The sequence below is a fragment of the Argopecten irradians genome, chromosome 13 (assembly GCF_041381155.1).
Source record: "Argopecten irradians isolate NY chromosome 13, Ai_NY, whole genome shotgun sequence".
In the NCBI taxonomy this organism is placed as follows: domain Eukaryota; kingdom Metazoa; phylum Mollusca; class Bivalvia; order Pectinida; family Pectinidae; genus Argopecten; species Argopecten irradians.
In genome coordinates, this window is record NC_091146.1 from 9,577,147 (window position 1) to 9,647,249 (window position 70,103).

Here is a 70,103-nt window from a genome sequence, read left to right on the forward strand (position 1 = left end):
TTTTAAACATACTACATATGAAATTTAAGACAGATCGATTTATTAATTTCTGAGAAACAGCAGTGAAATCCAAGATGGCGGCCGGTTGGGCATCTTGTTGACCGATCAGTCCCAAAGGTAATATGCACAACTAGGGCCAAAGGGTAACCTACGCATGGAATTTGAGAGATATCCCTTCAGTACTTTCTGACAAATAGCAATAATTATCAAAATCCAAGATGGCGGCCGGTCGGCCATCTTGTTGAACAATCAGTTACCAAATGCAATATTCAACAAGCAAATTCGCGGAATTTCCATCCCCCGCTTTCATGACATACTGTAGGTAAACATTATTGAGGTTAGGTTTTAGCTTGGTTGAAACATGAAAAAAATAAACTGATGTCTTCTCGGAAGTAAGACATTTAACTTTGTTACCAAGTTTGAAGAAAATCGGTTAATATTTATTACAGTTATTGTACGGAAGTGGCAGAAAATGACTTTTTTTATAAAATCAAAGGGCCATAACACTGCTAGTTAAGATCTGGAAAAAGTGGCGATCGAACTTGGCTAACCCCTTAAGGCATTTAACTTTGTTACCAAGTTTTAACAATATTAGACTTAACATTTGTTAGTTATTACACAGAAACTGCAGAAAAATGACATTTGTAGTAAATTAAAGGGCGGTAACTCTTATAAATAACATCCGCTGAAAGAGTTGGTCGAACCTGGCCAGGCACTTAAGGCATTTAACCTGGCCAGGCACTTAAGGCATTTAACCTTGTTACCAAGTTTGAAGAAAATCGGTAAATATTGATTACAGTTATTGTACGGAAGTGGCAGAAACTGACTTTTTTTTATTTAAGCAAAGGGCCATAACTCCGCTAAACGAAGGTCCGTTGAAAGTCGCGATCGAAGTTGGCCGAGTCTTTTAGGCATTTAATATTGTTACTAAGTTTGAAGAAAATCGGTTTACATTTGTTACACCTATTGCACGGAAATGGCAGAAAATGACGTTTTTAGTAATTCAAATGGCTATAACACCGCTAAATAAGGTCCATTGACAGTCGTGATCGAACACCAAGTTTGAAGAAAATCGGTTAACATTTGTTAAAGTTATTGCACGGAAACGAAGTGTTACAGACAGGCGGACAGACAGACGAACAAACCCAAATTAATATCCCCCGTTTCGGAGAAAGCGGGGGATAAAAACAACATGCACAACGAGGGGCTAAGGGGAGCCTACGTATGAAATTTGAGAAAGATCCCTTCAGTACTTCTGAGAAAGCACCCTATTTGTTATCAAAAATGAGCAAATAAATAACAATTTCAAAAAATTAAAAACCAGATCAAAACATAATTTTATGACCTCCAAAAAAAAAAAAAAAAAAAAAACTTAAAAACCTCGAGAAGTTGTTTTGAGCTTGAATAACGAATCCGGTGTCCGGATAAGTAATGGGCCCTTAACGAGCAATTAAAAGGTCAACTAGATCATTGTGATGCATAATAATGCATTTTGAACCATTTATGATGGTAATTAGTAGCTAGAAATTGAATAAGTAATCAGGGAATCGAATAAGTAATGGGCCCTTATGAGCAATTAAAAGGTCAACTAGATTATTGTGATGCATAATAATGCATTTTGAACCATTTCTGATGGTAATTAGTAGCTAGAAATTGAATAAGTAATCAGGGAATCGAATAAGTAATCAGGGAATCGAATAAGTAATCAGGGAATCGAATAAGTAATGGGCCCTTAATGAGCAATTAAAAGGTCAACTAGATTATTGTGATGCATAATAATGCATTTTGAACCATTTATGATGGTAATTAGAAGCTAGAAATTGAATAAGTAATCAGGGAATCGAATAAGTAATCAGGGAATCGAATAAGTAATGGGCCCTTAATGAGCAATTAAAAGGTCAACTAGATTATTGTGATGCATAATAATGCATTTTGAACCATTTCTGATGGTAATTAGACGCTAGAAATTGAATAAGTAATCAGGGAATCGAATAAGTAATCAGGGAATCGAATAAGTAATGGGTCCTTAACGAGCAATTAAAAGGTCAACTAGATTATTGTGATGCATAATAATGCATTTTGAACCATTTATGATGGTAATTAGTAGCTAGAAATTGAATAAGTAATCAGGGAATCGAATAAGTAATCAGGGAATCGAATAAGTAATGGGCCCTTAATGAGCAATTAAAAGGTCAACTAGATTATTGTGATGCATAATAATGCATTTTGAACCATTTATGATGGTAATTAGTAGCTAGAAATTGAATAAGTAATCAGGGAATCGAATAAGTAATCAGGGAATCGAATAGGTAATGGGCCCTTAATGAGCAATTAAAAGGTCAACTAGATTATTGTGATGCATAATAATGCATTTTGAACCATTTCTGATGGTAATTAGAAGCTAGAAATTGAATAAGTAATCAGGGAATCGAATAAGTAATCAGGGAATCGAATAAGTAATGGGCCCTTAACGAGCAATTAAAAGGTCAACTAGATTATTGTGATGCATAATAATGCATTTTGAACCATTTCTGATGGTAATTAGTAGCTAGAAATTGAATAAGTAATCAGGGAATCGAATAAGTAATCAGGGAATCGAATAAGTAATCAGGGAATCGAATAAGTAATGGGCCCTTAATGAGCAATTAAAAGGTCAACTAGATTATTGTGATGCATAATAATGCATTTTGAACCATTTATGATGGTAATTAGAAGCTAGAAATTGAATAAGTAATCAGGGAATCGAATAAGTAATCAGGGAATCGAATAAGTAATGGGCCCTTAATGAGCAATTAAAAGGTCAACTAGATTATTGTGATGCATAATAATGCATTTTGAACCATTTATGATGGTAATTAGTAGCTAGAAATTGAATAAGTAATCAGGGAATCGAATAAGTAATCAGGGAATCGAATAAGTAATCAGGGAATCGAATAAGTAATGGGCCCTTAATGAGCAATTAAAAGGTCAACTAGATTATTGTGATGCATAATAATGCATTTTGAACCATTTATGATGGTAATTAGAAGCTAGAAATTGAATAAGTAATCAGGGAATCGAATAAGTAATCAGGGAATCGAATAAGTAATGGGCCCTTAATGAGCAATTAAAAGGTCAACTAGATTATTGTGATGCATAATAATGCATTTTGAACCATTTCTGATGGTAATTAGTAGCTAGAAATTGAATAAGTAATCAGGGAATCGAATAAGTAATCAGGGAATCGAATAAGTAATGGGCCCTTAATGAGCAATTAAAAGGTCAACTAGATTATTGTGATGCATAATAATGCATTTTGAACCATTTCTGATGGTAATTAGTAGCTAGAAATTGAATAAGTAATCAGGGAATCGAATAAGTAATCAGGGAATCGAATAAGTAATGGGCCCTTAATGAGCAATTAAAAGGTCAACTAGATTATTGTGATGCATGATAATGCATTTTGAACCATTTATGATGGTAATTAGTAGCTAGAAATTGAATAAGTAATCAGGGAATCGAATAAGTAATCAGGGAATCGAATAAGTAATGGGCCCTTAATGAGCAATTAAAAGGTCAACTAGATTATTGTGATGCATAATAATGCATTTTGAACCATTTATGATGGTAATTAGAAGCTAGAAATTGAATAAGTAATCAGGGAATCGAATAAGTAATCAGGGAATCGAATAAGTAATGGAATAAGGAACTGGGAACTAGGAATCAACTTCACGGAGGTACAAAATGTGTCATATTTTAATTTTGAAAAACATGTACTTGCTTAATTATATAAATGTCTAATATTAATTTTCATGAAGCTGTCGTGACGCATTCTAACATTTCACGTCCCCAAGCAGCGCTATCGTTGATATATAGTTCTACAATCGTACAAAATACAAGGACTAAATCAAAGCTGTTAATGTCTTTAGGAAGGCATCTCCATGTTTTATTGATCCTGTCTGTCCGGGATATTAACGAGCTTACATGGCCAGGAGGAAGAGAAAGTAGATTTCTATGTAAGTTAATGTAAAGTTGACATCGGAAACGTAACGATGTATATGTACACGTCTCAAAGTGTAGATCAATTTCCGGTCCTTAATCGATGTTTGTCTCGTGAAGATCAACTTGGATGGGTTTTCCATGAAAATAAATGTCAGTATTTACATGTATTGCCAAGATTCTAAACTGTTTCTGATAGTAACTGCGAAGCCACTTCCCAAATTGTTTGATAGGTTGTTTTGTACGTGAAACGTCCTATTCACAGAATTTTTCTTTTTACCATAGGCTTATAATGTACCGCTTGGTCTGGAGAACATGCTGCTAAAACTAAAGCGAGATATCGTACATTAAATCAACTCAAACTTTAACGAAATGTTGTACTTAAAAGTCCCGTTTACATGACGAGATTTGCACAGGTGTTAATCATTTGCATATATGTAAATATAGTCATATAAGTTGATTACGTCATGCAAACTTATTTATAGTAAAAATACTACATTTTTTACTTGCATTTGGTTTAGAAAATGTAAAAGTGAAGGTAACTTAACAATTTGTTCAGACAATTAAGAGCAAATGTTTTACTCACAAAGTGTCTTATTTTGGCCATTCGTTTGGACACGTTCCATATATAGAGTAACATCCTTTTATCAATGTATATGGTTTTGTCTGTTTCCATGTAATAGTGTTCGTTTGCTGATTTGGCCCAGAAACACAAAAAAGTATTTTTAATCAAAATCCCTATATCTAATATAGTCATTTTCCATACCCTAGCTTTGGATGCCTTTCAATGTCATAAAAAAGAGAAATCGGTTATGTATTCATGGAAAAACAACACAGACAATTTAAGCTCATATCTCGATACCGTTTTCCCTTAGCTTCCTCTAATTGACTTGATTTTTTCTATAATATGTAATACGTGTATATTACTTCTCTCATCTTTCTGTATTACGTCTTTGCATATTAAAGAGTTGACTCCCTTGCGGGTAGGCGTCTATTATGACGTCATTATTTTTTAATGAAACTCACGTATGAAAAAAAAAATATGACGCTATGCTTGCAATCACAGAACATGTCAGAATAAATGCTTACTCGCAAGGGCAAATAACTAATGTAATATGCAAATACGCCAGAACTGATAACATTTTTATTTCTTAAGAATTGTTCGGCTAAGAAGGATCAATACAAGGTATGATAGCTGTATAGGGTCTTAGCGATACTGCCAAGGAACTGATAAGGGAAATGAATTTCTTATCACGAACACAGGACATTGTTAGAGTATAATACCGACTGTATACAATGTTTCCTATCTTTCGAAACTTTCATCAAATTGCAATTGAGTTCGGAAAGTTGACGGAAGCGGCTGTCTTATTAAGAGTAAGGTCACACAAGGATTTAGATATGACGAAAGTAAAATATCGATACGTCGATCTAATCCTAACTTAAATCATGCAAACAGATTTAATTTAAAATGTAACGTAAAATGTATTTATAAATTTACACTTTAAAATATTGTTTTCAATAATATTGTGAAAATGTAGAGGCCGATAGGGAAAATATCCGCTTTCAGTTTTACAATTTTATGTTTTCATTCAATCTTTTAAAGGGACAATTCAGTCTAAGAGATCATTAAAATTTGTACATATATCGAAAAAAACAGTTCTAACGGAAATTAGATCAGTCGGTTTTACTGTATTATGCCTGACAAGCCCATGGTTGTGACATGTGTACATGTGTAGATGTTCACACTTGCTCGCTGTCCGCCATTACACATTTTGGTCGAACTTCTTGTATGCCGAACCCTGTCCCTTGTTCGTAGAGTAATTCAAATTTTGCCTAGAACTGCTCAAATCGCTCTGACAGTAGTTTGTTTACCTTATTAGGTGAATTGCCTTGCCTAAAAATCATTTTATCACCTTCTCAGTAGTTACGTAGTTTATTTGTTTAACGTGCGTGACTTTGGCTCGGGTATGGGTACAGCGTCCATATTGTACCTGCTTAATTAATCGTATTGATCAACGATTTGTAATTTCAACGGTATCAATTAAAATACTAAACAATGATGTGGAATTTGTCAATATTTTATGTTATATGTTTCATAAGAAATGTAGAACAATACACTGATGCCATATTTTGCTTCTTGGTTATGTAAAAGAATTAGCATGAGTGAATTGTCCCTTTAAGTCGTTTTTAAATACAAAATATAATATACAAGCTCATCCAGATTTAATTCTTGCTGTGAAAAAATACATGTACAACTTTTCAGTATCCGATAATGATGCCTAATTACCACCTTCAGATCTTGACAACTTTGTGTAGTTCGTTCGATCTATTTAAAATTCAGGCAGTCTACGTCGCAGCAATAACTTCAGATCGCATTGCCTCGTAAAATGCGAGTCCGAGGATTTCGGAGAACGCATGCTATATTGTGAACTCGATTTTAAAGAGTCATTTGAAATGTGTGTCTTTGTTACAATCAAGCTAAAAGGCAATTGTTAACCGCTGTACGCTCTACTGGAATTGAGGCACTTCATGAAGTATGGATCTGTTATCGCAGAGGAATGGCGAGCAAAAGGCACGAATGGCCTGTATTATCATATTGATTTTCTGAACATGACGTATTATATTTCAAAGACAAAGTGTAGTTACTACAAATGGTAACATATTTCATTTTTGATATTGATCTTAATATTTTATACTACAAAAAAATGACAACTTCCGTTGCATATTAAATTGAATTGAATGTTTTGCTTATTTTTATTAATGTTAAATAAATCAGTTCGACCTATATCTAAAGCGTTTTTATATCTTGTAATAGAGGATGATGTCTAGAAGGTTCAACTCTCCAAATAAATAGCACATCCTCGCCTTCTTTATAAGTAGAAGCTGGTCATAACGTTCTTTTTCCTGGAGATGTTGTTATGTTTGATCTGCACCGTTGTTTATTAAAATGATCCAGCGCTTCGTGCCAAAAATCTTAACTGAATATCGCTCTACGCAGTGTAATGTCAGAAGCATCCATATACATTTGCATTAGCAAATTACAGTGGTAGATGCTCTTGTGGGATAGAAAGTCTTTGTGAAACGTTTTTACATAAAACCCATGTGTAAGAAAAAATGACGTTGTGTTTACACAAAAACTAATGATGTAACAGTAAATACCTACCAGCAAGGGAAGATAACTCTATAATAATATAAAGACTGATTAATGGGAACAAATACTCTGTCAATATTTCAGAAATGAAGTGCTGCCGAAAAAAGTGTTTGTTGTTGGTTAAAATCAATACAATTACATTACAATGCGTCAAGTGTTTATTGAGTGCAAAACATTGAAATTGATCAAAATCCGGTTTTTTCGCCATCGTTTTTTTCGTATTTGTAACGACATTCATAGACGCTGTTCTACAAATGTGGAGATAAACGTTAGCATAAACATGTACTTCAATGACACATACATGCAGAGTATATTCCTGCCACAAGGGTAAATTAAGCATATGTGCTTTTTTGATCTACAGTGCTGTTGAGTTTAATGGTGCAAGTCTATGCTGAATTTACAAATGGCATTGCTGATAACTGTCCTTTTGTCTAATGCTTAAAACACCATGTTGTCGGAGACTACTCTACGTAAATATCACAGGGTGGCATTTGACCGTTTTTGATCTAGGAAACCCCTGCTGGTATTCTCGATCAATGACAGACAGAAAATCTCAAGTGCCTACTTATATAGAATATTTTTCGTGTTGACCTTTCGAGTTGACCTATGGCAACAAGAATAACATAAAAATTGTTCAAAATATCGACAGTAGGTATACATTTGCAGAACATTCTGTTGGACCATCATGTTTCCATAAGGTAAATATCTGTTCTATCTTTATTAAGCCTTTGCATATGAATCAAGAACATATCAACATATATGGTGTCTGTACACATAACTGATGTAACTATACCCAATCATATTTCAGTTACAATAAAAAATCACCATATATGGGGTCTGTACAGATAACTGATGTAACTAGACTAAATCGTATTTCAGTCACAATAACACATCACCATATGGGGTCTGTACAGATAACTGATGTCACTAGACTAAATCGTATTTCAGTTACAATAACACATCACCATATGGGGTTTGTACAGATAACTGATGTCACTAGACTAAATCAGATAACTGATGTCACTAGACTAAATCGTATTTCAGTTACAATAACACATCACCATATGGGGTTTGTACAGATAACTGATGTAACTAGACTAAATCGTATTTCAGTTACAATAAAAAAATCACCATATGGGGTCTGTACAGATAACTGATGTAACTAGACTAAATCGTATTTCAGTTACAATAAAAAATCACCATATGGGGTCTGTACAGATAACTGATGTAACTAGACTAAATCGTATTTCAGTTACGATAAAAAATCACCATATATGGGGTCTGTACAGATAACTGATGTAACTAGACTAAATCGTATTTCAGTTACGATAAAAAATCACCATATGGGGTCTGTACAGATAACTAAATCGTATTTCAGTTACAATAAAAAATCACCATCTGGGGTCTGTACAGATAACTGATGTAACTAGACTAAATCGTATTTCAGTTACGAAAAGTCCTTCACCACTTTATTTCAGTTTCATGGAGATGTTGATGAGGGATGACAATTACAGGGCAATTTATCGACAGATACAATGTATATGGAAATTAACTACTACTACAAATACGTCAGGTTTTTTTTTGGTTTTTTTTCAAAATTAACGTGATGTGCTCTTTCCGTCATAGCTATCACCTACTTTTAGTTTAATTGACGATAATATTACCCTAACCTTTGTATTAACCCCGTTATATCGGGTGATTTATAAAGAAGAGTCATTGCAACTCACCATTTGAGGTAATAGTGTACAACCGCAGCTTCAGTGCTACATATGCTGTCAAGTCGAATACAAAGTAGTTATTTAATTTTACAAAAGAAAAAAAAAACAGAAATGGAAAAATCAGTTTGTCATGCGTAAATTAAGACTCGGGATATTGAAGCATGTAGTTTTGTGAGTAATTTCCGGGTGGGGCCCATTTTGCAATTTCTCAATTTCCCTAGGGATTTCCTTTAGCGTGAACCATATATCATCACGCGAGCGGAATTACATCCAATTTCCGTAAAATGTCATGCATCAATGTAATTACATTCGAGGCTGGATATGTTTTTAACATTGTATGTCATACTTTCATGCTGTGGTGGCTCGGAGATAAGATGTGCTATTTATAGCACGTGTCCATGATAAACCACAACAATGAACACAAATCTCACCAAAAAAAAAATCAAAAAATATCATCCAAATAGAAATTGATGTAAATATATCTATTCTATACAGGTCGACAAATGTTAAATTCACATGATCACGTGACTTTGTAAACCGTATTTTATAGTCTATATGTTTGTAATAAGATTGTGCTGACATTTTATCGGATTTCTGTTGCGAATTGGTGTCAAATCTCTATAGTGTTGATTTGATACACTGTACATTTTAACTGATATGTTTTCAAAAGATGATTATTCCGTTTCTAAATACAGAGTAATTTAGGAGACATTTAACAAGACAAAAAAACTTGTATCTTAAAACTTTGGCCCATACAATAAACATGACTCATCACTTCATCAGTGGTAATATTACGTTTGTATTTACAAACCTCCCAGTTAGGTAGAGTAGAAAACGTTTTAATTACATGTCACCTTATAAATTCAACTTTATAAGAAACTATTTTAATGTGATAAAGCTTTGATTACCTTTTACTTATAATTACTGATATAATCAAGCAGAGTTACTTCATTTTTTTCACCTGATCTGTCAGTAAACGAACGACAGAGAGGAACGAAGGGACGTAACTCTGGTAGGTCAGATTAATTGTTGACCAACGGAAGAAATATCTATAATATACACGATTCATTTACCCAATCAGAAGAGGCCTACATGAACGAGTTATTTCACACTTTAACGAAGGTATGAGTCAATTACTTTGTTTACAAAAATACACATATTCAAAACTTACTGCAGCGCCCCCTAGGCCACGTGATTAGACTGTCTGATACAGACAGACTAATGTCTAGTAAAACACTTATCTCGTCCTGTGACATTTTATGACAGGAATGTCAGGTGAGGAGGGAGCCGTTCTATTCCCGCGAGTGGGATAAGATAGCCGCACGACCTCCCGTGTCTACAAGATAATTGATATAAATATACAGGACGAGAGCTCGGCATGAAACTAAGTCCTGCCGTAATAGATGTTAACGTTTAATTAACGAATAGACGGACGGTAGAAGATTCCGAAATTTTCCGTTTTATAACTCGGTGGTATAGCCGAGAGCGGCGCAGAAAGGCGATATTATACCATCTCAATTGTGTGTATGACCTTTTTGCCATATGAAGAAGGACGGAAAATGGCTTGTTTGACTTTTGACTTTATGGCAATGTCTAGCGAAAATAACATTCTAAAGACAGAGATTGAGATAATTTATGAAAATGACCTATCATTTTAAAATCACAATAACCCGGTTTCTGGTGTTTTTTAAGGATAAAAAACTATATCTAATCATTAATTTTGTTTGTTTGTTTGACTTTTACGCCTATCGACAACTAAGTTCATTTAGGGACATACTACAATTATTCATACGGCAAAGAATGACAAATTGCAAGTTTAACCATTTCTGGCTACGCAATGTCATTTTGTCATACGCATTGACTGGATTTGAAATCCTCGATGTCAAACCTTCATAATACACTGTCATTACTACGGGAAACGGAAGCGGATCGTGAACTTTCTACTATTACAGGTAATTTATACAAAGAAGAGACTGGTTTATCATTCGAGTGGGAAATACTCGGAAAAGTTCACTCAGAGCAATAATATTTTAAGGAGTGGTCTGCAAACCAATAGAGGATCTTACATGGGTGATTATGTGATATGGAATTTATCAAACAAGTTCAATAATTTGATATGTCACGAGCCTTTAGGCGAGTGACATATCAGATCATTTCACGAGTTTGATAAATTTCATATCACATAGTCACCAGCTTAAGGTTCTTTTTATCACATAACTTTTATTAATAGAAATATAAGCAAACTTTTAAATTTCGTCTTTATATAAAATAGTAGAAATCCGGCTCGGATGTGACGTTTCCGTCTACTGAAACACTCATGCGACGTAATATAGATATCATGACGTCAAATCTACACGTGACGTCATTATAGTATTATTACACATGTGTCTTACGATATTTATGACATGGCCGTATGACATGGCTAAACGGGTTAGTTATGCATCATATGGAATAGTTATTATGAATTTATCTTTACTTACTTATGTGTTAAAATAGTCACAGTTTAGGCAAACACATATCATGCATATTACCAAAAATATATTGGGATGTAAACAATGTTTGTTCGCAATTTTTTGCCAAGTCCCTGTGATAGTTAACATCAGTCTTATATACCATATGATTGACAGTAAAAGTAGTAATACAGATAACATTACCATCTTGACCACATTCTGGTATTCATCGCACGATCGTCAATAATATCATCATAGAAAACGAAAACCCAAGATAATGCCCTCGTCTTCGTCAGTGATTGACAGTCTTGTGATGATGGAAGGACGTTAACACATTATGTTATGGCCACACACACCTCTGGGAATCGACCGGCTATATTAGTATTGTAACAAGGAGAGATGCAGTAATAGATTGATTTAACGGACCGGTGAGGATTTAATGAAAAATCGATGAGCATTGTTCGTTCGTGGACAGCTCAAAACAGCGTCGTGAATCCCTATTACACATAATACACTATGGTACGTTTTGTATTTTCTAGCATTGATATTTTCTTACTTACTACTGTTCGAATGAATCGTTCTGAACGTTTTGCTAAAATATACTACCTATGTATGGTTAGTATTATTGTCCAGGGTTTATCCGGTATTGACCTGAACTCTGAAATCTAGAAAGTGATTTTACTTCCCATGATGTTTTATTAAAAATACATACGCTATTATCATAAATCTATTATTTTATTAAACCAAAACAAGCTAGTTTGCATTTTATAATTTATATTTATCTAACTCATCACTAATATTTATATTTCAGTATAATGATAGAAGACGGTTTAATGTTGAAATAACCTGATTCCTTTGTGTTTGCTCAAACAGTACGGAAAATGAAACTATGTTTTATGCATAACTTGTAACGTTTTAAAAGCAATCGCGTAATTTTGATACATTTTATTCATTATTCAAAGCATGCAATTCGATGATTTCAAACCATTCAGTACATTAGATATTTATTTCTAAGATAGCTATATAGACTTCCTTTAATTTTTTGTGAGTCTTCCATGTCTATAGTAAACGTGTGTGTCTGTAATCAATGGCTATGTCTTGTTATACAATGCGATTGTAAATGTGTTATATGCAAGCGTAATGAAGACAAACAAATGTACTAAATATCAGTCGTCTTTTGTCTAAAGGATCCCACGGTTCTATACCATGTTCTGACAAATATAAGGAGACAAATAATAAGAGCCTAAGCTATCCCTACATAACATTAACCACGATTACTTACAAAAACAGATATCTAACTGTAAAGCAGAATAAGTCCTTATTGTATATACGTCACAAATTGTCGTATCCCACTGTAAGTTACTAAGATCATTGTTAGGAAAATATTGCTATAAATAGGAAATAAACCCAGTAAATACCTAACGCGCTTAGTCAAGAGTTACGCTCTCTGTCAATTAGACGATAAACGTATTGGTGCTTACTTTATAAATAGGGATCCCGTGTGACAGCGCTGGATTATAGAATGCTTAGAACGTTACACTTATAAGGACAGGATAAACAATTGTTGTCCTTTATTGAAACAAACGTAAGCTTATGTCTGTTTCTGATTGGACTCTTCGGATATTTTGTCGCGGCTAGTGTTCGGAGAACCTCTTCTGTTGTCATATACCTATTATTGGATCTAGTGTATCGCTGGAGAATCGGATCGGGGAGTGACATCTGTATCAGCAGGATTTATCTAGAGGGGATAAATTGGCGGAATCCTCTAAAATAACAACGAAGAACAAGCAACTGATTGATCAAAATATCCGCATAGATATATTTTCGGCATTTATAAGCTTAAGCATTACTATATCTTCACCCGATCAATTATTCAAACCTCCCGGCATCATTTTGGTTTGCTATTTTTAGGCATATCACAGTTTAACAAAGTTACTAGTTACAAATCATGTGAATATAATATCTTGTAATAGTAACTTAACAGACTTTCATGAAACTCGGCAAACCTACATTCGTTACTGACTTGCTGATCTAAGATCTAAAGATGTAATGAAATGTTTTGCAGCCAATAAGAAATTAACGTTTCACTGATCAAAAAATGCTGAACATCTGTTTAATAACCAAATCATGATTAAGTGTTTGTAAAATAAAATAAAATTTCGTTTCTCTTTTATGAACACAGATATTGTTGGACGCAGAAAAAAATATGTTTGTGATAAAGCCTCACCGCATTCTATCCGCAATAAATCTAATGCTGCATAAACTGTGAATAACTATAAAAAGTGTTTCAGGATTGTATTTTAAAGATAATTAAAGCACTTCCAGTACCCCATTTAAATCACCGTCTATTATTTGTCAAATATTACTAGGAAATCAAGAAAAACAGTTTCGTATATATCCAAAATGACGTTTAGCTTTCATCTTTGTGGTGAATAACGTTTGTCAGTAAAATGCTTGTCATTTGTTTCAATATATCACCGAAATGTTAGTGAGGTACCTAATAGCAAGTCACTAAACATATCATTTTGTTGAGCGATTCGGGAAAGGTTCACTTAAAGAATGCGATTTCTCGAAATTACATTTCAGACTACAGATCTTTACATCAGACTAGTATTGATCACCTGCTGTGGCCTGTCAACAATGAAGAGAGATTTCATTTTCATATCTCTTTCATAAATAATGACCAAGCTCATCATGGCTCCACCGGTAGTTCGTCGTTTATTACATTTTAAATGGATTGTTAATATCAATGTCAGTTTTTCTCTCGATTTTTCAGCATTTTAATGGCACACTGCAGCAATTTATTCCAAACTCTCTTCACTCTAAATTGTCATTTCCGCGTATCTATTAAGTTAGCCAATCTTGTAGAGGAAATGTAACATTCACGATACATGGTTTTTTATCACAGTCATAAAAATATAATATTAAGTCTCCAACATAATCCATATTCAATAGGATTGAAATGCAAATCGTTAGTTTACTCCATTCTGACAACAGTACGTGTCACGTGACCTTTACACTTCGTGTACATCAGTTAAAAATGCAATTTCTCAAACTTTGCTTTATCAACTGAAAACGACATTTGCTACAGTTCATATTAGTTCACCAAACCTGTCTATATTATTCGGCTATTACATGTATATATAGACATAAAAGAAATAACCTAATAACACAGGCAAGTATACCGGACTAAATGCCTACATACATTTATCAAAGTTTTGCTCCTAGGAAGAGATGACTACTGTACAACTACGAGTATGGTCTTGGTCGACAGGTCTTACAATATATTTCGTTCCTTAGGCTTTATCTTCATGATTCTGCAAGAACCAATTTTATTAGTCAATCCGGAAGGTCACCATAAACTAACTAGCCCCTAGTGGGATTTCGTTAGATTTTTATGAAACAGACTAAGAATAATGGTCTGTATATTTTTATCAAATTACTCGATTTTTTATAAAGTGACAAAATTTAGTTTTTGGTAGTTCTTGCACATTATATTCTATATATCGTGGTTTATCCAAAGGCAGTCACTACTTTCAGCGAAAACTGAATATGTTTTGAATGTTCAGATTGGTGCTTATATTTGTTTCTCTTCATCATCCTTTTCCGGATCTTCGATATCATGATAAATTTTGTGAGCAGATCTTCAATATCATGTTTAGTTTTTCTCTTGCTTGATATTTTGATATATTTTGGTTCATTATATTATCTCTGTTAAAAAAAATAATAACTTTCCAATATTACAACGAAACAAACTCCACAAGCACACAAAATCACCATACACAAACCACAAGGACATCAAATGATTATGACTGGAATGACACAGCAAATGATCACTGTTGAACATTTCTCTTCATTCATTTTAGATTTTGAATGTCTATAATATAAACACTTTATTATCAAAACACAGATGTCGTTGTCGTTATAAACAACCTGTATATTTACTACTGTCAGAGTATGTTTGTGACCAGAGAGAACTCGTTAAAACCTGAAAAGCAGAGAAAATACGAGAGTATTAGGGTCGATATCAGACTAATAAATAAGGGTTGGTGCCTTAACCCTAACCGAGATCACGTATATATAGCGGTTTTAACTGTGTGCAGCCATTTGTACAATAGCATCTTTCGTTTGCCAATATATCCTCATCTTTACCGCTTATTTATCAATACGAAGCCATTCGCTATGTACACTTCATTTGCTTCCACATCAACGTCATTGGTCATTTATTGTCTAGCCAACTATGTCTTGAATGCCAAAATTGATATGTATATTATTTGCAATTCAGAGAATAATACTCTGAAAATAGGATTGTATATTCAGCTTTATCAAGGATTTTGTATGACTAGTATAGGTCACAATTTACCGTTTTATCCGGTATTTATTAAAAGATAACCGATTTAAGTTATAAATCAATGCATGTTTACCATTTTCAATTAAAGCATACAGGGAATAGTACGACTGGTTCGCTTGTTGTGAATATAATGTGACCGGGTGGAGTGTGTTGTTTGGTGTCTTCGGCGGCATGCTTCAGTGATATAGCACTATAGATAGGGTAAGTACGTACGGTGGCTGGGAGCGGACATGAAATAAATAAAATCCTTGCGTGGGAACGAAATATAATTGCGTGGGAACGAAATATTATTGCGTGGGAACGAAATACTATTGCGTGGGAACGAAATATTATTATATTTTATATAGTAAATTTTGCTTTGAAACCATTAATTTAAAGTTTAGTGCATGTATTATTTGGATTTGTATTCTATTTCTGTATTTGCCGTCAATGATTTGCATTTCGTGGGAATGAAATAATTATTGCGTGGGAACGAAATATCAACGGTTTACCTGTGGCTATTTCAAATGTGACAGTCTGCAATTTCATATCAATATTCTTTGTAATTGTCATTTAAAGTGGTTTTGTGTAAACCTTCTTAATAAAGTATATTTAATATAGTATATTTTGCTTCGAAACCATTAATTTAAAGTTTATTGCATTTATTATTTGGATTTGTATTCTATTTCAGTATTTGCCTTCAATGATTTGTATTAAAATTGTAGAAAAAGTCATGGAAATTCATTGTTTTACTTTTAAAAATTAGTTGACTAAGTATTGATACAAAATAATGTTCGTTGTAACACAATTTGCACACATTCAAATGGAAATATTGAAACATAATAACCCGATGTATTAAAGTTATATATACAGTAATATAAAAGCACATATAATGCTTTTGTTTACGGCAGCGTATAAGGACCAATACATAATTTATAATCATGTCCGTACAACTTACATGTGTATTATCATGTACGTATAACGTAGTATTTCACATGTATTAGTATCTATTGTTACAGTATCGTGTTCGTTTGTACGTATACGTATGCACAAACTACAGTGTATTATCTTGTACGTTTGTACGTACATCGATGTATCATGTACGTGCAACGTATATATATATATATAGTATCTTGTACTTACAAATTATTATCTTGTACGTATAACTTCATATCTTACAAGTACGTACAATTTATTATAGTATCTTGTACTTACAAATTATTATCTTGTACATTTGCACGTACAATGTAGTACCATGTACGTACAACTTAGTATCTTGTACGTACAAGTTTATATACTAAGTTGTTCATACATAATACAATAAACAAAACTTGAAATGGTTAAAAATAAAGAAAACATCTTTTTTTAGATAAGGTGACGTTTCATAAGTTGTAAGCCATATCATATTACTACGGTGGCATGATTACTGTCATATCATCCATGTATGATAATGAGCTCAATAGTTATTTCGTTTGAACGCAATAATTATTTCGTTCCCACGCAATCATTTCGTTCGCTCGCAATAATATTTCGTTCCCACGCAATAATGTTTCGTTCCCTCGCAATAATATTTCGTTCCCACGCAATAATATTTAGTTCCCACGCAATAATATTTAGTTCCCACGCAATAATATTTCGTTCCCACGCAATAGTATTTCGTTCGAACGCAATAATATTCCGTTCGAACGCAATAATATTTCGTTCGCACGCAATAATATTTCGTTCCCACGCAATAATTTTATTTATTTCATGTCCGCTCCCAGCCACCGTACAAATGTACCATTAATGAATGTTATAAAACTAGCTACTACGTATTACAAACAAAATCTACCGACACACAAAACATGACAGAAATTGGAAATAACATAAGACGTTATTACAAACATAAATGAAGAGAGAGAATTACAAAAACTGTATGATGGTAGACGCTATATCTATCAAAGTGTTTCAAATGTTTCTGTTCATAACAATACGGCCAGAATTTACAGTTGTTAATTGATTCTAGGATATACAATCCTATTGTATTTGAGTGCGGTAATTTCAGTACGAGTTACCTCCCTTCCAAAAACGTTAGCAAACGTTGACTGGTACATTTATTATATGCAAATGAGCTGTACCATTGTCATGCAATACAATTTTTTGTATAAGAGGAATAACTAGCCGGTAGGGTGGGTGGGATGTCAAGTAGAAATCAGAACTACTCCTACCAGACTACTTCTCCTCACTACTGTACACACAGTAACGGCAATATCCTGAGAACAATACTCTCGTTAACATTGCACCGTCGATACCGCATATAGCAGAACGTGTAACGGTAAATACTTTCACTTTGATTTACTACACAGACATCTTATATTTTGAGAAGGCGAAGTTTCACTGAAACCTTTATTTATTAAATACAGGCAAACAACATGTAACAATGAACTGTTATTTACCTGTTTGACTTGTTAGAACATGTGAGGTCGTTGCAATAAACCAAGTAAGTAATAAGGTTATGTGAGTGATAGCAGATCAGAAATATCTATCTGTATGAATATATTTTAATAAAAAAAATTGATTTACACAGATGATAAAGCATTGCATAAAATCAATTGATAATGTGCATTATTAAGATGACACCTAACACAATTTCTATACAAACCTTGTACAAACTCTTGTTAAACTAAAATATATCTCTGCTAATGACGTTTTTTATAGATTACAAATTGTGGTTAAAGTCTTCTTTGATGTAGCATTTTAAAGTAAAATATTTTGATTCAGTACAAATGCGTAAAAGACAATCTAAAATTCAGCTTTTCTTAAACATATTATGCAAAATCTTATTTAGTAATTAAAACAAATATTTTTCCTATTAAGTGAATAGATTACATTTTGTCGTGAGGTAACTATCAAACTGTGTGCCTTAAAAACAGGTAAGGATATCAAACATTATATATATGCGAAACCTTACATCAAAATAACTTATTAACAGAAGAAGTTTGCATATCAACAAAAAGGCAATGACATATTTTTTTAGAAAAATAGGATAAAAAGGAGCACCCTGTGGGATGCACATAGTAATTATCTAATATTAATTGATTTATCAGAATTCCACTATACTATTAATAGTAGCTATATTTTTTTCATTGTTTAGTATTTTTATTCAATGTTGCCTGTTTTAACTACATTTAATACATTATTTTACATTGTGTAATACTATAAAGTCGTTCCCCGATAATATTTATAAATAAATGATCTGGAATATAACACTATGGCTATAATTACCATTCAAGCGAAATGACAGTTGGTATATGTTTAAGTGTGATTGTAACAAACTTGTAATTTACATAACAAACCAGTAAGTAAACAATAAATCAACTCTGACTCCTGATTTATACAGCTGTAATCCACTAGGAAGTAACAGAAGATCACTCCACGCGGAAATAAATGTAGCAAACCCCATACACGCATTCTCTCTAACTGCTGATAAAGCATGACTTAATTTTTTCTGAAAAAAATGTCAGATAGAAGTTAAACACTCTCTGCTACTTACAAAAATAAATAGGGGTCTCGTGTGACTGCGCTGGATTATAGAAATCTTAGAGCCTTACACTTATAAGGACAAGATAAACAATTGTTTTCCCTCATTGAAACAAACCTATGCTCGTAAAAAGTTTCTTTCTGATTAGGTTTTAATTTTTGTAGTGGCTGGTATTTCGAAAGCCACTGATTCTGTCATATACCCATGACTGGAATATCACAATATAATGACATCAGTGCTAACCGGATTAATCAAGACAAGATTAATAGGTAGGATTTTTTATAACAACAGCGGCAATCGTATAGCATAATTCTAACCTAATTTACTAGCATTAGATATAGTTTGAACAAACTATCAAAATATCACTAGAAATATGATTTTGTACAGCAACAGCAATTAAGGTTTATGTAAGTAGTGTAATTTCTTAAAATCAAAGTTCTGCTGCACACAGCCCCACACGTGAGGGGTGAATTGTTTGCTGCCGTCGAACTAATATACCGCAGCCTCCCAAAACACAGACATTCACTCACACACTACAGACGCCATCGGCAGATGTCAACTTTAAATGACCTCAGCTGTTAACGGGACGAAACTTCGCAATACAAACAGCGATAGTATTGATCATTATTAATTACCTTCATTAATCAATAACGACTAAGTTCTTTTCTTTGACTTAATTAATTACCAACCATCACCATAAACTGATACACTGTACTAACATAACTCCAGCCTGTAGGGTAAGCATTGGATACATCCTTTTGACACCTGCTCCAGTACTAATTAACTCCGACAGAAGGAGATGTTTCCGCGCCAACCACAAGACGCCCGGATTGAGTGTCAACATGATGACTGTCTGATGAGAGGAGCTATTTAAATAGCTGATTTGGCCATCCAATATATAACAGGAATGTAATTAGGAAGGTGAAAGTCCAAAGTATTGTAATGAAGATACAAATCTGATTAAAATACAGCTCTATATTATCATTTAATACGGAATTATACTAAAGGTCGGTATTTTATTAGCCCACCATCATCAGATGGTGGGCTATTCAAATCGCTTTTTGTCCGTGGTCCGTCCTCCGCTCCTTCCGTCCGTCCGTCCGTTAACAATTCTTGTTATCGCTATTTCTCAGAAAGTACTGAAGGGATCTGTCTCACATTTCATATGTAGGTTCCCCTAGAGCCCTAGTTGTGCAAATTGCATTTTGGGACCAATCGGTCAACAATATGGCCGCCAGGCAGCCATCTTGGATTTTGATAGTCAAAGTTTGTTATCGCTATTTCTCAGAAAGTACTGAAGGGATCTTTCTCAAATTTCATATGTAGGTTTCCCTAGGGCCCTAGTTGTGCATATTGCATTTTGGGACCGATCGGTCAACAAGATGGCCGCCAGGCAGCCATCTTGGATTTTGATAGTTAAAGTTTGTTATCGCTATATCTCACAAAGTACTGAAGGGATCTTTCTCAAATTTCATATGTAGGTTCCCCTAGGGCTCTAGTTGTGCATAAAACGTTTTTGGATCGATCGGTCAACAAAATGGCGGTCAGGCAGCCATCTTGGATATTGATAGTTAAAGATTGCTATCGCTATTTCTCAGAAAGTACTGAAGGGATCTTTCTTAAATTCCATATGTAGGTTTCCCTAGAGGCCTAGTTGTGCATATTGCGTTTTGGGACCAATCAGTCAACAAGATGGCCGCCAGGCAGCCATCTTGGATTTTGATAGTTAAAGATTGTTATCGCTATATCTCACAAAGTACTGAAGGGATCTTTCTCAAATTTCATATGTAGGTTCCCCTAGGGCTCTAGTTGTGCATATTGCGTTTTGGAACCGATCGGTCAACAGTATGACCTCCGGGTAGCCATCTTGGATTTTGATAGTTAAAGATTGTTATCGCTATATCTCACACAGTACTGAAGGGATCTTTCTCAAATTTCATATGTAGGTTCCCCTACGGCTCTAGTTGTGCATAATACGTTTTTGGATCGATCGGTCAACAAAATGGCGATCAGGCAGCCATCTTGGATTTTGATGGTTAAAGATTGTTATCGCTATATCTCACAAAATACTAAAGGGATCTTTCTCAAATTTTATATGTAGGTTCCCCTAGGGCTCTAGTTGTGCATAATACGTTTTTGGATCGATCGGTCAACAAAATGGCCGCCAGGCTGCCATCTTGGATTTTGATAGTTAAAGATTGTTATCGCTATTTCTCAGAAAGTATTGAATGAATCTGTCTCAAATTTCTTATATAGGTTCCCCTAGGGCCCTAGTTGTGCATATTTTGATTTTGGACCGATCGATCAACAAGATGGCCGCCAAGGAGCCATCTTGGATTTTTGATAGTTGAAGTTTATTACTGCTGTTTCTCAGAAAGTACTGAAGTGATCTGTCTCATATTCTATATGTAGTATATTTGCACAAGTTTGAAAAACAGAGAAAAGATCCCTCTTTCCATTATCAGACATAGATCATTCTTTGGTGAGCGCCAAGATTCCTTTGGGATCTCTTGTTCAATATGGTATCCAATCTGATTCAGACATTTGTATTTATAATATTCCGTTTAATACAGTATGATACTAAGTGATACTAAGTAATATTGTATTAATCAGATGGTAAGGATAATAGATAGTGGTAAAATTTCACGGTAGTATATAACGCGAGTTATTCAATTTGTCTGCAATCCTGTGAGAATTATAGGACCATAAATTCCCCGAGAAGGCAACTTAATTTTTCAAATATTCGCATTTTCACTGAACATTGCGAATTCTAAACATAAATGAAATTTTCAGTTTATTAACGTATCTGCATGTAAAAATTCAAAGAATTATATGAAAAAGTGAACCGTGAGATTAAACTTCCACGAATATGTTCCGCACAGGAAACCGCGAAGAATTGGGACCACGAATTTAAATCGCTATACAGTAATTTATTTCAAACAGTGACCCGTATAAAGTTGTCCCTTAACAATGTCCATAAAATAAAAAGAGATATACTGCCATGTATAAAATGTTATTAGATATATTAAATTCCTCCTTGTTAAACTACTGAAAATAAAACATTGCTTTCAATTCATTACGAACGGTATACACATATATTTTAATCAAATTAATACAAAATACAATTACTATGCCTAGAACATGTGTGGTTGAAGACGCTCACCATATATATGATCACTAATGCCGGCTGTCCTGATATGCGTGGTACATGAACTGTTATGAAGTGAATGGACCTTCACGGTACATGGACTATGAACCATAACTCTTACTTACAGCGTTCCCATTTTTGTAACTGCCCGTTGCCTCTACCTACAATGTAAGTAAGGCATTATTATTACAGTAAAAGTTGTGACAAAATAACACTTTTGTAAGGATTAACTTGAAAAGATTGCTATGGTATATATATCTAGCACTAACACAAAAAGATTAGTGTACAATAAATTAATCTCCTCATGGTGATTTATAACGAGTGTTATTTGGTGTTATGGCTCCATGATCTAAAAATAGGTTTGAGTTAATTGTTATAATTCAATCTAATCCCATTAATTTCAATTTTTCTTCATTTTTTCAAATCATTGCGCCATTATAGCAGCGTTATTTTTACCGTATGAGAATATAACATGAAGATATTTCGTTACAAGCAAGACACAATTCAAGCTTCCTAATATTAACATATACGAAGAAGTAACAATTATGCCTTTCATGGAGTATAGTTCAAGCATTTTTACAGTATGTCAATGCATCTGATTTCAGGTTCCACTAACAGCGAAGACACATGGCATGTCGTTTTATCAGAAAAAAGGGATGGGTCAAATGATAACAAACAGCATTGATCTGTATATCATTGCATCAAGCACGTGGCGTTAGAAGTCGATTTGTATCATATGCACTGAATGTGGAATTTTGAAGTTGGCTCATATATATTTTACAAACATAAACTTGTATCCCTTCACACTAATGAAGAGTCCAATAGAGGTGTCTCCTTAAGAATGGAACATACAACGAACAGATGTTAGTTGCACTTATTAGCACTAACATCGTTGGTCTGTGGGTCTATTTTTAGCCATTTGACTGTTGTATGTCATATCTTATCACGTCCATAGAGATCCTTAGTTGTTATTGGTGAAAGGTTCAATTCAAGACAACAAATATGGCGATAATGAATCGTAATGTAGTAAGTATACTTTAAGTTACAATGTCCTTCAGTGTAATATAGCTTTTCAATAATATATTTACATTCTTACATTAACAGTTCGGTAGTTACAGCATTAACTATCATGTCCACTAAAATGGGCATAGCGAATTCACATGTTACTTCATTACTATTGATCAGCGCTCATGTGATTTAATACAAATTGTCAGTTTATTCTAATACGACGTTCTAAATTTTTGTTTTGTTTATTAATTAAAGTGGTTTGCAATAACTTGGTTTGCAATAACTGCAGTATGAATCAATGATCTGATATTTGCAATGCATCATATTTGTGCTCTGATGATCCATGAAATACTAATAATTTGCTTGATACTAAATTGGTCAATATCATGTTACAAACATTAAATTACGTTCGCTAAAATCGAGTTTATTTTTGTTCACAAACTGAAGATGTTAAATTTCTTCAAATCCAGATATGAACACAGTTTATATTGTTGTAAGTGTCAATACAATATATACGAGTCTCTCTGCAAACCAAAACAAGGGTCAGTAAGTCTGTTATCACCAATGGACAAAAATAGCTTCACGAACTACATTAAATTATGACCGATCGGTCACCTAATGTTATATTACTATATTGTGTATGGCTGATATACTGTTTGATTTTAAGCATATTTTCATTGTCGTAAATTATTGACAACAGGGATTGGACAAATGGTTTTTTGAACTAAGTGATGTCCTATCCCTAGTACAAACTATGAATATATACATAATGGACAGCTGGGAATACCATATATACATGTTCTATAATAGAAAGAAGGAGTAAAAGAAAGGATAGAAGAGTATGGTTGAGGAGAAATTATAATTTGTTGTGGACAAATACTAATTTAGATTTTATTTTGTCGGGGAAGTGGCAGAATAATGTTTTAAGTTTTAAATGGATGTAATTTCGAATTGAAAGACTCTTTTCCGACCTTTGATGTAACTGTGCTGTTTTTTATTTGATGAATTCGACGTATAAGCGATGACATATCACCAAGACAATGGGAGCGCCTCTACAAAATAACATACTGATTATTCTAATTAGATAAGTCACTATAAGTGGTATCTGGCCTCGACAATTTGGTAACCATTCAGATTAGCATACATATTTGATGGGCAATCTTTGATGAAGAACTTTTAATTCCATGTTCCAGTCAATGGTGACAGTGATCTCTGTATTGATATATGTGATTGGACTAGGTGAGTATAAGTATTCAAATTAGCAATGGAATGGCACTGTAATCTATTTTTAGTGTCAATGAAATATAAGTTTATCCATTCAAAAATCGCTTTACTATAATAAAAAATAATATGAAACTCAATTGATGTTTTCCTAGTCTTTGCGATATACATATGTCTTTAAACTTAGAGATTTGCTTTTTCTACGCAATTAACGTTTCAGCACGAAATGCTTCCCTGTATATAATATCAGTTCACACGAAACTATGTTGCAAAACTGTTACTCGGTATAGTGCAAAAATAACATCGCAAAATATTTGGATATGCAATTCTCCAAACTGAAATCATTATAAAAAGTACTTGAATAAATATAACCAGGTTTAAAGTAACTCGAATCTCCGCATACTCAATTTGACAATTATGTTTATATTCTACACCGACAAAAATATTTGTATTATCGGGGCAAACGTGAAAAAAAAACATTTTTTTTGACAGTTCAAAGAAACATTCATTTCCAATGTCGCTATTTCTATAGTCATGATTTATGTTAAAAATTATCCAAGCACTAATATCAAGTATATGATATGACACTTATTTTGATAGAATATTTGTCTAGTGGATTAACATGGATATCGATTATACAAGAGGTCAAAATAAAGTAGAACAAGTTATTCCAGAATCCACTTCTGACGTCCAATAAATCATAAGATCCCAAGGTCATCTGGATATTGGTTCACTTTGTTAACATAAATATGAAGGGTTGTTTTGCCACAACACCAATAGATATTTATCTGACCTAAATTAAATAACAAATAATTTACATCTGTTTCCATGGAAAAAACCCAGACAACATGTATGCTTGGGTGTACAAATCATATGGTAAAACGAGTAAATCTAAGGCATAATTCTGACGAATCCCCAATATAGGGATAATATTTTTAAATGTTTTCTTTACTTTTCCTATTTAAAGAAAGAAACGTTTTTGTGATCAATGTATATTGAAATGTTTATTTAAGATCACCGGTTGTGCGTATAATGAATATGGAGTCCTAATTATTGTGATGTGAGCATTTCATAATTTCTTATAGATTTTTCATAAGGTAGCAGCCCCATTCCAACAACAACAAAACCACACAGTTTTTCACGACTGATAAGTGGAAATTCATCCTGCCATTTTCTTATAACTATTTTTCTCTTTGTCTCTGGTATTCTGATTGATCTTTTCATTTTTTTTCATTCTACGATGAAAAAAATCCAAGAATGGTACAGAAACCCGACGTTATCATGACGTCACAATAGAAACATTGACGTTGCGTATTGATTTGGAAAAAATAATCCCTTGGAAAAAAATCAATGGAATCGTACGTGTAAACGTATTTCATTTTATAAAGTAGCCTGGAAAATTAGTTATAAGCATTGAAATAACATTTTTTTAATTTCATCGGGTTATGAAATAAATTTTGTATGCAAACTTTTGTGAGAATCCACTACGCGGATTCACACAGTTTGCAAACGAAATTTCTTTCATACCCCGATAATATTTTAAAAAAAATAGTGTCTTCACTGCTTAATTACATAGGTTAGCGTTCCTCGGAAGATATGTATATAGCTTCTGCTATTCATAGCCGCTATGAAAATTAGAAAAACACATTAAATCCATTTATATACATTAGAATATAAATTAATGAAAGGTTTCTATATTATATTTAAATTTATGACACCCATATACGACGTGAAACGAGATTAATGGAACAGCTGGATGACGAAGTCGTTCCACAACGTCGCGTTTTCCGCCTTCCGGTCGACCTTTTTTCGCAAATGACAAACGATAAACAAGAAATTTAGTTAAAATAAGATTTGATTGACTTATAACAATAAACCTTAGTTGATTCCATATGAAGAAACAAGACATTATATATTATAAATTAAGATATTGTGGTGGACTATTTTTTATTGATATGAAACTGGCGCATTGTTTGAAATAAGCTGATTGATGCTCGAGAATCGTTATATTCATAGTGTGTTCATAGTGTTTTCATAGGCAAATGTTTGTTTTCTTCAGTTGGTTAATTCATATAGTGACGAAACATTCAGAATGTAAATATATTATGCATGAGCGAGACCTCCGCTGCAATCTATTTCGATGACTTGAATGAGAAGTTGTTATGCTCCTTTCGGGACATCTAATCATTTACCTTTGGCGTAACCCACACACCAGAGATACCCGGTAAAATACATGCATAATATATGAGAAAGTGCCCTGATGCTTTTCCAGAGGACGCTTGCGTGTTATATTTGTTGAAACAGGACTGTTATGGTCTTAACGACACTTTGTGTAGTCATGTGGGATGATTTTGAAATGATTTTTTTTATCTTTCCAATGGTAGTAACTGTTTTTATGAAGACGTGCTAGAAATGTGATATGTTAGCCGCTAAAGCTAGGTGTGGTAAATGTTTTAAGTCAGGGAGTTCTTCACCCTGTAAGTATATAGTACTACATGTGTAGAGTATGAATTTTACCGATTTTTATGTAGACCCCTAAAACTTCAAAAAACGGTTTTTGGGTTCTCTGATGGGTCAATAATTAAAAAAAACTGTCTCTAATTATCATATTCCCGTGATCTAAGCCAACAAAAGAAAACCAACCCAAATAACCGAGAAAGTCCGTTTGAAATTTTATTATGGAGCAACTTCGAATGAGAAAATATATTTTAGTATAAGAAAATAGTATCTGATAGAGTAATTATTCTACAGTGTGTGGATCTGGTCCGTTGTGTATGGAATGCCAGAGCGAGGCTGTCCCATCATCATGCAACACAGTAGTACAATGCGGGCCACATGAGGTAGGAAACCATAAAAGGAGGTATATATTTCAAACTCAGCGGCATCTATGATACTCCAGGGGTCCCGATCACTTACGATCTCTACACCCCAGGACTTTCTCATAGTAAAATTAGAGGCAACATAACTGAACAGTTAATTTAGTCCTTTGATGTACAACAAAAGAGCCCTATAAGGGAAAACTGTAGTCGACTGTGTGGCTTTGAAGTTGGGCGTCGCTCGCTCTGTAGTCTTCAAAGGAAATATTTGCTGGCCTGTGATTATTCAAATGTTTTCTACTGAGCTGCCTCCAATTTTACTATCAGATAGTCCAGGGGTGTAGAGATCGTAAAAGATCGGAACCCCTGGAGTATCGAGGATGACTCGGCGGTGACATCGCAAGATCATAATCAACATGAGTAGCATCAGACTGGCTGTGTATTTGACGTCCATAAATACATACAAAAAATGGACGTTGAACAATGTCATCAGAATCCAACCGATAAAATAACGTTATGATCGAGAACATAATACCACGATTCGTTTGTGTGTACTTTGATCAACTTCCATAACACATTATGCCATTTGGTTTGTTACATGAATCTCACCCTTCGGCTTTTACACTTTAGAAATACAACATATGGAAACTATCTTTTATTTGATTTTAAGTTTAATGAGTGAAATACCACATTAATTTTAATATACAAAATCATGTCAAGGGTCAGAGACATGTATTCTTTAATGGATTTAAAACTCAATATACATGTAACTTAATATTGTTTCAGAAATGCTTGCTTCGAAAATATGAAAACGAGAGGGGAATGGTGCTGTATCATAGTGGGTGTATGGATACAAGGGTAAGTAGATTAATGTGTGTGAATAATTACCAACCGTAATTATCATTGATGTGTAATAATGAAATCAACTAACCATGCTGTCATCCATATTGCGTATCTACGATGAACGATACAGACCCGGGTGTTAAATAGAATTACGAAACCGGTGTTGCGCAATCTCGATACGGACATTACAGTATCCTTAATTTTAACAATTTTGCATATACATATATATTACATCGTCATAACATCAACGTGCAGACCAAAGTTACTTTACTCGACATCATGCCGTTAATACCTACTTAGGGTGTTGGTATATTACATAGGCTTTTAATATTAAATGTGTCGGATGTTTTGTGTTTCAGCAATGTGCCTTCTTTGATACAAACAAAACGGTTGTACAGAGGTCGACAAAACGGGAGATAACTCTCTGTATGGAATGCTGTGATGGCAACTACTGTAATTCGGGTGGCTGCAATGCTCCCGGTAAGATATACCATTATACAGTTTCGTGTAATTCGGGTGGCTGCAATGCTCCCGGTTAGATATACCATTATACAGTTTCGTGTAATTCGGGTGGCTGCAATGCTCCCGGTAAGATATACCATTATACAGTTTAGTGTAATTCGGGTGGCTGCAATGCTCCCGGTAAGATATACCATTATACAGTTTAGTGTAATTCGGGTGGCTGCAATGCTCCCGGTAAGATATACCATTATACAGTTTAGTGTAATTCGGGTGGCTGCAATGCTCCCGGTAAGATATACCATTATACAGTTTAGTGTAATTCAGGTAGCTGCAATATTAATGCTCCCGGTAAGATATACCATTATACAGTTTCGTGTAATTCGGGTGGCTGCAATGCTCCCGGTAAGATATACCATTATACAGTTTAGTGTAATTCGGGTGGCTGCAATGCTCCCGGTAAGATATACCATTATACAGTTTAGTGTAATTCGGGTGGCTGCAATGCTCCCGGTAAGATATACCATTATATAGTTTAGTGTAATTCGGGTGGCTGCAATGCTCCCAGTAAGTTATACAGTTCAGTGGAGTTCACACATATAACTTCTGTAATTTAAAAAAAGGAAACAATATTTTCATTAGTTACGTCATCTAGCCTTTAGTTAATAATGTCCCGGAATGCCTTTCTTTATTATTATGCGAGTATTATATGCAAATTCTGCAATGATATTGATGCTGAGTAAACGATGTTTTGCTTCTGTCCTACATTAAAGTAGAATTACCTTGGTAAAAACCAATATATCATTGTGTTAATGATGTAATTAATGACGTCATAATGTTTTATTATGACAGCCTAGCTGTAACTTATGGTATTCCATCAAATGGTGGTATTGCAAGCTTCCTATAATGTCTTCATCCGTGCTATTATGATTTTCCACAATGAAGCTATAACAGTTGCGTTTACTGTATTATTTTTCCAAACTAGTACACCTTAAATATTGTATCTGTGGATGTCATTCCGTTATTCTAGCTACGGAAGGGCGTAGATATTGTTGTTTTGATGGCTGGCTTCATACTAAAAATTAAATTTATTCCTTACTCAGCTACAAACGAATTCCGATGGAAATGCCATCTGATCAAAACACAAAAATCCCGATTATTGCTTTATTTCATACCTAAAGAACACGGCGCATCCACTTATCAAGGATATGCATTTTAATCGAATTGAACTATATGCAGCCACATAATTAAGAACTTCCACGCTTTACGTATATTTAAACTTATAAACACCCAATGCTTATCATGATATCTTTGGATTGCATTATCATAAAGCATGAGACATTTTAAAAAATATGTTTAGGAATTAATGTCAAATCATTACAATATTTATTTCAAGGTTTTTCAAGTTGTATAGGTTACATTATTACTGTGTAATTGGTGTGGACAATTGGAATGATTTCTTTCTTGCAGCAACCTCAGTGCCATGTCATATTATGATATTAGCCGGGCTATTAGGAAATAAAACAATAAATAAATGTAGTAAATAGTAGTATATTATACAAATATTCATGGGCTTCTGTGCTCTAGTTCATAATATTTACCCGTCGGTGGTCGTAATCGGCCTCGTGCAATATAACATTTGTTGATTACCACCACCGAGGGGTAAATATTATGAACTAGAGCACAGTAGCCCATGAAATATTTGTTTTATTACATAATCAGTTGAGAAAAACACGGAAAACAAGTTCCAGCAGAACATTTAATGAGTATAAATATCACTAAATAATAAATAAATTAAAATCACCAAGAGGAGTATACGCGTTTATATCATTCTGTTAATGGTAGTGGATATGAACTGCGTCCACACCAGAAAAGTTCATAACAACTTAATGGCTTTTATGTTTAGGAATTTTAAATACTGTAGCTGGTGGTTGGGGATGTACAGGAACGGTACCATCACGGCTGGGCTGCATCGAGTTCGTGATATCATTCAGCAGCATCGCTTCTTGGCTGTCAGTCAGGGCCATAAGATCCATGTCGGACAAACCATCAGCAGAGCTGAACTCTGAAGAAAAATAATATAATACTAAGCACCTTTGACATTATAATATATCAGATGGCTATAACTTTTGTTGATTGATGTTGCTATCAATACAGTAACCAGTTGAATAACAAACTTTCTGAAAATTACAATTTTTAACAATTTTCCTAATCATACCTGTCATGTTTCCAGAGCCATTAGATGGATCTTGTTCTAAGAATTGCACCAAATCACTTGCATTGTCAGTCACTCCTTTCTGTCGTTTACTTGGCCCTGAAATTTACATATTATCAATTTATAACATAATACATATATTCCATAAATAAGTAGGCTATTGGTATAATATTGATTTTCAACCCCAACAGATATATGTTTAATCATAAAGACAAACACAGATATTTGATTAAAGTAAGTTACTTGATGCAAAACCCAGGAACATTTTTTTGAAGATAAATGTAAAACGATTCTATTGTGTGCTTACCTGTGGCTGTAACTGCATTTCCAATAGCTTCCGCCATCTTTCATTTGTGACCCTCGTCCGTCCTTGCATAATTGCGAATACTATTTTCTGACTTGTGGCCAGACACTGCCATTATGTGACGGGCTTCAAATCCTTTCCCGTCTAAAAGTGTGACTGCTGTGGCAGGAAGGCAATGGTTCGTGTACGTATTGGAAAGGCCGGCGTGATATGATAACATCTTCATTTTGTTTCCAATTGTGTTTACTCCAATTGGTGCATTTTCAAACCAAATGTCACCAGCTGCTATAGTTTTTGGCCTCTGCCAAAAAAATTGACATTTGGGATTTAGGTGCGACAGATATGACATGAAGGAGTTCAGAGGACAGTGTGGACTGTCCGGGATGCCGTACATTCGTCCTCCTTGGCTTACATCATTATCACAACTATCTCCACGGTGATTTTTTGTTTTCATGTCCTTCATCTGAATATATTTAGGATTTCCAGTACCTTCACCGCAGATTTTGAAGTCGCTTTGTTTTAATGTGCGCAAATTTTCCCTTCCTCTGTTACAAAAATACAACATAAAATCAATGAACACCTTGTTCTGGAGTCCAGCAGGGGTATGGATATGTTCCTCTAAGTAACAGTAAAGTTTCGTCAAATCCTCAGTACTTAATGGCTCCTTGTGTTCCGTACTTCCTTTGCCTTCATTTTTCAGCTTTTTCAACATAGCAGTAAAGACGTTATTGGCCTCCTTGAAGTTTTCTCCATTAACAATATCAACATTTTTGACTTTTCAAAAGATATTTGGAGTCCATACCTTATAGAGATCATCGATCTTTTGCTGTACAGTTCACCTTTTTGATTTCTTGACGAAGCATAGAATCTTCTCAGCATCTCTTTGATTTCTGCTACAGATTTTGTATTCAGTTCATTTAAATCAGTTCCGTACACATGTAAGAATGAATCAAAAATCCGCTCAGCATATCTGATTGCCTTTTTGGTGTTCCTTCTATCAGCAGCATCTAAAAGTTCAGCAATTTCGTTTTCGTCAACTCGATGAAATCGGTCGTCTGCCGTCGCCATTTTGCTACAAACAGCGGTGACGATGACGTCTGGTGCGAAATTGAACGTAAATCTTCTGTGACGTCATTATTACGTCATATTATTACGCGCGATTTCTCGGAAGCCTTCGTCGTTTTCTACAAAATTAAATAACAACGGCGAGGTGTTCCTAAAGCCGTGCAATATAACATCTCGAACCGTGCAATATAACGTTTCCATGGCAGCGTGCAATATAACTTCGAACCGTGCAATATAACAATGTTTTATTGAACGGTCGGGATAATAGTTGAAAATATCAAATTTCCTTATATATAGATATGTGTAAACGAATTATGTAATAAAATAAGCTGAACCTTCATTGGTACTTTCCCTTTATCATAAAGGGCTGGACTATGATATCACAGAAGTTAATATCAAAGCATGTTAAACAGGTTTCTCGACGATCCAGGGCCACCCGCCAGTGTGCTATATCTGTCCGAATATAAGCAATCCGACGTCATGTAGCCACATAGACCGCTGTAAGGCAGGAGAGGTAAGTATGATTCGCTGTTCGGCGGGAGAGGTACGTGTGGTTAACCGCTGTTCGGCGGGGGAGGTATGTTGATTAATTGCTGTTTGGCGGGAAAGGTACGTGTGGTTAACCGCTGTTCGGCAGAAGAGGTACGTGTGATTAACCGCTGTTCGTCGGGGGAGGTAAGGATGATTCGCTCTTTGGCGGGAGAGGAACGTGTGGTTAACCGCTGTTCGGTGGGGGATGTAAGTATGATTAACCGCTGTTCGGCGGGAAAGGTACGTGTGGTTAACCGCTGTTCGGGGGGAGAGATACGTGTGATTAACCGCTGTTCGTCGGGGTGATTCGCTCTTCGGCGGGAGAGGTACGTGTGGTTAACCGCTGTTCGGCGGGGGGTGTAAGTTGATTAATTGCTATTTGGCGGGAGAGGTAAGTGTGGTTAACCGCTGTTCGGCGGGGGAGGTAAGCATGATAAACCGCTGTTCGCTGGGAAAGATACCTGTGGTTAACCGCTGTTCGGCGGGGGTGGTAATGTAATGAACCACCGTTCAACGGGAGAGGTAAGTTTGGTTAACCGGTGTGCGACAGGGAGGTAAGTGTGAAACAATATGTGAACGATTTTTATGAAGTTTAATAACTAATGCCACGATCAACATTTAACAGACGTATCTGAACGACATTGACGTAGCAAAAGTTGAAAAAAGCTTTAATGCCAATACGATCAATTTGACATTCACCTATCAAACGTCTTCACCATATGCTTAACCGTTTTGCATCTAATATCTGTCAAAGAATGTAAAGTTTACCATAAAAATTACAGTTGAAACCAGCCATTTTATCTTAAGTTCAACACTCATTTATAGGTATTAGCCATATAAGATCACAAGTCTATCGTCTTACATGTGTATACCACTGATATGATATTGATGATATTATTATAAACATGTAATGGTTCTTTGTTTTGTTGTAGACATGCTTTATACATAAGGCGTCACAAGGCCATTTCTCTATGGGCTGTAAAGCCACACAGGTAGACACTATTGATATTAATGTACTTATATGATATAAAATAAGGTAATTTAGATATTTTGATGACATCAATTAGAAAATGTGAAGAGTAATAATATTTTTCTCTCTGGTGAATTCTGTTCGTTCACTGGAACGTTTTCACTGGAACGTTTTCCTATACACACTTTTTCTCGATTGATAATGTAAATAATTGTCTGTAAGACGAAATACATGTATTCGCATTCGTCGTACATCATGTTCTTGTTTCAAATTTGCCTAACACAATACTGGATATTGCTGTTATTGTTTCCTTCGCAAACTGTATATGATTATTCTTAATTATGCTTTACCGATAATATACATAAAAATGAATTTCAAGCTTACACCGTTACGGGATCGCACACTTACAATAACTCAAGTAATGAATTCATGAATGAAAACAACAAAGTAAACGATTAACGACGTTTATGGACAATTCCCTCCTATACTATCATGCGTCAGGTTTAATAATGAATGTTTTTGTCCCTCCGCAGAGCTGTCATAATACACATTCCGATAACGTCTGTACCACATGCTGTCATTCTGACTTCTGTAACAGACAGTGTCATACTACGTCATCGGGACATAACCATCACAACCACGTGACAACTACGTCATCGGGACATAACCATAACAACCACGTGACAACTACGTCATCGGGGCATAACCATCACAACCACGTGACAACTAAAGAACCCGCCCATACCACTCCCACGATAGGTAGGCTGCTGGAGAGACAGATTATATAATCATATTCTCGCTACTAATTCCACTATATAAAACTCTAAACTCTTTGAAATTATTTGTGAAGTACATGAATGTGGTATGTTTTATTTCATAAATACACTTTCTCTTGAGCCCACATCATTTCTATGTAAATTTTCTAACGTTACCAAGGTAACTGTAATTTAAAAATGATAAAGGTTAAGCGTTCTTCCGAAAGTTATGTATATATTTTATATGGCCTATAGAAACTCTAGTAATCGGAAATGTCATTTCCTGTCATCTTTCATGGACAATGAAAACAGCAGCATATTTTTTCTTCAGTCATATAATGGTGTTAATTTTCTGTCAAACTTTTATAATATATTCATACATTACTCTAGGTACCACCATACAGCCACTATTACGATGTTTTGTCTGTCCGGAGAGTTTCGACCCCAACTGTCATTTCCATCATATGTGTCCACAGGATCATGTAGGTGCTTCGTGTAGTAATACCTGACTATAACCATACTATGTTCAACCACAAACAGAATCCACTTTTAAAATAATCGCATTGTTTTAGTTTTGGTACTGTATAACATAGAATTGTCGTTGTGTAGAAATAATACTAGTTGTTTTCGTGGTTATTATAAATTCGCGAATCATTGCTCATTACAATTATCGTTCCGTCGGGTAACCGGAGTTATATAATGTATATGGATTAAATTATAAAATCATAGATAAAAGTTGGATTGTTTATGAGATGATCATTATCATTAGCCTTTTTGTAAGACAAAGCTTTAAATATCAACATAGTTTGAAATGGAGTCGTAAAAGTCGAATTTAATTATTCAAATTATAATTGCTCTTTTTAATTTTTCAGGTATGTTACAGCAGTGTCCAAAAACACCTAAACAACGACGATACCTATAATTTCCAGTGTAGGCACAAGACGGTATACTAACTTTCAATCTGATTAAAATACAGATCCTTATAACCACTCCGTTATATAAAGCCTCTTATCTGACGTAGTGATAATAAGGATCTGTATCTTAATCAGATTGACTAACTTTGATTTTCACGAAACTGTTTTTTGTCATATTTGTACCTTTAACATATGATCTAAAATAAGTTGTTTTGTAATATAAAATTTATCGAACGAGTTCAATAATTTGATATGCATGAGCATTTAGGCAGCGTCAAATCAAATCTTATATTAGGCCATTCCATTTTGATTTCTCGTTCGTCGGATTTCCCGCTCCTATTTTCCGAAAATAATATGAAATAAAAATACAGTAATTTTTTTACCGCTCCTCATTTTTATTTTTGTCAGGGAATCTGACGAACCCGTGCAAATTTCCACAGGCTTCATTTTTCCTGGTCACTCAAATGTTTGAATCATCCTGCATGTCTCTTCAAACGCTCAAGCGTCTTACACACCTTTACACCAACACAAACTGTCAAAGTTTTTCCGCCACCACGCGCAGACAGAGTGATACTTAGAGATATAGACTGAGGGACGCAAACTTTTTAATAGGACGTGTTCCGATTTCAGTCAGTTTTTGCCGATGTCCACAACTCTTTTAAAAGACATTGCATTACATTAAGAGTTGACTGTCTCATCAAATTTTACAGGAATGTCCTCTAGATTCCCATTTAACAGACTGGATGGTGGTTGGACGCCGAGCGCAGGGGCAGGACGCCCGTAAAGGATACTGCTGTTTCTCTGATGACTGTAACTATTTACCCCCAACTGTAACACATCTACATACAACACCCATCAGTAAGTATCTACTCCAAATGTAAACCTTGGTGTAAAATATATTTAAAAATTGAAACAGAATTTGAATAATATTTGAAATGAACATTTAACATATACTATGTCTGTTAGAGGGCCATGTATGGACAACATGTTCACGCCAGTGTACATTTAAAGAACAACATATGTGAGCACTAATATCGATAGCTGATTATACGGCTATTTATTTCAACGTAGGTGTCTCTATATGTGGAAACATTTAGAGTCAATGCATGATGACACACTTGGATTGTAAAAAGATAACCGGATGAATATGATGAACACAATTCAGTTGGTTATGATTTGTCATTAATCATCTTGATAAGTTGCTTTCATTGACGTCACTTCCTACTTATAAATCTCGATACCTGACACTTGATCTTTCACAGCCAGTAGCATACCTAGGATTACTGATGTGGGGCCACTTCTAAAGAACACCACATACGGCGTCAATGTCGGAATCCATTGTGCTGCCACTGGGTCTCCCCCACCGACCATACATTGGAACGTACCGGTGAGTATCGGTATATAACGAACATTGGGATGTACCTGTAAGTATTGGACTCTCTAGGCCCCTCTTGCCCCTTAAATCGTGCCCACATATGACTGACGATGGGTCCCATACGGTACCGTCTAATGTCTGTAATGTTGTAATTTTTTTTACTTGTTACTGGCTTTAGCCATGAGAGATTTCTCTGTCAATCCATAGGATATGACAGCTCCGGTAAAACAATTACGTGACGTCATGACGTCATGTGGTGTAACCGTGGCGTGCATTCCCGATGACGTCATCAATATTGACCTACGATCGACTGAAAAATGTTCATGTCGCGGTGAAAATGATACTTTTAAGGCTATTATCTCAACCTTGTCTTTTGTAAATGAGAGAAAAAGCACCTTTCCTACGTATGAGGATGTGACAACAAAACAACAAACCTCGGGGAATTTCATGAATGTCACGTTCTTGAATTACTCCTCGGGTTGTGATTTCGTTGTCACATCCTCTAGGAAGGAAAAGATTGTATTAATCAACCAGTTCTGATAATACCATACATCGGTTTCCCTAGAAACCGCTTCACAAGACGTTGCCTGTTGTTGTTTCTATTGACATGTTGTTTAACCCTGCAAACTAAACACGATTACCTCCCTTTACAGGTGCCTTTACCTTCCCCATCGAACTACGTGCGTCCTGAAATGGGTACCTTGATTATCTGGGGAGTGACACATGAGAATGCTGGGTTTTACACATGCATCGCCACTAACGCTAACGGAGTCGACACGCAGACAGTAAAATTAAATGTATCATAAAAACGTCGTAAGCTTACAACAATTATGTCTGCTTAAGAGCGTACTGAAAATAAAGTATTTCACGTTTACGGAGTTCGTTGTATGTTATTAGTCTGAGAGTGGAGAGATGGTCAAATGTGCCAATCACCGATATCTTGTTGTATATCTTGTTCTATGCAATATATTTGTTGGAAGATTTATGACTTTTTTTACAGAATTTCCAAATGAAAGCAATCGTTTTAACCATAACTGAATATAAGTTTATATATAAACCTGTTTCGTACGGTGGTTGGGAAAGGACATAAACGAGTTTTATCGCGTTTGCACCCAATCACTTTTTATTCCCCAGTAACCGTAGTTTTGGTCATCTATTACTTTAAACAGTCAAACTGTTCAAATATGACAGAATGGGCAATTATCATAGTAACAAGAGGCCCATGGACCTTAACGGTCACCTGAGTTCGTTTAGAATGAAACGAAGACATATAAACACTAATATACTGGCCCTTGAAGTCGGTCAGTGATTTTATGAATTTTACTTTTTAATCTATGAAGAGTATTTGCCTCCATCAAACCTGTGAACTCAGAGGATTTTTTTTTTTGAAATTTTAAGTCATTTTAACCCTATTTGGCCCCGCACTTCTGGTCCCCAGGGGGTCAGCGAGGACTAAATATGGATGTTAAAATACTATATCTCAGGCTAATAATTCTAATTAAGTTTGAGCCATTTCCTATGAAAATTGAGCAAATAATGTTCATAAATGTGATTTATATATAAACTAAAGAAAAATTGACCCCCTCCCCAAAGGGAAACGTGACACCCCAGGGTCATATAATTCACTATTTTCATAAAACACTTTAAGGTCTATCTATCTATAAAGAGTATTTGATTCTACCATTTGCAGAATCTAAGAAGAATTTGTTGAAGTTTTGGCCCATTTGCCCCTTTTAGCCCTCTGCTCTGCCGCCAGGGGGTCGGCCAGGACCAATGTGGAAGTGCTATCAAAATTCTATCTCAGGCTAATAATTCTAAACAAGTTTTACTCATTTCCTATGAAAATTGAGCAAAAATACTCATAAATCTGCTTTCCCTTTATAAACTAGAGTAAACTTGACCCCTCTCTCAGGAGGAAATGTGAGACTCCAGAGTCATATAATTCACGTTTTTATACAGGACCTTAAGACCTTACCATATATGAAAAGTATTTTATTCTACAATATCCAGAATTTTAGAAAAAGGTTTTTGAAACATTATTCTATTTCACACCTTTCCGCCCCGCCCCGCCCCGCCCCGTCCCGCCCCGCCCCGCCCCGCCCCGCCCCCCCCCGCCCCGCCCCGCCCCGCCCCGCCCCGCCCCGCCCCCCGCCCCGCCCCGCCCCCCCCCCCCCCCCCCCCCCCCCCCCCCCCCCCCCCCCCCGCCCCCCCCCCCCCCCCCCCCCCGCCCGCCCCCCCCCCCGCCCCGCCCCGCCCCGCCCCCCCTCTGCCCCCTGGGTCAGTCAGGACCAATATGGCTATGATATTAAAATGCTATTTCAGGCTAATATATACCAAGTTTGACTCATTTCCAATGAAAATTGAGCAAAAAATGCTCATACATGCGTTTTCCCTATAAAAACTATAGTAAACTTGACCCCCCTCCCCAGGGGGAAATGTGAGACCCCAGGGTCATATTATTCACAATCTTTATAAAGGACCTTACGAACTTTCTATTTATGAAGAGTGTTTGATTCCACCACATCTGTAAATGGAGAAGAAGATTTTTGCAATTTTAGTCAATTTTATAAACCCTTTTTGCCCCTCCCACAGTCCCCTGGGGGTGGGGGCCATATCATTCACAATTCTGATTGGCCTGATGCCTTAGAAGGTTTGTGCAAACTTTTATTGAAATTGCTTCTGCAGTTTTTGGAGAAGAAGTCGAAAATGTAAATTGTGAACAGATATACGATTCACGACGAAAGCCGCACGACAAACGACGGACGACGACGGACAAAAGGCGATTAAAATAGGTCACTCGAGACTTCGTCTCAGGTGACCTAAAATAAATACATATTATTTATTCATTATTCCCTTTTACATCAATTTGCTCTTTTTCATAGTTTGTAATTAAACAAAAATGTAATAATAGGTAGGTAATAACTGACTAAGTTTATTTGTCTTGTTTTATTATGTCTAATATCCTGTTAACAGTCAGGGTCCTTTAATGACGGCCTCCTATGTATATAATGTGTTGATGTGTGAAACACTTGCCCTTTCGAAAGTGTTGTAACACTGAAGGATGCCATTGAGGACACCAAAATCGCCCCACTGATTTATTTACTGAACTAGATCAGAAAGCATCACCCCTTGTATGGTGTGCCCCAGCCCGGGAAAAGAGCCCACAATCTTCCGCATAAGGGACAGCGCTCAATTTAAGACCAAATGTGAGCCGGTGTCAAGAGAGACGTAAGGAAGAAGAGAAAATATAACATCGTTAATTTAGTCGCCTTTTACGATCATTTCATAAAGCCATTTTTTTGTGATTCTTATAAATGTATTGTAGTAATTGTTGTCCAGGGCTTAAGCACTACATATGAACGTAATGACGTGAAATCAGCACATGGTGTTTAGATAGGAACTGATTTGATTAAATATTCTGCTTTTGCATATTAAAGAGTTATCTGTCCTTGCGAGCTTGCGAGTAGATGTTAATTGTTGCGTAATATTTTCCGAACGAAACTTTTACATTTATAAGTAAGGTTGGCGTACTTTTCGGTCATGGAATTATCAGGTAACAATCTAAATACAAGGGTGGAAAACTATGTAATATGCAACGTTTGACGTGATTACTTGCCATAGTACCGATTCTCTCAGCTAGGCTGCGTTCATGAATACTATATTGTATTTTCGGAGAGAAGCCTTACGGGGAGTAGAAAAACTGCAGCAGGCAATCCATTTTATATGTAAAGAAGGCATGGTGACAACACAAAAATAAATAATAAACCGATAGTATGGATATGTTCACTCCATGAGTACATTATATGTTGTCACGGGGTCAGGCCGGAAGGGCTCTTACTAAGGTCAGATTATCTGAGTCTGATTTATATGGTCTTTATCTTTTAAAAACATCATCACGCGGTCCAATACAGCATTATAACAACTGTTCGAAGACGTATATCATTATATAAATACTCGATAATATGTTTATATACATATACGATGTCAATAAATTTTAGATTTGTTCTTTAATAGTGCTGATTAAAAGTCAATTTATATGACTTGTGTGAACTATACTTACCTGACGTATGATATATAATTGACCTACATTGTTTATCAATCTGCCATCTGGAGGAGCTGTGACGCCAGAGCTATGCCTTATCTTGAGGATATTAAACATTTTCTGACTCGGTGTTGTGTTAGGGTTGGTCCCCAGTCACATCTATGTGTATCACCATGGGACTCGTCATCAATATCGGTAAGATTTCCATTGTATAACTTATCATACCCGGTCCTTGTCTAATCAGGTTTCCTGTGTATTCCGACGTAGATGTATGTCGATTTCAATTTCCTCCCTGTTATTTTACAGTAATTAGACCCATATAACCCTAATTATATTTATATGGGTAAATATGCTTGTCACCATGACATCTGGTTTTGATAAGTGACACTGTATTTCAAACATGATATCACAGATCCTTCTTGTTCGGTTTGTACCAGTATTTGCTGTCCCAACTTTGAAGTAAGATGATACGTTAATGAAGTCATACACTGCATGTGATATAAGAATATATAGTGTATATATGTAAAGAATAAGAACTATTAATACCGGTCTTAATTTGTTTATCAAATGGCTATAGTTCTAGGAATAAATGTTAATTAAATAATCACAATATAAACTGGTGTAAAATGCGCAACCAAAAGGAAAGTTCGTCTAGAAATATATTCCTAAATACCTCTGGAATTTTACAATTTCTATTTAACCTTTAGTTTCGGTTTATGTTCGTACAGGTTTTCCTTAAGGATGTTATTAGCAAAACAGAACAACACGATTGAAGGATTCATCCGGCAATGCTAAAAATAGAAGTTAAAGATTTTAACAAATCATCACTATCCGAGCACCATCATCGACAATTAACGGTTACTATCACTGTCTTTATATACACCCCATTGAATATGTCATAGCAACACTGAATAACAAACATGACTGGTATTTTGGTTCCTCTGTTAGTTACTACACGATAAGAATTGTTATAACACAATACTGTATGGCGTTGAGGCCGGGCATCGCTCTCTGTATTCTTCAGAGAAAGTCTGGGTTTTTTTACTCTTGAAATATCTTTAGATTTGCTATGTCATAATCCAGAAGTGTATATAATGACAGTTATAATATCACTTGGAATATCAAAGAGGGGTCTAGATGGGTGAATATTACGGCAGTGAAAGTAACCCCTGGACTATCAAGTTGTAGTTTATTGGATTGGAAATATTCATTGATTTATAACCCTCTATGTTCATAATATAATTATTCTTTTTAATTTTTAGGTGTTGTTGTATGTCTTAGCGTTATCCTCCGGGAAGGTACGTACTGACATCCCTATAACGATGGTAATAAGTCAAAGAACAATACATATTGGTGTACGTAATACCATCAATGGTAGGATTGACTGAATTCAGAGACGTAACACATTATAGGATTTTACAATCAGATATCTGGGTAAATAGGTTTGCATTTAATGTTACATATTTTGTAGTTCGGTCGAGTGCTTGGAATTGGAGACAAAAACAAAAGTGCATAACCTTCTCCAGGTAAACCGAAACGTTACAGATATCACAATTGATCGTCATAGCACAAAGCTAGTAATGTTTTACCTGAGACGTATAGTCCAACCCCTGGACCGTCCATACATTGTATACCATGTATGTGTCCATCAGTCTTTTCTGTTGTAGGCGCTGCCTTGAAATGTTTCACATCTGACCGTATGGCCTACCCACGTGGCTGTCCATTATTATATACAATATATGTATCCATCAGTCTTTTCTGTTGTAGCCGCTGCTTTAAAATGTTTCACATGTGACCGAATGGCCTACCCACGGGACTGTCCATACATAGCTGAGTGTGGTCCTCATGAGGTAGATTATATAAATCTAAATTACTTACATAAATTACCTTCCTAAACAATTGGGTCAGGTTAGAAAGTATAGTTTTTGTAATGGTACAGTATTGTGTAATATTGTAGAGACAGTGAAACATGTTTTGATGACTAGTACGATGCACACATCGTGAGATACATATGTTTATCTAGAGAGTATCGAACTGTAGTCAATGCTGTCACTATCTTGTTAAATAATACTTCTGTATTCCGTCTTCGTATATTTAAGTGTTTGCACTCCTTTGCAGACAGGTAAATTGCCATCACGCATCAATTTCATTTATTTTAATACAAGTCGAACACTTTTTACATCGACGATAATAAGGTTGCCAAGTCATTTGTCTGATAAAAGTGACAGTGTACATATCGTACTAGTCATCGAAACACCAACACATAAATTGTCACTGGTTGCGTAGCAATATCATTTGATATAACATACATTAAAACATAATGTAACAATGATGCTATAAACAACAAATGAACAGTTAGTTTTAGATTTATATTCGCGAAAATGTCATTATTTTAATATATAACAATAACATATTTTACTTAGAAAATGTATTTTATTGACCTTTGAATAATTTTTCTGTGTTTTCATATGTCTCTGTTTTATTCTTTTTAATATAATGTTATTTTCCTTGCCGACAGGAGTGTTATTTAAGAAAATACGAGACTATCGACGGTCATGAGTTCTTCAGTTCCGGTTGCCGAGACAGACAGGTAAGTTTATCATACAATGTATTTTCTCAAAATGGTTCTTCTCTTTTATTGATTAAGTATTGTTTATGTTTTGTGTCGTTGTTAAAAATGTCTTATAGTCACGTCACAAAATAGACAAAGGATAATTCATTGCAACGTCAATGGAATCTTATATCATTTTATCATGTATTCCGAAAAAAATCTTATGAACATTAATGTCTCTAATTTTTAATTTCCTTGAGCTATAAAAAAGTGTTTGCAAGCTTTTGTAAGATTATGCTATGTAACAAAATACATAAACTGCATAACCGTCGAATTTCGCCTATGATACTGTAATTACATATTCGTGGGACTGCATCAATTCCCATGATATGTATAATTTATTTCTTCCTATCGAATCAAGACATAATTAATGAATGAGCCTGATGATGTGTATCAATATTTTTTCATACCGAAATCAAGACATTATCTATGAATGAAATGTAAGTTTTACAAATCAAACGTAAAGGCAATACGATTTGTGTTTTATAACATGAAATCAGTTTGAACAGTCATTTGTTATTTCCGTAACAGATGTGCACAGCAGCAGGAAAGCGTGACGTCATATCAGCAGCATCATTAAAACGCTCTAACCTTGGACAAGAGGTTCTTGTTTGTCAAGAGTGCTGTGACACGGATCACTGTAACTATGGTGGATGTGGAGAACCGGGTAGGGACCATATCAAAACCACAGCTACATCTACTATGTTTTCACAATCAACCGCATCGTCAAATTTGCTTTTAAAAACAAGCGCCGCTGCATCAACAGTGTTTTCAAACTCACCCGCGTCATCAAGCCCATTTCCGAAAATAACTACTTCATCAACTGAATTTTCACAATCAACCGCTTCATCAACTATGAGTCCTAAAATTACGTTTAAGCTTTCAAAACCAACTGTTTCTACCCCAAATAAGCAGAGTCCAGTTGTTCAGTTACCGTTTGTTGGTTAAATCATCGTAATTCTTCATCAATAAACTATTTGAGGACAAAAACGCTTTTAGACTTATCTTTTAATGTCCTTACAAACAATGGTTTGTTTATCACTCTACATTATCATAGTTTTTCGTATTTGTCGGATTCGACACTCATCACTTCTCTTTATCTATTTCTTTGCCTTTCATAACTTAGCATCTTTCATTAAAATCGTTCATATTTACTTGAGATAGCAAGAAAGCTAAATAGTAAGACAATAATATTACTTACTACTTTCGTTGCTTTCGTTGCAAATCTGTTCATAGATTCACCATCCTCAATGAATAATTAAGTCTAGTGGAAGTAAACAGCACACACAAAATTGCATTTCATGGAGCTATTTATTTCTACCATAGCATTTACATTTCTATTAGATCCGTAAGTATATCTTGTTGTATATATATTAATGGTTTTTTGATAAGCAAATGATGTTTTTTATAGAGTTTAGTATTATCATTTTCGTTTATCGACTTCATTTTTATGGAGGTTTTATTTTTTCTATAAACAGGTTTCCCGCCTCGGGGATCACGTGGGCCTATATGCTACAACTGTAAACAACAACAAACGGACTCCTCTTGTAACGAGGTCGCTGTATGTGGGCGGGATCAGGTAGGAAGGTTTGACTTCCGGGTCAAATGGAATTACTTCCGACTCTTGGGTTTTGATGTTTACTGATGTATGTGGTGCACAACCCAATATTCAGATGCTGGTTTATATCAGATAATAGTCAGGAGGAAAACAGGTTGTAGTAAAAAAAAAATAACATGTTTAACCAACACGCATGCAACGAATTAATGTTTATAACGTCGTTATTTCCAGTCCTGTCAGAGTTCCTATAAGATGTCTGTAATATTTAAATAGCGAACTTCTAATGAAATGATTTCGTTGATCCCCAGAGGTTCATTATAACCATGTTGATTCCTAACCTTATTTTGGAAAATATAGCAATTCAATGCATTTTTATTAGATGTATTTTCTTGAAAGCGATATATGTTATTAATTTATTCTGTGTTATACATAATATTTGAGACGAAAAACATGAATTTATCTTAATCACATTAACCGTAATTTTATAAGCTTACAAAGAAACCAGAATTTGAGGTATTTTTGTGTGATTTTTTCATACTGTGAGCAACGTTTTATGTATTCGACATTAGGCATGCTTCGTGCAGATAGCCTATGACGTCATATATGACCATGTATACAACAGTTACTGCGGTACAGTTGACGTGAGTATGATAAACGTCATTTATCTCATCACAAAAACTTGCTTCTGTAGGAAACTTCATTTAAAGATGCTGACAGAGCATAAACGATACCCATCATTTGACCAATAACCCATAATCTTGTTCATATGTGTACACACATGTGTCTAATTAACACAAGAAATACCAATAAGAATTGTTTTAGTACATGCGGAATCAGTACTTCATTCCATAAAGAGCAGAGTCCCGTGGATCTTTTTTGGCAACGGAATTATTTAAATATATATATATTATTCAGAAGTAAAATAAGAAGCTCAAACTTTTCAATGATGCCAATGGTGTAAAATAAGCAATTTTGTAACCGAAGAAAAATACTAATTCGTCTGTTCCTGTTTTTGAAAAATATCACTCGTCAGCGGTGTAGCATCTTTAAATTATATATATCTAAGACTTCGATAATTGAGTTTTCACTTCCATTGGAATATTTCTTACTTTAAAGTTCTTTAAAAAATAAGTATTTAAAAATTTATTATCAAATATTTACATTTTGCCACTGCGACTCCCATTACTCTAATGATAACCGTGATCTGCATTATGAGCCAATAAATGCAGCCTAGACTTGGTGTAGTAATATCTACATAAATGAATGCGAGTCTTGTTTACTGACACCATGTTAGTCCGCGCGGGAAAATTGACATTATAGTTGAATGAACCATTTTGGTTATGAAACTTATGAAAAAATCTTTTAAATGTCTGGATAATTGAAAGTAAACTGAAAAGCTATTGAAAAACATTGAAATTTTGTAATCTTTTCAATTTTTTATAGGGACTATTTTTTATCACATTGAACTTGGCTGTTGAGGTTAAATGGCTGAAGCGGGAAATTCAGATGTTCACTCGCATCTCAATTAAGTTTTACTTTGAACTAGAAAGTAAAATGTAAATATAACAATTAAAGGATTGTTAGATTGCATTTATTGGAGATATAAATGCAATCTGGTTGGCAGATAAATATTCATAGCTACGATGGCCGACAGCGGCCGGCAAAAAACAACTCCTACAAAAAAATGTTCGTACTTAAATAGTCATTGATATTTAAGTACAACTTTTATTTTCTTAAAATATTTTTTGTCATGATTAATGATTATGTACAAAATAATTATGTACAGAAAATATTTTTTTTAAATATTTTTTGTCATGACAAATTTGTATTAAATATTTATGTACAAAAAAACAGGTCTGACGCTAAACCCTGTATTTAAATGGAATCTTCCCATTTTCAGGTATTCAATTAATCTTTCAGATAAGGAATGCAAACGCGCCTAAGATTGGACTATTTTTACATTGTACAGACTCCATATGTCATCTTCATTGGCCGAATTCCATATTCTGATGGTAGTCCTGATAATCGGGATTAAAAGTTAATATTGGTATATAACTCAGCATTGTAAACAAAACTCATTACCGGCTTTACATTTCGTAGTTTTCAATACTATCGTCACAGTAAAGAAAAACAAAAGGCGACGCGGTATTTTGTGAATACCACCCCAATTTGGGTATAGCCGTACTCCTTATCACGAAGATTAACTGCATACCAGATACTTGTGGGGTTCTATAACACTGAGGATTGCAGGAAAATCTGGCGTGTTTTGCAACAAAAAGTTAAGTTAAATGGACATTTAAACCTTTGGTATATAAAGATATATAAAAGGGATAATAATAAGGCAAAAAATAGAGATTATGACCTGTTTATTACCACTTACATTCTGCGACTTTTATGAACTTTCTCAAATATAGATAAAGTAAAGTCCACTAAGAAACCAGTATTAATTGATTGTCTATGACACAGTCTATGTTTTAAGCAAGCCAAATGGAACATTCATTGTTGAATTCCTTATCTGAAAGATTAATTGTACACCTGAGAATAGGAAGATTCCATTTAAATACAGGGTTTAGCATCAGACCTGTTGTTTTTTGTACATAAATATGTGATAATAATTTGACTTGACAAAAAATATTTTTAGAAAATATTTTTTGTACATAATAATTTTGTACATAATTATTTTTCATGACAAAAAACATTTTTAGAAAATAAAAGTTGTACTTAAATATCAATGAATATTTAAGTACGAAAAACGTTTTGTAGGAGTTGTTTTTTGCCGGCCGCTGTCGGCCATCGTACATAACAATCCTTTAATTGTTAAATAAAATTTCCTCGCAAATTCAATTGTATTCGTTTTTAATATTATTACATTATGTACAGATAAAGTTTCTTTAATTCAGCTCTGTAACAGGATCTCTATGGTAGGTAGGAAGCGAGCCTTACCTGTCCACTGTTGTACGGACGATTTATGCATTTCCGGTTTTAATGCGACACATACACAAACGAATGCGCCGGTAGTATCTAAACCAGCGCCAACACAAGCTGCCACTGTCGCCCCGGTAACCACCGCGGCTCCCATACCAACTAATGCTTCTGGTTTGTAACTCCTTGATATTTGATGCAACTGCTTAAAAACTTTATATTTTTCATAAATTTGGTAAATCGTAATATAGTCATTACAATTGCGAAAAATAAAATAACGCCATCTTCCGGCATCGAATAATTCCATATATCATATAACCTTATCATATTTCATATGGGAATTTGGTTTTGTGTTTAAAACAGCTCCCCGCTGTCCTCCTATTACATCACAGTTCCGGAACTCGTGTTACTACTTCTCTACCGAGGTCAAATACTGGAGTCAAGGTCAACAGATCTGTATAGCAAGGGGAGGTAATCTAGCCGCCATTGACGATCAGGACGAAAATGATTTTATAATTAGTCAACTGAAACAAAAAGTCGCCAACGGTGAAATCCCAGGTGTGTACGTTATGTAGCAACTTAGAAAAGAATATTTCATTAAGATTAAGAACGTTACATAAAAAAATCCTTTTATCAAACATTTATGTGTTTTATCGATTTGTATGAAACCAATTAAAAATGATGCTTGGACTTTGCAATTAAGAACATAAAAAGTATGGATTAAACTTACGGGTATTTCATTCATTCCTATTCTTTTGAAGTGACAAGAGTTGTTCCCAATTATTTTCATTTTCATAACCGATGTAAGCGATGCATAACATATTGTCATATATATTTTTTCTGTGATCGATGACAAACAACAAATAAGACTCCAAATTAACAATCTGACACCTCTTATGTTTCCAGCGACGATATGGGGTTACTATTTTGGAGCCCATCTTGTAAATGGTCATTGGGTGAAGCCAGACGGAACAGGCTTGACATTTACAAACTGGGGTCAAGGTGAGCCGGACCTACCAGCGTCACAGCCGTATGGTCTGATCTTTCTCCCTGGCCAGTATGTCGGCGGCTACCTGTGGGGCAGTAATGCTGATATTGATGGAGTCGAACGTTATATTTGTGAAATTAAACTACACTAATGACATTTTATATATTTTGTAATAAATATGTTTATATATAACATGCAAAACACAGCTATACATTGTTCTGATATGATATAAATCACCGGGATTCCTACTGACTACTGTGATTACTATGAACAAATATTGTTAAGGTTCATTGAAGTAACAGTTTAACTTATATAATGCTCATTAATATAAGTGAATCTCCTAACTTAACTTCCCCATTGGAATTATTATTACTTAAGACACATTGGTGAATATTTCAGTGTCGAGTCCTTCATGTTTTAATAGAAAACTACCAAAACAGTTTGTTTTCTTTTTGCAAGCCTTAACATTTTGTTTGTTTTCTTTTTTTTAAATGTCTCTAGTAACAATTGGAACCATTTCAAAACATTATCCCATACATGCACATTGGTGTGTGCATGTGTGAATTGGGAGTGAGGTTACGCTATAAATGTCATATGTTCATGTTATATATGAACTTTTCCCCCCTTTTTAGTAATATTTCACTTACTAAAGCATGCCACCGAAGACATCAAATAACAAACTCATCCGGTGATATTTTACTGCCAGTCGTCCCAATCCCTGTATAAACAGGATCAGAAACTACTTCTGTAAAAACTGGCATGTCTCAGTGACGTGAATTACCCCACATAGGTCAACTCACACCTCAAGACCAAAAGTGAAGAGGTAAAAGCAATCCCTATCCGCACATCATTTCATGGAGGATCTGTCAATATTCCATTCATTCGAGGTCACGTTTTGATGACCCTTACTTACTGTATTCTACTGAAATCGACACCCCATCACAGTATGTACAATGTCGCTATGTTGTGCTCTTTGGACGTAATGACCACTTATATGAATTACGAAAGTTCAACTAAAAATATTTCTTCTAAGTCAAGGAATTTGGAGGTAGTAATTTGATTCGTCAATTTGAAATGTTATCGGAACGTAACCCAGTATGGTATATTTTCAGATCATCTCTGAAACGAGATGTGAATTTTAATTAGATTGGTTCTAGAGAAACAGTAATTGGTTACAAATCAAGTATGAAGAGTAGAAATTTAGTCGATGGATGCTACTAACGTCACAATCAGAACCTACATGCAAGGGCAGATAACATTGATAGAAGGAATAAGGCAATATATGGGTGATTCAAAATTTAAGAAATTGGATAAAACTAACGTTCCAGAAAAAAATTACAAATGTACTTATTTTGATGGGATAATTAGTTGTAAATGTATCATCTCTAATTCATTTATCTGTCTATAAACACCACTTAGGAGATATGTATTTGTGAATACATTTCCATACCATTTAACCTCGCGCCATTCTCATATATAGTTACTTTCCTTCGTTAGTAATGAGTGAGTGAAAACATAATATATCTGTGTCATTTGTCAGTATGTTGTAATCGAAATATAATATTGTTCTGACGGAAAGCTGACTCAACACTTTGGAACAAACAAACAAATTAGAACCATTTATTTTGATCGAGTTTCTTCATTTTTACTAAAGACGCTTGCAATGGGTGACCTTTGAATAGCAATGTACGATAATGTTAGATCGCATTGGTCAGGATATTCAGCAGCGTAATGTAGTATGGTAAATCGTTAATGTTTTTGTCACACTGACTTGTATTTAAACCACCAATTACTGCACCTCCATTATGCACTCTTACCAGGCACAGTTTGAGGTGTTCAGCTCATGTGACGTCACAATGTTGTTCTAGCGATCACTTAAGATCGATGTTTACGGTAATTTATTTATACTTTATGGATTCAAAATCTCTCCAGAATTTATTATAAACATGTAATTAAATGTACATATGAGCATTGCACAGCATTCAGGTGACAATTATGGGAGTTTGAATGCCTGCTAGACAACGGTAAATGCAACATTGTTGAAGTGAAATAATTTGAACAGGCATATTTAACAGTCCAATTCATGTGTACATAATCCGTGTTCCCTATTGCGTTTTCTACAAGGAAAACCAAACATTCTGGTGACGTGATTGTCAGAGATAGCTTATCGCTAACTATCTAACCTTGGACCAGGGAGTGTATACACTGAACAGCTATGTTGATCCCGAAAGTAAGTACTATTAATGCATCTATGGTTTGTTCGCTTGGTTTTTTGTTAATTATTTTTGCTGGATTGTTGTAAAATACACACATAACTGGCCTGTTCAGCCATACCTTACTGATAATGTCGTAAGACACGTGTGTAATAACTCTATTTTGAAGTCACGGTTGATAAGTGCGACATAATTGTAACAGAGTTCATGGGCTACTTGGTTTGGTTAGGACACAGATGACGAAGTCATATCATCAAGTCAATCATTTTATTACATAGAATAATATAGCGTTGCACGATGGCCCCGGTTGACAAGAACGTCAAATCCTAGCCTGACAGTTCGCCACTATTATATAGAAACGAAATTGAGATTTTTTTTTCTCGATATTTCCATAAACATGAGTTATGTGTGAAATACAATTTTGTGCACTGTATGATCTTCTTACTGTATATGATATAGTGATATCATTGAGATAGCGTTACCCATTTAGAAATGATGTCAAGACTATTAATTAACTTACATTATATATAATAATAATAATAAAAATACTGTAAGAAGTATTTTCATAATTTCAATTGTTCTGAAATCAGAACGATTTTTGAAGTGTTCCAGCAAAATTAATGCAGTGTAACTTACTTACTTTTGGAGAAAATCGACTTTTTGTCTCCCTATTTCCCTGATTCAAATATTCACTTTTGCCATACTTGGAAGGTCTTTATCACTGTTTATTCCCGTTGAAAACAAACGTTCTGACGCCCTTCGCGGGTTAAGTTCATTTTACGAATATAAAGTCAACAAAAGAAGCGGAACACTATCAAGAAACAGTGCATTTTCGGCTCTAATATCAATATTAGTTGGGCCCAAAACTTGATTCCGGATAATAAGAATTTCCTGTAATAGTTGCAATAGAAAAATATTACGATGTCAGTAAATAAATGTTTAATTTCTTTCGTTTGATTCAATTTCTTAATTTGATGACTTGATCCCGAACATTCCAGTGACGTCATTTTTAGTAGGAGTGAATGAAACGGCAGTCAGTCCCGCCAAACAGTGACGTCACAATCACCGAATTGATGTCGCTTACATATTTCCCACGGTAGTAAAAAGGAGTACACACTCATAGTGAATGCATCTTTTCTTGATCATCAAAGAAGCGTTTCGCTTTTGAGCGAAATCGTGTAAATAACAGGCAACTTGCTTTCGTTTTGAATACCATCTTCTGTATATAAAATGAAAAAGTTGCAGGATAAACAGAATACACGATCACAATGTTACAATACAATTTTTATTTTGATGTCGACACGGAAAATTGAGATGACTAGGCAAAACCTTCTCACCTCATTTCATCGCACAAACGATAGCAGCATCGATATTAATTATAGCAAAATAAAAATGTCCAACGTTGGAAATATTGCAAGTACATTCATTATTTACATAAACCAGTTATTAGAATAATCATTTATTTCATCTAGACTAAATAATTTGCGAATCTCATACATCGCCTGCAAGGAGACGACCTTGGCCTATCGCTAGTCACGATGCTCTCGATCGTGGTCTTATATTATGTAACTTTTCATGGGATATTAAATCTAGATATATCTGTTTTCGACAGTTAAATTTCTATGAACATGTGTAAAACAAGCAGTCTCAACTGCTATTCCGAGGCCGTAAAATGCAATCTTGATCACCTCAGCCAAAACACAGGGGCACGCAAATTATGACAGAAACGTTTACTAGTAATTTGATATATATGTCATTTTAAAGTATTGGAGACCTTTTGATATGCACGTGTATATATCATGATGTTTCAAGTGGCTGCCCGTATTATTTTTTTGTGAAAAATGAATTATATATATTATATATATGTTATAAAATTCGGTTAGCTTTTTTATTGTCATTATTGTTATATACACTGTATGTGATTTTTAAACGAAAACACATATTTTACCTAAGAAGCCAATTATATATATAATGTAAGTATCGGTTAGCTTGTAATAATAATTAATAATAATAATAATAATAAAAACTTTATTTCACGAGGGTTACATATTTAGTACAGTACTAATCTTACATATGGCCCTCACAACAATACGACGAAAACAAGAACAAACATGTAATACATTCATATTGACAGGAATAAACATTATTATATTGTAAACTTTCAGTCATTTTTTTTTCACTCAAATTCACATTTATTCAAACACAGACTTTGTTTTGAAACAAATAAACTTTTGTTGATTAATACCAAACATACCCGGTATTTCCATTGCATTGAAACATAAAAAATGATTTATCGTTCATTTACAAAAACTAGAACACAATATTGTATCTACTAGCTATATGTGTATAGCTATATATAGGGAGACAGCAGCCTATGTGGTGTTAATAATATACATGTATATAGATAAAAATTACATGTAAACGAGAATGCAAAGAAATTATAGTTTGATAAATACATTGTTAAAAAATAAGTTTTAACATTCTTTTTGAAGGCAGATAGTGATGGCACAGTGTTTAAACTCGATGGTAAGTTATTCCAGAGCTTAACTCCATTGTAATGGAGGGAGTTTTTGAACAATTCAGAGTGTGCTCTAGGTAGGATTAATTTATTTTGTGTCGTTGATCTTAACCCATATTGATACATTTCATTGCAAGAAATAAAACAAGTTTTTAAATATTCAGGTGCCAGATCATTTAATTACCTATAAACTAGTACACATGTATGATACATAATTCTATATTCGAAAGGAAGAGCATCAGTATCTTTAAACAGCTCTTTGCTTGGAGTCAAAGTTGATTTCCTCAAAATAACTCTAAGTGCTCGTTTTTGAATTTTAGTAATTGCAGTTTTTTGTTCTTGGGTCAAGCCATTCCCCCATACAACAGCAGCATAGTCCATTATTGGGAGAATATATGCATTGTAATAAACTTTTTTGGCATCAACATTCAAATATCTAGACATTCTACGCAGTAAAGCAACTGCCGTGGCTAGTTTTGATAAAACTTGTTTTACTTGTTCTACCCAAGTGAGGTTTTTATTGATGTGTACACCCAAAAGCTTTTGACATGAGGTAGAATGTATTTCCTCATTATCTGCATACAATACCATGGGCATATGATCACCCGATTTTTGTTTACTGGAAACTAACATAGATTTGGTCTTCCATTGATTAAGTTTCATGTTATTATTTGTACACCATTTTACAATTTGATTCAAGTTTTCTTGTAGTTGACATGTAACACTAGTATAGTCAATACCCTTTACATGCATAGTACTGTCATCTGCATACATATCTATTTGACAATTTTTCACATATAGCGGCATATCATTTACATAAATTATAAACAATAAAGGACCCAGTATTGATCCTTGTGGAACTCCCGATTGAAGGTTTAGTGGTTGTTGTCAGTTGGTTTAAACTGCTAATGATATGCGATCCATATTCCATCCTGTATTTTATTAGATATAAGGTTTAATCAATAATAATGCATCAGACATCGTCAATGGGTTTTTTTTTTTTTTTTGTATGTTTAATTAATTCATTCATTCATGATTACAATATCACAAATTTGGAATTGCAACCAATTAACAAGAGGACTAATGCTGAGAAGGAAAATATTAAAACGTCAGTGGTTCCTTTGTTTCGGCGATTGTGATTTCGACTGACCACTTGATCTGTGAGTTTGTGTAGTAATGCCTTGTTTATCCCCTATATATAGTTACTGCTAGCGTTATCCCTCATCGTCGGGGAAGTCTCGAGTTTCCTCGTCGACTATGTCAATGACCTTGATGGACCAATGGACTTCTCCTGTGCGGGCAACACCTCCTTGCACCAGTTAGCTAGTAGTCATGACAACGGGGCTGAGGACAGACGATGGTCGTTTGGCTGCCTTCCTGCCAGGGACAAAGTACAGAACTGTGTTTGGTCCGGTAGGTTTACATTTACATGTTTACAGGTATTTCTAAAGGTTCTAATTCTTCCAATTAAAGTGTGTTGTAAAAATGAATTCCACTTTTGTATTTGTTATGTACATATTTAATCACCACCAGGAATCATTCTGATATGTTAAATGTTTATTCATAAAAAAGAAAATAATGAAAATTATTCGTCATTTTGCCATAAAAAAATATCGTCCAGTGAAGGCTTTCATTTCTCTTGAAGCAATAACATAACAATACAACTGGTCACAAAGCCATTTTCGGCGATCATTAATTCGATATTTTTTCTTTCCTTATTCTAAATGTTTTGAAAGACAATTTTGATTAATTTGATTCATGGGTGGAATGGACGTTTCAGTGGAAGGACATCTTCAACTCCTTCCTTCTATCGATTGTTATGTAAACAAGTTTGTCTAGCGGGTGGAAAGAATGTTTCATATATAGGACATCTTCAACATCTCTACCAACTGTTGTATTACAGGTTATGTAAATGATTTTGACAGACCAGTGTTGTACGAGTGTCCTGGAGAGGATTTCATCAATGGCGTCCGAAGTATCCATGACAACGGTGCCGAAGATAGACGATGGGCTTTCCAATGTTGCGCACTACGAGGTGAGATGACTTAAAAGACAAGTTGATGATATTTTTTTTAAACGCAACAAAAGTTATAAATTCTTTAAATAGTTTCTATGTTTCAATTCAAAGTGGTTTGGGAATAAGCCGGGTTTGAAGCATTATTCGGTAAAAAAAATTAATCAGATTTAAGGATAAGAAATATAAAAGAATTATATGATGCTCAAATACCTTCAACTTTAAAAGGATTAAATTATGATTGGCGTTGTGACCGTTTTATTACGGCGTCGTCATAGAGTTGAAATTATAGGTTACTAGAATCTACGATGCTTGTCTTTCCTCCGTGAAATTTTGACCTTCCATAGATTATAAATGCCTAACCTTAAGAATATCATTTTTTTAAGTTTCAGTCACTGTCGTATACTCCTGTCCATGGTCGTAGTATGCTAAGAACAATCAAATGTGTATTAGAATTGATTGATAACGTCCATACCAATGTGGGCTATGGTAACATATTTAATAATCACCATGCGCTATGTAGACAAGCCTTGTGTCGCACACGCAAGCTAGTGTTTCCCTTCAATTTCGGAGCAAACGTCGTAGCATACACAATAAAAATACAAAGCCATGTGCGGTACCAGACTGTTTGTTTGCAGCTGGCGTAACGTCAGTTTGAGATTCTGGCGATGAGTCATCCATCTCCAGTCTTCTGCCCTACATTTCTACCACCGTTCAGAAATCATCTGACACAAGATCTGATGAAACAAAACCATGAATGATGGGACACATCGGTTGATTTATTTGCTTCCAGGTCATGCACGGAGTCACTGTCACTTCACGGGGTATCTGAATCAGTACGATGGCCCACTGTCATATACTGTCCCGGATGATCAACTCATCCATGGCATCAGTAGTATCCATGATAACGGTGCTGAGTAAGTAATCAAAATATTTAATAATGTACGGAAAAAAATTCTTTCACTTGTTCCTTTATTAGCTCACCTGGTCCGAAGGACCGAGGTGAGCTTATGGGATACCGCAGCGTCCGGCGTCCGGCGTCCGTCGTCCGTCGTCCGTCAACAATCGACTTCTTCTCCATAACCGCTGGTCGGATTTCAACAAAATTTGACTGGTAGCATCCTTATCGGCTACTAACTGAAAATTGTACAAATGATGGGGCTGATCCCCCGGGGGCCTGAGGGCCGGGGCTAAATGGGGTCAATTTGGCTATTTCCATATAAACGACTTCTTCTCTGAAAACAAGCATCGGATAGCACCCATAATGCAATGGTAGCATCCTTATAGGGTGGGGATTCCAAGTTGTGCAAATGATGGGGCTGACCCCCGACACCCCCCCCCCCGGAGGCCTGAGGGGCGGCTTCAAAAGGGGCCAATTTGGCTATTTCCATATAAACGACCTCTTCTCTGAAACTAAGCATGGTATAGCACCCATAATACAATGGTAGCATCCTTATAGTGTGGGGATTCAAAATTGTGCAAATGATAGGGCTGACCCCTGGGGGCCTGAGGGGCGGGGTCAAAAGGGGTCAATTTGGCTATTTCCATATAAATGACTTCTTCTCTGCAATTAAGAATGGAAGAGCACTTATAATGCATCGGTAGCATCCTTATAGGGTTGGGATTTGAAATTGTACAAATGATAGGGCTGACCCCCGGGGCCTTAGACAGCAATAGATGCGAGGTCAAAAAGGTGAATTAGGCTACTACTTTCATATAAATTACTTTGTCTTTGAACCTATGTATTGGATAGCATATTTGTATGGTATCAATAGCATCATTGTATGGTTGTGATTCAAAATTAAACTTTGGGAGTCAATTTTGCCTATTTTTCTAATTGTCAGAGTCTTGTGAAAATTACTAACAAAAAACCAGGTGAGCGATACAGGCCCTCTGGGCCTCTTGTATTAATCGTTTTGCATTTGTCATGGGTTTCCTACTGCATGGAACAATCAAGTAAATGAAGGAAAGACCTTCGAAATGGCCAATGTGTACAGAAGATGAAGCCCTGGATACAAATTGCACTCGGCCACTGGTTTGCGGGTTTTGAATTTCAAAAGTAAAAAATATTTCTAACATATGAATATCTAAAAGTTACAATGATATCATTTTAGAAACTTAGATCAAAATTTAGGTTCAAAATATTGAATAGGTAAAATCATTAGAATGCAGGTATTAAAAGAATTACTCTGGTTGGAGTTTGATTAGAAGGGTTCCATCTTTATAGCGTTATATGAGAATCTATGCTTTAGTTAAAAAATAAAGTATCTAAATTTTAATCAGATGAACGTTAACATATATCAATGTAAAAGCATTTTGTTGATTGGTTTCTGTTAAGTGGGCAGTCGAACAATATTTACAACTTATACATCGCATAGTAATAGACTGTCGTGTGAGTCCTCTAATACAAAACACTGTGCTGCATGACAATGGTACAGCGCATGTGCGTATAGCAAATCATCAAACGTTTACCTAAAGTTTTCAGAAGGGAGGTAATTCTCACAGAAAGTGTCACACTCAAGTAAAATATTTTTTGTGCATATTTATCTCCGTTCTCGCTCTCTCCATATGTCATCAATGACAAATTGTAATGGTTTTTTTTTCGTGTTTGATGAGTCAGTTGAGTTTATTTCGATGCAAATGCATGCTACATGTACATGTGTGTAATACATAGTGATTAGCGTTGTAATACATATTAATTGTAATAGATGTAATATATATATACAATTTTGAATGCAATTTCATTTTATTTTTCAGAGACCGTATATTTGCTTTCGAAGTATGCCATTATGTAGAAGGTGAATACAAAAAGTAACCATTTGTGTTGAACATGTGTAACATTATGACATGATTGATCTAAGTATATAATGAATAAAGTTGAAATATCACCGTTCACTCTTGTCCATTACAATCCTGTTGTAACTTCTTCTCTTGTGTCTACACTCTTCATTGTTTATATGATAAATAAACTATATATCAACCCGTTTGCGCGTGCTTTCAAATTTCGCTATTTCGCGCACATGTACGCGACTCTAAAATGTGATCTAAAAATTTCATCACGAAAGAGATATTAAAACTCTACGAAATTAAATTGGTTCATATACAAATGACGTTTTTATTTGCAAATTTTTATACTTTAGTTTTTAATTTTTTTTATTTATGACATTAATAGAACAAATCACTAACTGGGACTGGTCCCGATTCTAATCAGATGATATATTCAAACCAATTCCTAAACACAGGTTAAGTATTTTAAGCTAAATTGGAAAAGGTCATTGCGTAGCAAGCTCCACATCCTTGAATTAACATGGTCTGAACTCATAACATTCTTCTTTTCTATTCAAATTTTCTAAAGATAATCTATTCAAAATTCCGAATTTATTTTGGGACTCTTTTTCTATGAAATCATTTCGCCGTTATACATGTATCAGCTAATCATTTACCAACAGCGAGGCATTTTTTCCTTTATGGTCTGATAAAATAAATTATTAAACCTATGAAAATGCTTGTTACTAGCAAATTTGAATTTTACATGTGGATGATTAAATCAAAAGCACGACAGATACATTAAACCATTAAAGGAATCAACGAAAACATTTCTTTCTCTCACCATTAAAGGAATTAACGAAAACATTTCTGTCGTTGAAAGCAAAAAAAAACAACATTGTTAATGATTTAATATGAAATTCAGTGACTTCGTACATGTTATATTGTGCATATACCACTAGTGAAATATAACCTGGAGTGTTTCCATTAGCTGAAAATTCATTGTGACCATATTGTGACTGACTTATGGTCAGTAAAAAATGCCATGACGACATGATTCTTGGACCAAATGGTGGCCTGGATGTTATTATACAATGATTCAGAACTTTCAGTAAAATCGGATGTATGACGAATTAGTGAAACGTAATTGGTATGCGAAGGTAAAGCCTGGATTGTGTACAATTGTGACGTTCAATTGCAGAAACGGAGTTACAATAATCTGTATTTTAATCGGATCAGACAAAATACATTCCGAGGTCCTTTGTCTTTGATAGACATTAAAGTATATTCCTTCCTTGTCCCGAATTACAAACATAACACGCATTGTTGTCTATTCACGTGATTTTAATTAACCGCATTACCAGCTTTGGACGAGCTATTTAAATACGCTTTGAATCTAGAGATAAAAACAAGATAATTACAAGCAAATGAATCAGAGGTATGTTTAAAACACAACAGGGGGTTCACGGTTGATTACACTTGTCATCCTAAAGATAGCATTACACTGATTTACGCTGATTCACCTTTCTGTACGAGAAATATCGTACACGTAACTACTACTGTAATCTGAACAGTGCTATACAGACATACAGCTCTATATTGGTCACACAAGCAAAATGTAAAAAAAAATACTTTATTTGTTTGATTAATTAACTTCCTATTAACAGCCAGGATAAGGTAAGGACGGTCTCACATGTATGCGGTGCATAGCATGTATCTAGAGGGAGGTGCGTGTTTTTCCGACAGAGCATAAACGATTTTCATCATTTGGACATTAATTGTTTTTACTCGTGTAAATTTACACAGGCAATATGTCTTCAGGTCAAATTGTCTTCAGGTCAATTTTGACCTGAAAAAGACCTGAAATTGACATGAAAAATTCTTCATGTGAAATCCAGGTCAATTTCAGGTCAATCATTTGACTTTTCAGGTAAACCTCACCTGAAAAAAAATACTTGAATTAACATGAAGACATATTGCCTGTATATGTTTAATTAACACCAAAATGATATGAAATAACTTGTTTTGTTTTAGGTGTATGCACAGTCAGTAATCCATTCCATGTAGGGCATTATGTCATGATATTCATCTCGGGATGAAATCAATTATTTCAAATATATTATTCTGAAGTATGATGCAATATTGTAAAGTAAGTAACTTTTTCTTCGGAAGAAAATTACAAATTGATCTACTTCCGTTTTGATAGAGAAAAATAATTGTTCGTCAACAGTGTAGCATTATCAATTAGTTATTAAAGTGAATAGTCGGGCAAAGAACCCCAGTCTAAATGCGTTCATTGGCCTTCCAAAAGTTCTCACATATTAATACGACGGTCAAGTTCTGTTTAGTTTCCCAGTTCTGACCATTAAAGTAAAGAAAAGTTGAAAGCATTGAAAGCGAGGCTGCGTGGGAATGTAACCACGGACATAGTGAGCCGGGAGGACGTTTTAGAATTTCCATACTTTAAATTAATTTCTTCGTACGCAGACAGATTTTGACGAGAGATTTTAATTTTCCATTTCATAAGAAGTTATACTGGATACATTCACACCATTTTTACCGACTTTAGCCATCCTTGCCCGACTGTTCACTTTAAGTGAAATATAAAAAAAACTATTTTCAAAAGATGATAATGGGATATTTAGCCATTGGATGATAACGATGGAACATTTTGAGTTCACAGAATCAATATTTGCAATTGATATGGATTATGTTATTTTCATTTTCTTAGTTGGCATCGGGAAACAAGCAGTACCATAATATGATGCATGTGTATGGCCGTATATGATATCATGTTTGAATTATGGGGTATATTCTTGTAGTATTGAAGCATGTTGTTTACAAATATCGATTGGTAGCATGGCTAATATGTACTATGATGTAGAAAATTGGCTAATGATATTGCTGTGAGATAGCTAGGTTCTTATTTTCAACGTTATCATCGTGTCATCTCCTAGGATAAAACAAAGCTGTCATTTTTCTTTGACTGGTCAAGGTTCCCCCAAATTAAGTTGTTCTTCATGGTTTTTCTAATTTAACTTAAATACTTACGGATATTATATCTGGTTATGTATGGATGAAATAGCATTCTAACTTTGGGTCTTCTTAATTTTAGTTTTTGTTTGTTTTTGTTTTTATGTTGCCTGCTTAAAGTCCTATGAATGTTATCACGTAAACTCCCGAGTGGGTTTTTCTTTCAAGTTTACATAGCAAACATTGAATAACATAATATGTGTTTTCCTTTAACCATGTTGTTGTTTTTGAGTGTGTTTGTTCAAACAAAAATCAAGTAAATTTTATAATATCATCTAATAAAATGATGTAGACAATTTGTGTACAAATAAGCCCTATATATGTATATTATATAGAAAACACTTTCTTTTTATTGTAATTCAAACTATATAAGACATATGAATGTGACATCAAAAATTGAAAATAGCAAAAAAAAAAAAAAAAAAAAAGGTTCCCCCAAATTGTCTTCGTAAAATTCGCTAAAACAATCGTATATTTAAACACACTGTAAAATTCCTGTTTTCCCTATTAAGGTGATAGACACTAACTGTTTAAACTAGCGGTATTTTGTGATATGCCTATATATCACTTTTTAGGATTTTAGGAATACTTGAACCTAATTATGTTGATATTGTTTGACTGGATTTTGATTTACGAAAAATATACATACACATCGAATCATTTTTAGCCGTTTCACGGAAATAACGGTTGTAAATTATATCACACAAATATGACATTCATGGAGGCTTTCCAATTGATACCAATGTTATAATGATATCCGAGCATAGTGGCAATATTGAATTTTTGATTTTAAGTCAAATTCAACAAATCTGCATGTTTTGCCGAAAATACAGCGGTTGAATATTTTCATCGCAAAACAAAGTATGAAGAGATATTAAAGATGACATTTATACGTTAACATTTATGTGTATTCATTACTTGTCATTTGCTTGTTTTGTTTCTGTCTTGATACATCGCCTTGGATATGTTTGAAAAACTATTTTTTCATAGCCCTATGACATTAAAAATACTGACATTAATACTTTATAAAATCGGGTGTACGTTGATGTAGCTATAAAAAGTCCGTGTGATCGAGTGTATACTAATAATAGCCGTGTATATAATTCTAAAACAAACAGAATCATGGGCACATTAGCGGGCTATTTAAATATAGGGGTGGTCTTCTTATCAGATTTGGTAATTGACCTGACTATACTGGAAGGGAATAACAGGTAACGAACATGGCGGAGAGTACATGTACAACATAACACAAGGTTTGTCATAGATATTGACTTAACACAGCTTTGATAGTAGGTTTCCTATATGTTGTTCTGTTATATATTTCAAAATACTACAACTCCAGAACACAAGGATGGTCTTAGATAGCTTATTCGATAACATAGCTCTGATATTAGGTAGGGATGTTTCTATGCTGTTATGCTTAAATCGCGACGTTTATTTATTGATCTATTTTCGTTGAACTGAGTCGGTAGTGAATTATATTACAACTCTTATTACATAAGAAAATATGTGCTTTTGTGTTTTTAAAAATTAGTTTATTTATCTTATACACTGCTCAAAAATTCGGTTACGTATGTAAAACTTTGCCGGCAATTTATCTCTGAGAAAACTCTCGAAAAACAATTAATGAGGTAGAGATTATAAATAAGTTGATGATGAATTTATACTGATGACTATATTTATAGTGCTAACATATTTCTGTACTTTATGTATATATGTAAAACTGCACGTTCAGCAGAACGTTTGGAGGGCAGCGTATATACAAGTATACATTAACTGCATAAGCTATGAGTAGAAATATTAGAAAGTTACATATATGAATACAAGCAATGCATGTAGAAATAGAGATGATGAATGTTAATATTGTGGGCAGTTTATCATCTCAATATAGTTATTCATAATAATTTCAGTATAGTGTTGCTATTATTGAATGCTTGTTAACTAATAGATAAAAAACCTAGTAATTTGCACAAAAACGAAATATAGGGAGCTTTTTTGTTTTCTTTTCCACTATGAATATCTTAAATATTTACCGAAGATCGATGATGTAGGAAATAACTTCAATTGCTGTAGTGCGTTTACTACGTTACCCGTACTCTAGATCTCTCGGAAGATATTTTATATTCCTTCATACCCTAAAAAAGATAATAAAGATATATCAAATTCAAATTTACTTCGGAATCCACAAAACCAACAATCCAAAAAAGTGTTAATAGGGAAAGCGTCCATAAATTTCAAATCACCTATGTGAGCAGTTATGTACATCGAGTTTTGTTTAATGCTAATTTAAGGTTTGTAAACATACTTAAACTAGTTCATGGTTCCGCTATCAATCTCACGATCAATAATGTTTGGCTAGAGGTATTTTACACGATATATAGGGAACTTTAAAACTATCCTAATCAGACGGAGGTCTAGGTAGGACCAACATAGTAAGTATTGTATACTTGTTGTACGTGTACAGTTATATAATGGCCTTTAGTAATTAATATGCCCCGTTATTCTAATGTGAAAATATATTTTCTGTATTTCTAACGTTTAATTCACGCAAAATTTTCGTCAAATGAAATGATTTCATTGTTATTAGCAAAACGAAACATATTTTTTGTATTTTGAGTATAAAAGGAGCCGTAGGTGTGGTTTGTACGTGTAGTGTTAAATACGGTCCCTGCCAGTCAGCTGACGGAGCATGCTTCTTTGGCTCAGTTGGTAGAGCCGTAGATTTCCTCGCCGGAGACCCTGGTTCGATTCCTTGTCGGGGCACTCGACTGTTCTTCTACATGAGTATCAGTGCAGGTTAAGAATGATATGCCATATATATATGGTTACAATTATTATTCAAAATATGTATTTTTAAATACATGGTTTCTCATATATTAATTTGAATAATTATGATTTATATTCGTATTATGTCGTTGTGTCTTATCATAATGTAAAATACTGCCTACACTTTTGAAGTATTTACAAAAATGGATATTTTCTTTATGTCTTTCAATATTGGGGTATTCAGAAAGATTGTCAGTAAAATAGGCACATATTAATCTACCATATAAACTACACTGTACCATGACAAGACAATGAAAGATCACGGAATACGTATGAATATCCCTGGAATTATTTGGTATATGATCCTAGATTCTTACCAGATTAAAGTGTTTGTAATACTGATATCACAGCCATACTTCCGGGTACAAGCTTGTATTTTTGTGTCAGCTAGTATACCGACTTATATATGATAAGTTCGTTGTTGGGGATTACATAGGTTTTTACTCCAGAGTTCCGTAGCCAATACACTAATCTCAATAGCAGTAACCAGCCGATAACGATAACACATTATGTAATGCTACATGTATACTGATACTTTACAGCTAATCAGTATCGATCAATCTTATCCTGGTTTGATATCATGGTGAAATGCCCCTTATAATAGTGGTATATGAGTAATAATACATATCAAGCCAATATGGCGTACACTGATTAATGTCTAGCATACAGCTACGATACTGTCCTTGATCAATTTAGTAAATAGATTCACGTTTCTGGGAAGGTTTCGTGGTCGAAGCAGTACAACGTAGTCCGATATCTCGCTACCACTCGCAGTCACGACAGAAGTGTAACCAGTCCCACGTACGGGACTATATTCCTGTCCGCTTATTTCGTTGGTTATTCGATTGGGCTTCACACACTCCAAACAATTAAAATCATTTAATATCTGTTTCCCTTTTTGGAATGTGTTGTGTCTATGAATGTCTTTAAGTTCGTTTTGTGGATCCATGAAATATTTGTATTCTTGTCCAAATTTTAATGCAAACATGTTGTCGGAGATAATGGACAACACATCCAACCTGCTGACATTTTACTAAAAATGGAAAACCCAATCGTCTCACTCCCTTTATGCTGCGCAGAAAGTACCACAATTATAGACTATGTGCATGTCTCGGCAAGGGGTCAGAATACAAAGCCATCGTCATTGGTGCGAACGTTCAACTGAAGGTCAAAAGACTAAAAAGGCAAATGAATTTAGAATATCATTTGTTGTCTCTTCATACTGGCTGACTTTCTTCTTAACGTCTTAATTGACATTGTCTTAAGTTGGTCGTCAGGTGAGCATCTCTGATAACGACTCTAATATCTGTCCTTTGGCCGATAACGACTCTAGAATCTGTCCTTAAACATGGTAGCTTCTGTTTCTGCTCAGCGCTCTGTATAAAGGAAGTGGGACGACTGGTTGTCAGTAAAAATGTGATCGGTGTACTCGGTGTCATGCTTCAATGAGATAGCTCTATAAAAGGATAGGAATTCCACTATTAGGAGAAGAAACAACACGAATATACCATAGTCACCGCAACACATTGACACATGGAAGTCGTCCTTAAATGACCCCGGTTGTTAATAGGACGTTAAACCTTATAAACCAAACAAATTATTATGGGATGCTTGGTGAGATCGAAAGGTTATTTAGATAAGTATGGTCCATTATTATGGAATGATTGACTGGTTATTTAGATAACTATGGTCCATTATTATGGGATGCCTGGTGAGATTGACTGGTTATTGGATGCCTGGTGAGATTGACTGGTTATTTAGATAATTATGGTCCATTATTATGGGATGCCTGATGAGATTGACTGGTTATTTAGATAACTATGGTCCATTATTATGGGATGCCTGATGAGATTGACTGGTTATTTAGATAATTATGGTCCATTATTATGGGATGCCTGGTGAGATTGACTGGTTATTGGATGCCTGGTGAGATTGACTGGTTATTTAGATAATTATGGTCCATTATTATGGGATGCCTGATGAGATTGACTGGTTATTGGATGCCTGGTGAGATTGACTGGTTATTGGATACCTGGTGAGATTGACTGGTTATTTAGATAACTATGGTCCATTATTATGGGATGCCTGATGATTGACTGGTTATTTAGATAACTATGGTCCATTATTATGGGATGCCTGGTGAGATTGACTGGTTATTGGATGCCTGGTGAGATTGACTGGTTATTTAGATAACTATGGTCCATTATTATGGGATGCCTGATGAGATTGACTGGTTATTTAGATAATTATGGTCCATTATTATGGGATGCCTGATGAGATTGACTGGTTATTGGATGCCTGGTGAGATTGACTGGTTATTGGATACCTGGTGAGATTGACTGGTTATTGGATGCCTGGTGAGATTGACTGGTTATTTAGATAACTATGGTCCATTATTATGGGATGCCTGATGAGATTGACTGGTTATTTAGATAACTATGGTCCATTATTATGGGATGCCTGATGAGATTGACTGGTTATTTAGATAATTATGGTCTGTTATAATGGAAAGCCTAATGAGATTGACTGGTTATGGGATGCCTGGTGAAATTGACTGGTTATTTAGATAATTACGGTCCTTTGTAGAAGCATGTACACTGTACAAGTAAACCGTGAAAATGTCCAACGGCAATACCACAACCCTGTCAACATCTGCGTGCATGTTTCTTTTTATTCTCATTCTTGAATTATCAAGAGGCGATGTAATTAGATAATTAAAGATGGGAGACAAGTACATAGTTGCACAATCTGAACGAGGAATTAACTGAATACATTCACAGTTCATATTCACAGAACTGGATATTTCAATATAAAATGGAACTTTGATATTTTGTAGAGGTCAGCAATCACAAACACGTATAATGAAGTCACATATGTTTGTAGTTCAACCTTTACTATGATGTCGGCGGGCAATGACGTCACGATATCCACGTCTATGGCCCGTATGGTCTATGCTGATTCTCTGTTTCACTGGTGAGTTCAGAATTTATACCAACGTTGTTTCATTCTGTAAAATTTTAATTTCATCACTATATCATACAAGGGATGGCTATCACAGTGAATTTAGAGCTAGATATAAAATTTCTCATGATGTGTTTGTTGTCAGTTAATTCAAGATAGTATGACATTTACGAGATATTTCATCGGCATCTTTATCTGATGTCAGACACTTATAAATGTATTACTGCTTTCATAATGAATATGCAAATCCAATAAATACAGTATTGATAATGAATTATGAACGTTTGGTAATTTTATATAGTTTCTTATAATATTCAAATACATGTACATACCAACTGAGATGTAGGAGTTCTCATTTTATCATGAAAGTTATATTCTATCAGATTTTGCTATATATCGCATCGCATTCGACCCCATAAGCACCAACATCTCCATAAACACCAACATCTCCATAAACACCCTTCCCTTTGTATACCTTTATTTTACTTACATTGAATTTAATACAGATTAAAGCTATGAAAACCGCGTAAGTTTCTCTTTTTGATTTTTTTTTTGGAAATTGATTAATGGCTTAATAATATTTATGCGCAATTATTTTCTGAAATATTACCTTATTAAGAACCTGTTCCTTTTTTCTAATTTCGTAACCGCCCTGTTTGCGTATTGGGTCGAATACGGTAAATGCAATCGAACTTGTGTGCAGATAAAAGCTAAACTGGATATTTGCTTCTACTAACAGTGCTGTCGTCTGCCCAGACAACTTTGTCTCCCTCAGCGTCGTCAGCAGGACCAGATAGGTAGGTTTATACACTAGAATAGTATAATATGTATGATTATAAACTAGGAAAGTATAATCTGTATGATTATAGAGTAGAATAATGTAATATGTATGATTATAAACTAGTAGAGTATGATATGTATGTTTATAAAGTAGAATAGTATAATGTGTATATTTATAAACTACATGTAGTACAGTGTAATTTAGGGTAATTTGTATAATTATAAACTAGTACAGTATAATCTGTATGTTTATAAACTAGAATAGTATAATGTGTATGATTATAAACTACATGTAGTACAGTGTAATTTAGGGTAATTTGTATAATTATAAACTATTACAGTATAATCTGTTAATTATAAACGAGTACAATATAGTTTGTATGTTTGTAAACAACTATAATGGAATTCGTATGTTTATAAACTAGTTCAGTGTAATTTCTATAATTATTACCTAGTACAGTTTAGTCTTTTAGGGATTTAACGTACCTTCACGATAAATCGTCTACGTGTACGAGCTAGTACAGTTTAATTTATATATTTAAAACGGGTACACTACAATTTGTATTAACGAGTACAGTGTAATCTGTATGTTTATAAACTTGTACAGTGTAATCTGTACGTTATAAACTTGTACAGTGTAATCTGTATGTTTATAAACTTGCACAGTGTAATCTGTATGTTATAAACTTGTACAGTGTAATCTGTATGTTATAAACTTGTACAGTGTAATCTGTATGTTTATAAACTAGTACAGTGTAATATGTATGTTTATAAACTTGTACAGTGTAATATGTATGTTTATAAACTTGTACAGTGTAATATGTATGTTTATAAACTTGTACAGTGTAATCTGTACGTTATTAACGAGTACAGTGTAATCTGTATGTTTATAAACTTGTACAGTGTAATCTGTACGTTATAAACTTGTACAGTGTAATCTGTATGTTTATAAACTTGTACAGTGTAATCTGTATGTTTATAAACTTGCACAGTGTAATCTGTATGTTATAAACTTGTACAGTGTAATCTGTATGTTTATAAACTAGTAGTGTAATTTTTGTGTTTATAAACTAGTACAGTGCACGTGTAATCTGTGTGTTTATATACTAGTACAGTGTAATTAGTATGTTTATTAACTGGAATAGTGTAATTTGAATAATTATTACCTAGAACAGTTTATATTTAGGGGTTAATCGTACCTTCACGATTAATCGTCTACGGGTACGAGCTAGTACAGTTTAATTTATATATATTTATAACTGGTACACTGCAATTTGTATAAACTACTACAGTGTAATTTGTATATTAATAGACTAGTACAGTGTAATATCTATGATTATAAACCAGTACAATGTATTTGTATGATTATAACCTAAAATAGTGTAATTTGTATGTTTGTAAACTTGAACAGTGTTATTTATACATTTAAAAACTAGTTCAGTGTAATTTGTATGTTTATAAAAGTAAGTAAAGTTTAGTTGTTATGTTTGTAAACTAAACAGTGTAAATTATATATTTATTATTTTCTTACATTTTATTTATTTATTTCGCCTCCCTTCTGGCCTTGAGTGGAGCGCTCGAACTTGTTCTGTATAGAAAGTTCAAAAATTACTTCATACTGTCACAGTATACGCCTCATATACAGTAACTTCGCCCATATATGTTGACGTCGGTAGTTAATGATGTATCGGCTGTCTTCGAGGACAAAACGGCAGCCTCCACTGGATTTCCACAATACAGTGTGCATTTTGATTGTTTTTAAAGATTTATCGAAATATGGGGGATCGTTGTTGTAGTTCTCAAAAATGAAATTGAAAGCCTCTCAGATTTATTTCATGAAGTCTTATATGAAATGACCACTCCTGTATGATGCTGTATTTATGTTACAGTTCCGTGGTAGCCATTATAGTGCTGGGTTCCATCCTTGTTGGGATCGGCTCACTATTCTGTATCGGAGGAGTGTGTTTCTGTTGTTATAAGAAATGTAGTGGTAAGTACAAGCTGAGCACGACCTTTAACTGTCTGTAGCTGTGTAATTACGTAATCCTATGGGGAAAACACATTCAGGTGTGAATTTCATTTATCAATTTCAAATGAAAA

General features: G+C 34.6%; 3 protein-coding genes and 1 pseudogene across 4 annotated transcripts; 3 read left to right on the top strand and 1 right to left on the bottom strand.

The window, feature by feature from the left end:
- Positions 1-23,215: 23,215 nt before the first annotated feature.
- Positions 23,216-37,645, top strand: LOC138306323 (uncharacterized). The gene is made up of 13 exons (XM_069246756.1): positions 23,216-23,321; positions 24,497-24,542; positions 27,276-27,364; positions 28,127-28,198; positions 28,543-28,663; positions 32,640-32,740; positions 33,690-33,749; positions 34,261-34,486; positions 34,873-34,964; positions 35,355-35,426; positions 36,107-36,254; positions 36,659-36,783; positions 37,425-37,645. The coding sequence occupies exons 1-13, from the start codon at positions 23,298-23,300 to the stop codon at positions 37,575-37,577; spliced, it is 1,329 nt and encodes a 442-aa protein (XP_069102857.1). The 5' UTR covers positions 23,216-23,297; the 3' UTR covers positions 37,578-37,645.
- Positions 31,180-32,229, bottom strand: LOC138306520 (uncharacterized; annotated as a pseudogene).
- Positions 37,646-40,923: 3,278 nt separating the features above from the next.
- Positions 40,924-49,093, top strand: LOC138306298 (uncharacterized). 2 transcript variants are annotated; one of them, XM_069246718.1, is made up of 10 exons: positions 40,924-41,008; positions 42,076-42,111; positions 42,581-42,663; positions 43,332-43,403; positions 43,956-44,091; positions 44,903-45,003; positions 45,552-45,623; positions 47,883-48,078; positions 48,268-48,462; positions 48,811-49,093. In XM_069246718.1, the coding sequence occupies exons 1-10, from the start codon at positions 40,975-40,977 to the stop codon at positions 49,041-49,043; spliced, it is 1,158 nt and encodes a 385-aa protein (XP_069102819.1). In that variant the 5' UTR covers positions 40,924-40,974; the 3' UTR covers positions 49,044-49,093. The 2 variants fall into 2 exon arrangements, with proteins under 2 accessions (XP_069102819.1, XP_069102820.1); XM_069246719.1 differs by lacking the exon at positions 40,924-41,008 and adding an exon at positions 41,294-41,670.
- A 1,872-nt stretch (positions 49,094-50,965) lies between these two features.
- Positions 50,966-58,530, top strand: LOC138305431 (dermatopontin-like). Its single transcript, XM_069245655.1, has 5 exons — positions 50,966-51,122; positions 54,826-55,036; positions 55,527-55,658; positions 56,431-56,554; positions 58,395-58,530. The coding sequence occupies exons 1-5, from the start codon at positions 51,108-51,110 to the stop codon at positions 58,450-58,452; spliced, it is 540 nt and encodes a 179-aa protein (XP_069101756.1). The 5' UTR covers positions 50,966-51,107; the 3' UTR covers positions 58,453-58,530.
- The last annotated feature ends 11,573 nt before the right edge of the window (positions 58,531-70,103 follow it).

Bases quoted from the DNA above. Each gene is read 5' to 3' on its own strand.
- LOC138306323 (XM_069246756.1), top strand. From the start codon at position 23,298: ATGGCGATAATGAATCGTAATGTA. The intron at 32,741-33,689 runs GTAAGTATGATT...GTTTTGTTGTAG, and splicing joins ACCGCTGTAAGGCAGGAGAG to ACATGCTTTATACATAAGGC. The intron at 36,255-36,658 runs GTAAGTATCTAC...GATCTTTCACAG, and splicing joins TCTACATACAACACCCATCA to CCAGTAGCATACCTAGGATT.
- LOC138306298 (XM_069246718.1), top strand. From the start codon at position 40,975: ATGTGTATCACCATGGGACTCGTCATCAATATCG. The intron at 42,112-42,580 runs GTACGTACTGAC...TTTCTGTTGTAG, and splicing joins TAGCGTTATCCTCCGGGAAG to CCGCTGCTTTAAAATGTTTC. The intron at 48,079-48,267 runs GTTTGTAACTCC...TGTTTAAAACAG, and splicing joins CATACCAACTAATGCTTCTG to CTCCCCGCTGTCCTCCTATT.
- LOC138305431 (XM_069245655.1), top strand. The intron at 55,037-55,526 runs GTAGGTTTACAT...GTTGTATTACAG, and splicing joins ACAGAACTGTGTTTGGTCCG to GTTATGTAAATGATTTTGAC. The intron at 55,659-56,430 runs GTGAGATGACTT...ATTTGCTTCCAG, and splicing joins CCAATGTTGCGCACTACGAG to GTCATGCACGGAGTCACTGT.